Here is a 71544-nt window from a genome sequence, read left to right as displayed (position 1 = left end):
AGATATATACCAGGAAGCTCCCAAGGGTCATAGCGATAAAGATCGAGAAAAGTGATGAGTTCAACATTAAATCGCTTGCCTTCCACCTTACGACGAAGGTAGAACTCAATTAGTTCTTCCTCAGTAGGGTGGAAGCGAAAGCCGGGCATGACCATGTCATGTCCGTGCTCATCTTCTTCTTGATGACCCTCTTCTTCTTCTTGTTGTTGCTTGTACTTATTACTATTAGTATTTGTGTTTGTGTTCGTGTCTGTGTTTGTGTTCGAGTTGGCATTAATATCAACGTTATTAAGATTCATGGTTGTGGCAATTGCCATAAAATGAAGGCAAATGAATTGAAATAATGCAAAAGGGGAAAAAAAAATCTAGCCACTAGCTATGTGTGTGTTTTTTTTTTTTTTTAATATTTTGTTGATGAACTCAATATAATGGAAGAAAGGAAAAGTGGCATTTATACTAAGAGTTATTGTGAAATGTGGGGTAAAATCCGTACGATGGCTGGATGGCATATGCAAAGCAAGTAAAAAAGTCAAAAAATAAAACAAAAACCTTTTTTTTTCTTCTAAATTCTTGGTTAAACCTGATTACTGCATCATCGTATACCCTCCCAATAAAACAGAATTTCAACAAAATAAAAGTGAAGGCATCTTATTGGCATTGTCAATATTAGAGGTGGCAATAGGGTCAGTCCAATCAGGTTTGGGTCGGGTCAACCTACCCTTTCGAGTCGAGTGTGGTTCGGGTCGGTTTGTTATCAGGTCGAATCATTTCGGGTCAATTGATGTATCGGGTCGGGCCGGATCATTATTGGGTACAGTTACTTTATCGCATTAATTCAATTTTTTACCATTAAATTTAGATTTTGAAGTATCATTATTTGGTTTAATTACTCCATTATTACGTTAAACGCGTCAATCTAAACACTCAATCACTTTCATTTTGATCAATATTAAACTTAATAATTGTCACAATTTAATTGGGCCAATCTCGGGTCGGGCCAATATAGGCTCTGGTCCGGTCGGGTTTGGGTCATGTCATTTTACAGGTTGTCATTGGGCCGGGTCATTTTCGATTTGCAAAATTCTCCGGTTCTATCGAGTCGGGTCGGGTAAGATTTGTCAGCTCTAGCAATGGTGACGATTGTACGGTAATCTTGTACACTCGATATGCCTTGATTTCTTTTGAATTTATTTTTTAAAATTCCAGGAAATCTAGAATGTAGGAAGAAGAAGATAGAAAAAAAAGGGAAGGTTAGAGGGAGGTGATGTGATGAAGAGTAAGTAAGAAAGTAGAAAGATGTACATAGCTATCGAGGTCCTACAAAAATTAGGAACGGTTGATGTGTTAATAATAAGGGTGTGTTTGATAATGACTTTATTTCTTTGGGGTCGACGTAGATGATTATGTCCACAACTTCTTGTCATCTCTTAGCTAGTATACAAAATTTCATTTGAGATCGTTATAAGATTATATATATGTATTAACGGTTTTTATATGTTTTATTTAGTTTATATGATGATAGTTATAACAATTACCAATCATTTATAATATATGTATAACTATTCAAAAACTCTGACATTTTATTATTATACGTAGTTTGCATAGTATCACATGTATCCGAAAGTGTATATATTCAATCAATCTCAATGCATATTTGATAATAAAGAGAGAACGGTTTCATTCTCTATCATTATCGAGAAAGGGCTCATTAAGTAAGCTTTGATACAAATAATCTAAATCGTTTTATTATAACTATATATAACGAACATCGATCTTTAATTCTTTCTTTTTTGTGCACTTTTTATTTTATTTTTATACTATAAATATAATTAGATGAGGTCATGAGGCCACATACAAAGTAGTAGTATTCGAAATTCTTGGGATGAGCATAATTATTGCCAATAATATAAATATAAATACAATAATTCTAAGAGTAAGTCTTGGACAGTTTACACTAAGATAATCGTAAAATGGATTCAAACACATCCCTCTTAGTGAATAAGAGTGGTCTAACTAAATTTTTTTGTTTTATGCTAAATTTATGTAAAATCAGCTCACGCAAGTATTTCTATAATTCTAATTAGAAGGAAATATAACTACTCCAAGCTAAGTCCATGATGGTCATCATCTCATAATACAAAATCTCACTAAAATCTCATCGTATACCAACAAATATACGAGTATATACATACGGTCTATGTACCATAGAATATAATCTACGTTACGCTATGGAACATGATTTTTGTGAATCAATTTTCCCTTTTTCAAAACATACTTGAATTTAAGGTTTTAATGTATGTTCTTATATATTTCTCTTCAAGGCTCCTAATAAATTTCATTTATCAAGATTACAAAGTATGATCAAACCTCAAAATCATTCAACCGAAAATGAGGAAGCGGTTGAACCCAAAAGGCTCACCGAGTCACCGGCATTCCGGCAAGGATGATTAGGTTATTGACGGTATCAATTAATTAGCGAAAGCAAGATTTTCTTTATTAATTTAGTACTCAAACAAAGAATTTTCAATGCATGACCAGAAAATGTCACTTTTAATACATTTCAATTGTATCATCCATACAAGACCGTACGAATTTCTCGTTCTAACAAAACTCAATGAGTCCTAACTCCTAAGTTTTAAATTCTACCGATATTCAAAAATTAATTAAAATACATATTATTCCATCCCGAAATTATATTTTTGTCTTCCACTAAGATTGAAAAACCAAGTAGACACGAAATAAAATGTCTTCATTCTCCGCATCTAAGGAATTGTTATATCTTAAACAGAGATTTCTCGTATTCGAGCCCTGCGAATGCATCAGTGTTAAAACCGAATGATACACACCAAAAAATAATCTCTTTTTAAACACCAAACAAAGAGCAAATCTTAATCATGTACAACTATTAAATTTGTTAAGCTATTACAATCAGAAATGACTAAATTAGTAGATAAAAACATAAATAGGTTCAAAAAAATTTGGAGTGTCACCATACTAGAATAGTACTATGCATGGATACATTATTTACAAAAATGATTAATTTAGTTATTATAACTCGTCTACCAAACCGCCCAATTTTAATACCTCTTCAATAAATTTGGGTCTGTAGACTGTTTTACGTATGGATGGTCCAGACACCAACCTATGTCTATGTCGTCCTATCCTACTTGCTGTTTTTTTCTGTCTCTTCTAACTAAATGGATATACAAAATAATATTACCTCCGTCCCGGTCATTTATTTACAATCACACAAAGATTAAGGAAAGAAGAGAGGGTCAATTCTTAAATGACAAGGTCGACCAAATTGAGTGTGGAATATCAAATTGTCCATAAAAAACATTCGTAAAATAAAAAGATAAACAATTGACTGAGACGCTCTAAAATGGCATACACAAAGTAAATAAATGACGGTGACGGAGAGATTAATTTACCTAACATTATCTCTACAACGGAAAATTCATAAAACCACTCCATAAATAAGGACTACATTTAATATGTTACAAAATATGTCGAAATTTTAACATATACGGAGTACTATATTATGAAGTACTATGTATATGCTTTGTTTAAGCGTCTACAACGTTTAAAAAAAAAGAAGGAAAATGTGATTAGACCAAAATGTTTTAACCGTGTGAGTAGACTATACAACCAGTTCTATTAATTCTATAGAAAAGAATATGAGTTTTATGATGAATTATTCGAGCTTAAACTTATAAATTACGGGCTTTATTTGAAAGAATATGAACTCCATTATAAAAATATATCGGTTTTAAAAAAATTACAATGAAACTCATGAATAGTCTATATATAAACTCAATTAGATTTTAATTTTGACATCAAAAATTTTAAATATAAATCAAAAATTATAAAAACTCGAATAAAATACACATAAGCTCGATTAGATTTGTTATGGTTCTTGTACAACAGGTTGTATATCAGTATTTGTGCCGTCTCGGCCTCCTCCTCCATTACTTCCGTAAATTAGATTTGAATTCACCTTTCAAATTTTAAACCCTAGCATTCCCCAGAATAATAAAATTTAAAAAAATTGTTTGAACTAGATTCAAATCACTTGAAGTTTCTGAGTTCAAATTCGTTAGTATAGGGTTCAACAAATCTGTTTGAAATTTGTCTATATTTAATTTGGGAATTGCAATATTGAAATCTCATAATAATCCAATTATCCGGAAATAAAACGTTCCTTCCCGACCAAAAATATGAAGTGAAAATCGTTACAAATATAACGATTGGAATAGGGAAAATATGAAGTGAAATTATGATTATGAAGTGAAAATCATTGTATAAATATAAATATGCCACGTTCCTTTCCGAGTCCCGACCTAAAATATGTCACTAGAATTCTACGTACGTAGTTCTTTCCCGATGCAAGACAACATCACCAAATACGATCCTATATTATCTTGTCCGAGATAGAATGTTTTTTTTAGAGTAAAAACTATTTCTCCGTTAGTCTATCCCGGTCATTTATTTACCTTTAATTTTGGTATAACAACCAAGAAAATTGGAGGATGATCGATTATAGATAATTAGATAGTGTCATTGTATATATGGCAAGTGAATAAAAAAAAGCTTGTAGGTGATCAAATTAAAATACCTTTAATTGAAAAACATTTTCAAAATAGAAAGTTAAACAAATGAATGAGACATCTAAAATAAAATAGTTAAACAAATGATCAGAATAGATGGAATAATAATCAATATTAAAAGGGAGTAATATTTGAGATTTAATCACCGGTTATATTATTACAAGATGGTGTAGATGCTACATAGGTCTAGTATAAAATTCCAATATATATCTAAGCTTTTTATTTTTCAGTTGTTGAAAGAAAACTGTTAAATTGGATTAATTTTATAAATATTTGTTGAATGGGGACGTAAGATTAAATATGTTAAATACATGGCGATTTTATCTTAAAGTCGCATGCACTTTGGCTTACAACTTACAGTTGTTCTTTACAATAAACATAAACTATAGAGTCATCATATAACATGACGACTTTCAAAGTTAGTTATGTGGCGTGATAACTTTATAACGTTTACAAGTTTTAAAAATTTGATCTAACGTGGATGCCAACTTAACATATACTTTGAAAACCGATTCTAAATTTCAAATCAATATTTTAACCTACATTTAAGTATCATTTAATGATTTTTTCTAAAAACAAAAACAAATTTAAACAAGAAATGTATCTAGAATTTCAATTTTCAAATTAAAATATTCAAATGGAGTAAATAATTAGGGAGCAAATTTTGTGTAGCAAGATACATTGTTCAGGTGAGGAGTGAGGACAAGTGAGAATACAACATGTGCATGCAATGAAGATTGTAGACGTGTGAGATTGAAGTCAAGAGAAACCCGTGACCGCTTCTAAATCGGTCATTGACAAGAAAATGATTTACTAGAAAATACGTACTCAAACAAGTAACAAGCATTACTGTTATTTTGTGCACAAATTTTCATCTAAGACAGAGCATCCGTCCTAAACTTATGATGGATTAAATAATATACGTACTTAAACTCATTAATTTTAAAACGGATATATCCGTTTTAAAACAGACTTATTTTATTTTGTAATGATTAAATGATTCCGCGCACTTATACCCTAAAAGTCTTGAACTTCGCTCAAATTCTATACATTTATTTACTATTTACGAGATACGAGATTATTTTAATGGGATATTCTACATGATACCCCTCAATTTTTCGACTTTCTACATGGTACCCCTACAATTTTTAAAATATACAGGGTACCCATAATTGTTGTCATTATCACTAAGTGTACCCCTAAACTTTATTTTCCGTCAATTAAACTTACTTTTAGGCGTTAAGTGATTACTTGAACGCGTAACCAATCTTGTCATTTATCATCCCATGACATAAGGACTCTATTAGGCTCAATATCCATCTTTGATCGTGATAATTTGGCAAGGAATCAATAAATTTTCCGTCAAAATTATTTTAGCCCATATATATCAATAAATATTAGGATCGAGATGATATTGAGCTTAATATAGTCCTTATGTCATGGGATAATAAATGACAAGTTTGGTTACGCGTCTAAGTCATTACCAAACGCCTAAAACTGAGTTTAATTGATGGAAAATAAAGTTTAGGAGTACATTTAGTGATAATGACAACAATTAGGGGGTACCATGAATGTTTTAAAAAGTGTAGGGGTACTACGTAGAAAGTCGAAAAATTGAGGGGTACCATGTAGAATATCCCTATTTTAATTAAATGTATAGATTTAGAGTAAAAGCCAAACAGTGAAAAAAGAGAGTATAAAAAAAAATCCCCAGAAAATACCCCCAAAAATCCCACCGCTAATCCGCCGCCAACCACAATTTCCTCCTCTCGCCGGCGGCCACTACTAAATCTCTCTTGGTCGCCGGCGAGAGACTCCGTCTTCCTTTGATTGGTTCTCTATCCATCGTTACTCCGGCGGCGTTTCAGTTTGTATCGCGAAACTCGCCTGTGTTTCAATCATCATCAGTAACTCTCTCGCTTATGTGCTGCTTTCCCTCTTTTATGAAATATATGGTCTGATTTCTGTTTTATTTACGCTGCTTTTATTTAATGTTTAATTACTGTTTTTAGATTTCTTCTGGGTTGCTTTAAGTTTCGGTTTGGTTGTCGCGTAAACTTGGTTGCTTAGCTATGACATCGTCTGCAAGTTTTCCTTCCTTTTCTGCCACAAACTTTCTTGAATTTTTTGTTTTATTTCATGGTGGCGATAATTTGTCGGATGAGGAAATTGGTTTTATGAAAGCTTCTACCCAGGTTGCTTCCCCTTTCTCTCAAATTCAAGTGCTTAAAGAATTAGGTAATAACCTTTTCCGACAAAATCGCTTTGGTCGGGGGGTGGTCACATTACGACACCGCGTGCCGTTTACTTTGTTCGTCTCTTAAAGATAATTTTGAGTTTGATTTAAACACAATCATATCTCTCGCTGTTTCTTTGTGTTTAAATCTAGCAGCTTGTGCTAATAAGCTCCAAGGTTTTGAGGAAGCTTTGATCTATTGTTCTCTGGTTTTAAATTTTTTCCCTAGTAATGCTAAAGCTCTCTTTCGGAAAGCTGTGGCCCTTAAAAATTGAACAGGTTTCCAGAGGCTCATACTGCTTTGGAAGAGGCACGCTTGGCTGAACCTCTTAATAAGGAAATTATTCGAGAACTGGAAGTTGTTCGTCAGTCACAAGTAATAAACAAAAATGGTAAGCGGGTTATTGATGCTTCTTTGGATACTAATGATGTTCGAGCAGGGAAAATGTTAGTGTCTTCTCTTCAAAATCGAGAAGTTGTTTCTCCTCTTCATGGTAAAGAAGCTGATGGGGGGAGATGACGGTCGATGCAGTAGTAAGTTGTGCATCGTCACAGTTGGACTCTAGTACTGAGAAGTTAGGACAGAAGCAGCAACTGTGTCCTGAACGTGTCCCCTGTGCAAATGGTAAGCGTGTTATTGTTGACTCGTTGACTGCAAATGATGTTCGAGCAGGGAAAGTGTTGGTGTTTCCTCCCCAAAGTCAAGAAGTTGATTCTCCTCTCCACTGTAAAGAGGAAGATAGGGTGGAGATTATGGACGAGGCTAGTTGTGCATCATCACACTTGGGTTCTGGCAGTGAAAAGACAGACAAGAAGCATTTGGCGTGTCCATCGTTGGCTTCTGATTGTGTTCCCATTACATCACCAGCGGCACCTAAGGATTCCAAGAGTAGCAGGGAGCCAAATAAAACCGTGAAGGATTCTGAGGTCGGTCAGTCCTCCTCAATTAACTCAAATTCACCACAACACCGCTTCACTAGCAAGAAGCGACCTCATAATGCACTAAATATATCATCTCAAGATTACGATAATTTGCTACAAGGCAACAATTTGGGTTTCTATCACCCAAGGTCCATGTCTTTTATGAGGGTCCGCACCCTCACCTCAAAAACCATCCAGACGGGAACTCCCCATGATGAAATTTCTGGGACAGCAGAAGTTCCCACCTTTTCTCCTACACCGGAGATTTTTTTAAAACATGTTGATGTTGAACATACTGAAAGTATTGAGTTGGTTCAGGAGGAGGCCATTTTAAAGGTCGATAAGAAGACACGCCTTAATTCGTTTTCTCCCTATGTTACTAAGATCTCGTTGGTCCAGTTTAAGTTTGCAGCTAACAGGGGTTCTTCACTTAGCAAGAAGGGATGCAGGGATACTTCGCTTAGCAAGAAGAGACGCATTGTGGATTGCCCCTCCAAATGCCGAAAGGAGACTGTTTTGGCCAGTTCGAAGACAAGGTCTTTGACCTCTGCCGGCGTTTCAGCCTCTTTCTGCAGCTCCACCCGCAATGCTTCTACTACTATGAGGATGAAGCGGAAGGATGTTCATTTAATTGAGTTTGACGCTCATTACCATCCGCCGTTCAAGAAAGGTCGTCTTTTTTCTTCGGTTGCGAGTACTTGTTCAGTTTCAGCGGTTACTTGGTTTTCGGGTAGTTTTGGGGTTGCTAATACCCCTTTGTTTGTACTTTAAATGTATCCTACGGACTTGTTTTATTTATAAAAGTTTATCATTGTCAAAAAAAAAAAAAAAAAAAAAAAAAAAAATGTATAGATTTAGAGTAAACATAGAAAGCATATTTTTTCCTTCAATTTTACTTTTTTCTTATTTGCGTCGAGGTGTGACATAAATACGTATACAATGATCTAGGGACTTAAGGGAGCATTAGTGGTTTAGATGCTAATGCTCGAACTAATGACGTTATACTTGGATTCCTTACGATAGTATAGCGAGTACTTGTATGGTCGTATTACACTATTACTTTTATAAAGAAATCATTTATTTGCCATTCAAGTTTTGAACTATGTATTTTATATCTTGAATTTTGAATTGGTTTCATTTTATTACTTTGAACTTTGAAATGTGGTTAATTTATCTCCTAGCTAGGCCAAAGGCCCAAAGCTACTAGTGGTTCGGTTCAAATTTCGTATTTTAGATAGAATTTGAATTATTTTTTTCCGCTTTGATGGCATAGATTATACCAAGTCAAATAATTCATCTAAATAAATAACTTTGGTGCAATGAAGTGAAAAATAAAAGTTAAACTTGATCTCAAGTTGAATATTTTCATTAATTTGTGATCAAACACGACGTAGTAAACATCATAAAGGTTTGGATGATGATGTTCAAAGTAACAAAATATAATCCTTATGATAGAAATTTTTTCTTTTTAATGAAAATTACTCGGTTAGGTATGACTATGATCTATGAGTTTGAGTAAACCCGTTATATAATTCTAAAATTTGAGTGAAGTTCTGTACAATAATGGTTGACTAATTTCACTTAGATATTATTTAATCATGTAAACGGGTCAAATGGAGAAGTGAGAATCCGCTTCATAAGTTTAAAGAGATTTCATAGAATCAATTGACAATATTTTCAGCTGGAGCCTGGAAATGAGGCCTAATTCAAAATAACGAATTAAGTTATTTTAAATTAAGATGTTCTTGAACAAGAATTGGTGCAGTTTGGGTGGGATTAGATAATTGACGATCATCAAGCATCAAGCATCGCCTTCAAAGAGTCATGTAGATGATGGAGTAGTAATGCCTAATGTACAAGTTGCTAAGACATGTTGACTTTGTTGTTATTTGTCATTTTATGAGAAGGGGTTTTGGAATGTAGGAACCACGTTAGACAAGCTCACAAGAATGACTTGGAGTTTACCCCCACACTCTTAGGCCGTCCATTCTCGTCCACAATTAGACCCGGCAAACAGATTAATCGGGCCGCGGGTCAAATTTCGATCGAGTTATTTCGAGTCTGTGAAGTTTGGGTCGGGTCATTTTGGGTTCGAGTCAGTTATTATCAAGTTATTTGTGGATAATAATCAGTTTGAAACAATAAACATTCGGGTCGGGTTATTCGGGTTCGGGTCAAGTTCGGGTGTCGGATCGGGTTTAGTTTTGTTTATTAGGGCTGGGTCGATTTTGCTACATATATAGGTGATCATTTGCGGGCTTGGGCCGGACATGGACGAGCCTAAACTTAAAAAAATTGTCCAGCGGGCTTAATTTTGTTGTCTGTGTCCATTATAGTGTGCCAAGTTTAATTGTCCAAGCCCACCCATTTAAATAGGCGGGCCGACCCGCGAGCTCCCTCAAAATTAAAACAAAAATTCGGTTGTCAACTTAAACAAAACTATCTACTAACAAGATTAAAGTAGGTTTATGAGCTTTTTTTTGGGCTCAACTTCGTTTCACTTAACTTTACGTAAAAAAAATAGTTAGTTTTTAGTTATATAAGTACATTTTTTTATGTTATTGTAGTTGTCATGTAGAAAAAAAGAGGAAAATATTTTTTAAAGCGGGCCTAACGGGCCGGCCCATGGACATTTTCCATTGTCCATATCCACCCATTAATTTTGGCGGGCCTATTTTTGTTGTCCGTTACCCATTACTCTAATATTTTTCTATGACCAAGTCAGTGGACCGGGCCAAGCGGGCCGACCCGCACTTGATCAACTCTATTACATACGGAGTAGTTTTTTTTGACAATTACTCGTATGTTTTTTTTTTGTCATTTTTTCATATGAATTTTTTACAACACAAATATTTGTGTTAAACAGTTTTACACAAATCTTATCTTTATTAATTCAGAAGACAATACTCAATCCAGGACGTGTCACCTCATTATTTAAGCCTTTTTTTTTTAAATTCATGTTATGGTGCCACCCGTTAGTGTGCAAATGAGTATATTTCTTCAAAATTCCGCCAATACAAATATCCTACAAATTCTGTCGTAGAACAAATACTATGAAATAATTTTATACATTCCGAATAATTTGATAAAACTATATTTATACATATGCAATACATTACTGACAACGAGTCCAAAGCGATAATAGCCCAAGCTTTACACTTTGATTTTATTTGTATACGGATTATTAATTTTATTTTAACAATTCGAAATTTTATGATAAATAAACAAGAATTTGTGTCAAATTTATTAGTTAAATATAAGAAATATTTAATTATCAAAACAAAATACGAACTATTATTTATCGATCCATGTACTTCATTGTATATGGGCTTACTAGCACACACTAATTTCACCAATAAATCATATAAGCTTTGACATTCTGATGTTACACTAAGCTGTGTTAAAGTAGATTATTAAATTATATTTCTTTATTCGGGGTGTAAAATTTTTTATGTATGCAAATCTTATTTATAATAGTATATTACGTTATTTCCTCTTAAACCATTGCATTTGAACAGGTATTTGAAACAAGTGTAAACACTAATTATGTAGATCGCTAATTTAGACCAACTAGATAATTACAATAGAAATGCAAAAAAAAAAAAAATCATCCAAAACTATTAATACCGGCCCAAATACATACCCGTGCAATTTTGCACGGGTTTAAAACTAGTTTATCGTAAAACGAGAACTTTGAGTAACCACTTTTATCCACTAATATGGCTATGTTTAAATTTGTTGTATAACTATATTAGCGTAAAATTACCTTACCCAAGACCTATTCTTTTTACAAATATAAAAATGTTTTGACTTCTTAAACCATTAGTCTCCACTAGTGACCTAGTCTAATTTTTTTTTTTTTTGAGTGAAAGATCAATTTCATTAATCCCCCTTAAACTAAAAGAATAAGAAATCTTTAAAGTTTTCCCGCCTAAATGAATTAGGCTATAAATGGGCTTCATATCATATTTACAACTGGGCCATATTGATTAATTTCGACTTAACTTATAAATGAGCTTTGTAATATCATATCTACAACTGGATCATACTGATTAATTTCATACAATAAATAATTTATATATACAATTTAAAAAAGGGACAATATTATTTTAATTTGCATAGACATATTAACGGATATTCTTATTTTGTTACATATATGAAATTGCACTAATTATATGTACAATGTGATATAAATATTTTTACTTATGATATTTTTTTTTTACACTTTAACTTAATATCCATCGTTGCTCTATACTATATGAAAACTTAAATTTTGGCTACTTTTTTTTAATTGTTTATATAACGCCTTAAGGGTACAGTGATATAATTAAAAACACCGTTTTATTAAAACAAAGTTAATAAAATAATTTTAGTAAAACCGACAATCTTATACGGAGTAAAAAGTGTTGAACAATCTCTTTTATAGCTCTTAATACAAAATTACTAATAGTAAATTTTATAAATAAGTTTCAAATGTAGTTAAATATCAATAGTATAATTATTAAATTCTCTAATATTCTTATCTAAAAAATCGCGCATTTGCGCGGGATCTATACTAGTAATAATAATAATAATAATAATAATAATAATAATAATAATAATAATAATAATAATAATAATAATAATAATAATAATAATAATAATAATAATAATAATAATAATAATAATAATAATAATAATAATAATAATAATAATAATAATAATAATAATAATAATAATATGTCATAGAAGAATTGCAACAAAAATTAAAATTAATTGAATACAAATTTGTAAAACACAAGCAAGACAAACTCTTCCTAAAACTAAGATCGTTATTAGATAAAAGCGCTTCTGCACACCACCCTCTAAAATACCGCTGTTTATTCATACAGCCAACTGCGAGGGGATCTATAGATCTGATAATAAAGTTTTGAAAGAGATGAATCTTGTCCGATCTCACAAATTCTTGTTTAACATAGTTTTAATTGAATTTCATAATGCCTTGATAATAATATACTCGCATATCTTGTATTGGAGATGCTTTCGATTTTTTTCTTAAACTAAAATTAAATAAATTAAATTAAAATATACTCATACTATACTTATTTGAAAAGCAAAATTAAACTAAAATTAAATGGTTTCGAAGAATAAAGTGTTGGTCCCTTACTACATGACAAGTCTACAATCCTACATGACCCCCTTTTGTTTTAGGGTCAAAACCGACTTGACTGTTCGACCCGTTGAGGTGGCGTCATGACTCATGGTGGTGGGCTGGTGGCTTTGTTGGCCGGAAAAAGCCAGCTGACGAAGGCCCACATACTTAGATTTCTTTATCATGGCCCAATCTTTGAAAGCTAGTTGTGCGATTCTATTAATTTACCTCCTTACACACATTATTCATTGGTTTGCACTATTTTGGCGGTTCATTAACTGTCTTCTATTCCATTTCTTGTACTCTTTCACTCAAGTTGTGGAATATGGTGAAATGTGATTGTCTCAATTGGAGTGTCATTCTACCCTAGATCCGGCCAAATTGACCCAGTTCAAATAATCCGATTCAAATCTGATTCGACACCTGAACGGAGGATCAGTACATGATCCGTAATTTGAATTGACCCGAATTAATATGATTAGACCCGGATGTTTATTGTGTAAACATGCCAGTATCTATGAAAAACTTGATAATAATAGATCCGACAATGACCCGATGGCACTTCGAACTGACCCGAATTCTTGCAAACGCAAAAATAACTCGACCCGGTCTTACTCGACCCGTAGCCCGACTCAGTTGACCCGTTTTCTAGGTCTACATGTAAGTACATCACTTGAGTTTGCATATGACAAACATTTAGAGTAAGGTCCTGTTCTTTTAGGCTTAACTTCAGGTGATTTCATTTGAGCTCGGCTCTATTTCAGTTCAGTTTCGCTTCATTTAGTTCAGTTCAGTTCAGCTTATCGTTTTACAAATTAACATTGACTTCAGTTCAGTTCTACTACATTCAGTTCAGTTTAGCTTCATTAAAGTTCAGTTCAATTCAAGTCAGCTCTTTCTAGCCGGACCTATGAGTCTATGACTATAGGATTTTTTTTTTACTAGTCAAATATTCAGCTATATATAAAAGACGTTTTCCCAATATAAAACAGTCTTATACAATAATTATTTGGTACATACTACTTAGTCAATTTTATACCTTTTATTTATTAAGAAAAATGAAACATAATCCATGAAAATCTTGTTTGTGATTATTCTGATTAACAAAGGATAACAACATAAATAGTAGAAAATGACGAAAGAGCAAGTTGAGAGGACCCATAATTAAATAAAGAAAATTCAAAAATGCCGACCAATTCATTTCTGAGGTTATGAAATGTGATGTGGGCAGCCCAAAAAGGGCCTTTTTATAATTGTTCCTTTCCATCTTCCGACCTATTATTGTTTCTTGTACAATTTATCACAAACAAACAAATTTTAACTTTAATACCATTCATTGTCCTATTTATTTTTAAAAATAGACTTCTAACTCCAACATTTTCCTCATAACAAAATATCAAGAGTAAAGGGTCAATCTTTTTTTTTAGAGCAACACATATTGTAGTCAAACTCCTATCTTGTAACATAATTTTAAACGCAACACATACGATTAAAACAAATTTGAGTCTAATTTATTAATTTAATGGTCTCAACATAAAATGATAAAATGCTGACATTTTAGTAATAGAAAATGACAACTTAATAATAAAATGTTATAACTAAAATTGTCACTTTTTAAACATAAAATTAATAATAACATTATATTAGGAAATATTTATATTTTATCGTAAAATGGTCACATTTTTTCCGTTTTATTTCAGACAGAAGACGTCTGTCTAGAACAAGAATCAATTGCACATGCTAAATCACACCAACAATTCTAGATATGAGTTGGAGTAGTTAAATATTTGGTAATGTGGTGTCATTCTTGGTTACAAACAAAAATAATAATAGCATCATTATAATGCAAACAAAAAAAAGAACATGGCATGCACACCTTAACAATTATCTTCAAGACTATTACAACAAAAACAAAGTATATAAAACGAGACAACAATAATAGTACAAGACAAAAGATCCAATTAGAAGATACCAAATTTAGAGGACTACTAGTTTGACCTTGTACAAATTATTTTTAGGTCCACTTATAATATCGTGTTAATCTTTTCCTAAAGGCCCATTCTTGAATCATGAACCATTCCAAGATTATTTAATGAAGGTCAAATTGCTTGAGTGCTTGACCCACTTGACTTTACCAAGTAAAAGTCAAAGTCACTTGAACCTCACCTATCTCCCATTGTTTGCTAGTTTAATTCCCTACCCTTTACAAACCTTTTAAATTCGAATCAATTTCATACATTTGATCGATAATTTGATATAACTCATACTCCCTCCATTCAACTCCACTTTACATGTTTGCTTTATCACGTTTGTCAACGCGACTTTTACGCGGTAAATATCTTTAGCTACGTATTTGCAAAAATTATAAAAGTTAGATATTTTTAATGTACTCTTAAAGACGAATCAAATAAGATCTCACATGAATATATTTTAACTCATATATCGAGAGAAAATTGAAGTTGAATGTCCGCTTGTGAATAGTGTGCAAAATAGAAACCTGCAAAGTGGAGTTGAATGGAGGGAGTATATATTATCGAATAAATCAATGGAATTAATTTAAATGGATGGATAGTGCAATTTAATAGCATTTCTTGCTTAATCCATTTTATCACATTTTGATTTTTTTTTCTTTAACCTAGGTCATGAGTACTAGCACTCATAATTTTACTAGTTAAGCTAGCTGACGACGAATATAGTAATGTTTCGTGTAGAGTAGTAGACATGAGTGAGTGACTCTTTCCAATTCACTTGGATATGACTATATAAAAACTAAGTCTAAAAGTAATTCTGAATAATATACATGGACATATAAATTTTAAATTTTTATTTTTCACTTTTTCTTTTCTATATTTTCGCATTTTGAGGTGTGCGTTCACCCATAGACGGTTCTAAAGGATGATTGACGTCAGCCGATCCCAAATCATTTTGGGATTAAGGCTCTAATGTTGTTGTTGTATACATGGACATATAAAGAAAGATACTCTGTATTTAATTTGATCATATATTTAGTCACAAAAGAAGAAGAAAATCTGCTAACTTAGTTGTGATGAATGATATTTAAATAAACTTTCGACAATATTATATTATTTTTATTTTATTTTATTTATCTACTTAGGTGAACTCAACAATTACGATGCCATTTTAATGCTTTGATAAACTTGACTTAAAAAACTTTGATATTTTCTATACTTTAACGAGGGCAAACACCTATGCTAAGAGCATCCGCAAAGGTGGGAAGGTGCCTCCCCATATGTCCTCTCTCTCCTCATATGGGGCTCCTCATTGTTGCACAAAGCTCCCCAACATTTGGGGTTCCACTGTTTTTAGAGGAGCTTCCCAAAAAAAAAAGTAAGGCAATTTGTGTTACTTTTGGGGAGGTTCCCAAATTTTTGTGTGTAAATTGGGGAACTCCATTGTTGCATAGATGTAATTATGAAATGGGAAGGGTAAATGAAAAAGTTAGCGAAAAATGAGGTGGACAAATAAGAAAAGGAAAGAGAAAATATGGGGAGCCTCACCTTTGCGGATGCTCTAACCTCCCTCCCCCTTCTTAACTTCACCGCTACCTATATTGCTACATGACCAACAAAAACATAAAAAAAGGAGTCGTTGGTCCCAAGCTAATAGCTTGAAAAGTCTTCCTTGACTTAACCAAGTAATTAATCTCACATACTAGTCCCCGGTTGGTTCTATACTAGTACGATCGGGGGCGGATTTATAGGGCTGATGGGGGTGAACCCTCACCCCCATTAATCTTGAAAAACAAAAAATATATGTATAATTGTGTGCTTATATTTCAATTAACTAACTTTTATTTTTAAATTTGCATATTAAAAATCAATTGAAAGTGTTGTTAGGAAGAATTGAACCCGCATCAACTTATTTGCTATTTACCTTCATTCAACCACCATGACAATGACAATATAGTGATATTTTAAAGAAGCGTAATCATATTTAAAAATAAGTACTTCGGTGAACCTTACTACCGCTCTCCATTATCAGATTATTGTTTTAGTATTTATCAAGCATTAATTAAAAATTATATATTAATATAAGTTATTGTTAGAAGTGGCTATCTTTTAAATATCGCACAAGGCCCCTGAAATGTTAGGGACGGCCCTGATTTGAGTAATTATATTTTGGCGTTTTTGTATGCTATAACTTTTATAAACACCCACATTCCATAAATCCTAGATTCGCCACTGAATACGATACAATATCGAAAATGTTTTAATCTAATACTTAAGATGAAAAATTTCAACTTATTGGTGCAAAATTTCAGCGAGAGCACATGAATAATAATATAAAATAAACTTGAAACAATTCGGAAATTTTAACTAAAATTTTTAAAATTTCTATATTATAACGGGGACAAGCAAGCCCCAACTCCACCGCTGCCTATAATGGTAGATGGCCAAAAAAGAGGATGAGTTGGAGAGTTGGTCCCAAGCTAAATGAACAAGTTTGGGCAAACATTAAAGAAGGAAGCAGGTAACCCGTGAAGAGTCGTCCTAGACGTTGACTCTTGTTAATCAGGTTAAGTTTAATAAGATTACATTTTTTGTTTTAAAGCAAAGGAAGAAGCCAATATATAATATATAAGCTAAATGTCCGTGATAAATAATGGAACTATTATTGGGTCCATTCATTCATGTGTCATGCTTCATGCATGTGTGTAATACAATAGTGTAATACTCCGTATCATTCTGTTTTTGTCCATGAATATCGTCCCATAATCTTGGATCCTATTATTTCGAGAGACGGAACTAGGAATCCAAGTTTGGAAATTCATATAGAAAATTGAAAATTTTTAAGGGTTCGAGTTGATAGAATATTGATAAGAAAATACTTGTTAATTGATTTATATTTCACGGTTTAGAGAAAATATATGATTTGATTTCCTAAATATACATTAGAAATTAAAATGTGCACAATTCTCCTTTTTCTTTTTTTCTTTTTTTTAGAGGCATTGCCGGTGTTTTACTCGCAAGATGTTTTAGTAGCAAGAATATGATGCGCCTAAATAGATAGGCTGTACATATTGTCCTGGAGTAAGTTTTTCCTTTTTTTTTTTTTTGGTAGAAAGTAAGAAATTTCATTAATCCATGAAGCCCAAGTACAAGATTTCTCAACCATACAACATATTACGAATTGGATTTACCAATTCTTATCAACAACTAGACCTCTATTTAATCAAGGAACTCTGCTAACAATCTCCTAGAGCTTCCTTTACAAACCTGTTTTTGTTTTACAGTTACATCAAACTTGTCGAGGTGTTTTCGGACCTTGATTCAGATACTACTGTCCAAGTCCTTGAGCAGTGATACTCATGCCGCTCTTGATTTAGAATTAATGCACGAGTAATAAAAACCAACTCGTAATCTTTCATTCTAATATACAAACAAAAACAATCAAAGCAATTTTATGATGTTTTGAGAACACTATAATGATAAAAATATGTTTAAAATTTAAAATTTAGTTTTTATCTATTTCGCCCATCTCGTCTTTCTTGAAATGGATTAGTTCTACAACGCCTTTTCCTGGATTGTGAAGAAAACCCAAAAAACACGACAACCAAATTTACAAAGTTGGAAATGAGCGACAAAGAATCAATTTCGAAAGAAAAATTACTACGTACAATCAAAGATATTTAGCTACCAAGGGCTTGCTTGGAATAGATAACTGTTGAGGGGATACTGAATTCCAAAACAAACGAGAAAATGAGGAGGTGATCGCGGTGAAGGTAAGATGGATAGGTGATTAAGTGAAAATGAACGCAAAATGAGAGTATTATTACTCTCGTGCGAAAATAATTGACTGCCACCAACACCCCTTAACAATTATCCAAACCCTAGCGAGCCCTAAATATACGCGACTAGTTACAAATGTGCAACGCCTTCTGGTACGGAAAGTGGGGGAGCTGATTTCAGTTCATTAACTAGCAGTACGTTTTGATAATCTGCTGACAGCTTGATATTATGCCACTGCTACATTGATCACTGTCGCCAATAGCCGCGAAATGCAAATCAGAGCTAGTAAAGGGATAATTGCTTAAAGGAAAAATTACTAAACAAGAAGAAAATTCAAGGCATTGTAAATTTGATGCTTTATTGTTACTGCTCAGTAGAAATCTAGCGATTTAAACTGCATATTTTTACAGAATAGAAACGATAAATTGTCCAGAAAACTTACAGCTACTAGGGGTCATTTTGCGATAGTTTTGTTTTCAAGTCTTTCAAAGCATCCACAACTTCTGTGCCAAGATTGTGCTTCAGCAGTTTTCCTTGCATCGAAGTTGATCTGGAAAGTAACATTAGAATTTCTTCAGGCGAAATAAGATGTTACTTAGACCTCCTCGAAAGAAAAGTCAATTTAAAACTAGTAGAGCAACTGAAACCCGTTTAAGTGAGCCGTAGCAGAGAAATGTGAGGTTAAATTTACACATAGATACCAACCTTGGACATCCAGAAAACTTCAATCACAAAAGACATAAAAAGAACATGTCAATTCAGTTCTGTACCACAAAAGAGAGCTCAAATCAGAAGAGGGTGCATTGTCAGTAGTAATATTCCGATTGAACAAACTACTTCAAAGATCTAATGTGGACACGCCACATTCGGGTTCTCACGACTTTGAGTTTAAGAATTAATTTTGAAATGAACTGTTTCTCTGCTAAGGTGTAGTAAGCAACATGAATCTGGAGGATCGAAAGTTAGACTTGTTGGATTTGGCCACACCTGTACCAAATTCCAAGAAAAACTGTCCTCAAATCCTAACCACAACCTTTCACTTCAATGCCGCCTACCTACTTACACTGCCTCTTTTTTCACCATCTCCCGACTAATCTATCAGGCGGTATAGCGGTTGTTCTGCGACCCTTTCTCACCTCAATTCCCACCACCACACCAACAACCCAACAATAATCCCAACAACCCAACTACCCACTAATACCCCAATAAAGCCGCCACCCCTCAACATTCACTCTCTCTCTCTCTCTCAACTTCAACCCACAGGGACATCAGGGGATTACGTCATGTGCAAAAGGATATGACAGAAGTGACGTCCATTTACACACACCCTAAAAGTAACGCCCATATACAAAAAGACGCCCGACATACAAAAAGACACCCAAAATGTGACGCACACATAAAATGAGACATGGAACATTAAGCTCTCAAACTATCATGAGTGATCTTATCTACAAACATGCCAGACCCTTACTCATATCCTCAATTTGAGTTCCCCATACCAAATGGAATACAAATTTTGCCTCCACCTTTCACACACCTCTGCGAAACTGTCTCCACGGCTCCACCCACAATCCTCCATACACCCACGGGTCACGACCTGCCCATCTCTGATAACATATGGTGATGGTGGTTGGATACAGGGAGAGGTTGATGGCATTTGAAAGGCGGGAAATAACCGGGTGCTTATGAATTCTATTCCAAGGGTAGCCAACTTAATTTTGGAATTATATTTTATGATCTTTAATTTATTGGATTGAGACGCGAAATCAAAACCCATTTCATGATGTCAAACACTACACAAGAAAGTTCTTCACTTTCTTTTTCTCGCATCACTTTTCCAAATTAAAAAATTTAATAAACCGAGCCAGGTCATTTGTTTACCTATTTATTTTCATTGTACAAGTCATTTCTTTACCTTTCTATTTTGAAAATGTTACTAATGTATAATTGATCATCCACTTGCATAAACGTAAAATCTGGCCCCCCACATTTGGTCTCCCCCTTCCTTGGCCTTCGTGCCAAAAACAAAGATAAAAATGGGAACAGGGTGGAGGGAGCACGCTATTAGTGTTTTCCAAACAATTCAACAAAATTCAAAGAACGGGGAGCATAACCGTAAAAAAGCCACAAAGATATATACCTAGATAGAATACCACAACATCAGTACAGCTAATATACCGAAAATACCCAGTTAAGAATCTTATGACAGTTATATTGACTCCAAACGAGATTCTAGATTAGTATGTCTATATAACCTGGGACGCAAAGTATAGCATGAATTCGTTTGAAGTAAAATAGCATGAATGTGTTTGAAGTCAAGTAAAAAAAGGTTAATTAAGGGAGCTGGTGAATCCGTGGCATAAGTGACAAACCTTTGTTCTTGAAGCATCCTCTCCATTTCCTTCTTTGTAGCCTTAATCTGCAAGCCATTAAAGAACAGGACATCAAAACAATGTATATTTGAGAGCAAAGTTAGGGGACACATCATCCATGGTTCAAACTTTGAAATGAGATTGTTTTTGGGAAAACTAAGATATGTTAATAATTAAGGGGGTGCTTGGATGAGTAATTCTACCGTCCTCCCGGAGGACGATACTCCTCACACACAAGCCATTATAATATTCCACTTGGGTGGATTGTGTTTGTGTGTGTAGTACTCTCTTCCGGGAGGACGGTAGAATTTTTGGTGCTTGGATAACAAAATAGGAGGGAAAGGGGAAGAGAGATGGCGGGAGATAGAGGAGAATAGGCAAGGGAGATTTTCTTCCAAATCTCTCTATGTTGGAGAGAGTTTGATTAGGCTTGGAAAAGGGAGGATGGGTCGTTCCATTTCCCTTCTACCCTCTTTGTTATTCAACCAAGGAATTTTGTATCCCCTTTCCGTTTCCTCCATATCCACCAATCCAAACAAGGCCTAAGGAACACCGGTGGTGACATTCATGTGATTCATCTACAAAAAGATATTATAAGGGTGATGGCCATCTACAAAAAGACACCCAAAAAATGACGCCATATACACTTCAATTTGAGCCGCTCGGGAGGCGGTACCGGTTGTATTTCTTTTTCTCCGAGTTTTACTACCACGTGTCCGGGGTCGTTTAAGGAGGTACCTTATTCAATTTCAACCACAAATAACAGTATTAATCAATTTTTAACGAGTATTCGATTATCGACCCACATTGGTTATCACACACCGTCAACCTCAAATGTCCTCGGTTGCTCCTCAAAATTTGTAAGGCCCCGTTGTCTGACCCGAGAAACCGTCCTTATGATTTACGGACATTTTTTATCCGGGACACTGATATCCTGAAAACCGTGTATTAATACACTTGAATTTGAGCCGTTCGGAAGGCAGTATCGGGTTGTGTTTCTTTTTCTCCCGGTTTTCTACCATGTGTCCGGGGTCGCTTCAGAAGTTACCTTAATCGATTTCAGCCGCAAATAACAAAGTATTTAACCATTTTTAACGATTATCCGATTATCGACCCACATAGATTTATCGTACATTAAAGGCCTCAAATGTCGATCTCTTGCTCCCCAGAATTTGCGACCCCCCTTTGTCTCACCCTAGAAAGCGTCCTTATGATTTACGAACATTTTTGTTCCGGGACACTAGAATCCCAAAACCGTGTATTATACACTTCAATTTGAGCCGTTTCCGGGATCGTTTCAGGAGTTACCCTAGTCGATTTCAACCGCAAATAACAAGTATAAAATAATTTTAACGAGTATCCGAATATTGACCCACATTGTTTATTGTTTTATCGCACACTGAAGGCTTCAAATGTCATATGTTGGTCCTCTTAGGCCCCTTTGTCTGACCCATGAAACCGTCCTTATGATTTACGGACATTTTTGTTCCGGACACTGGAATCCCGAAAAACGTGTATTATACACTTCAATTTGAGCCGTTCGGGAGGCTGTATTAAATTATGTTTCTTTTTCTCTAAGTTTTTCTATCACGCGTCCGGGGTCGTTTCAGGAGTTACCCTATTCGATTTCAACCGCAAATAATAAATTATTAAACCATTTTTAACGATTACTCGATTTTCGACCCACATTGGTTTATCGCATATAGTCAGTCTCAAGTCCTTGGTTGCACTTCAATTCTTGCGACTCCCCTTTGTCTCACCCTAGAAAGCGTCTATATGATTTGCTGACATTTTTGTTCCGGGACTCTGAAATCTCGAAAACCATGTATTATAAACTTCAATTACAGTCGTTCGGAAGGCCGTATCGGGTTGTATTACTTTTTCTTCCGGTTTTTCTACCATGTGTCCGTGGTCGCTTCAGGAGTTACCCTATTCGATACCCACATTGGTTTATCGCACACCGAAAGTCTCAAATGTCCTTGTCTTTTGTTGCTCCGCAAAATTTGTGACCCTCCTTTGTCTCACCCTAGAAAGTGTCCTTAAGATTTACGAACATTTTTTTTCCGGGACTCTGAAATCTCAAAAACCATGTATTATACACTTCAATTTCAGCCGCCGGGTTGTGTATCTTTTTCTCCCCGTTTTAATACGTATTTATAACGATTATCCGATTATTGAACCATATTGGTTTATTGCACACCGTCGGTCTTAAATGTCATTTGTTGCTCAAAATTTGTGACGCCGCTTTGCCTCACCCGAGAAAGCGTTTGTATGATTTACGCATATTCTTGTTCGAGGATACCGAAGTCTCGAAAACCGTGTATTATACACTTCAATTTGAGTCACCAGGAAGGTAGTATCGGGCCGTGTTTTTCTCTCGTTTTTTCTACCACCTGTCCGGAGTTCCTTCAAGAGTTACCCTATTCGATTATCCATTCAACGATTATCCGTCTCAAATGTTCTTTGCTACTCCTCAAAATGTGACGCCGCTTTATCTCACCCGTGAAAACGTCCTTATGATTTAAGGACCTTTTTGTTTCCCGGACTCTCAAATCCCGCAAACCGTGTATTATAAACTTCAAATTAAGCCGTTCGGAAGGTAGTATTGGGTTGTGTTTCTTTTTGTCCCGGTTTAGAAGTTACTATATTCGATTTCAGCCGCAAATAACAAAGTATTAAGCAATTTTTAACTATTATCCGATTATCGACCCACATCGGTTATCACACTTAAGGCCTCAAATGTCATCTCTTGCTCCTCAAAATTTGCGAGGCCCGTCTGTCTCACCTGAGAAGTTCTCCTTATGATTTATGGACATTTTTGTTCCGGGACACAAAATCCCGAAAACCAAGTATTATACACTTCAATTTGAGCCGTTTTGAGGGAAGGCGATATCGGGTCATGTTTTTTTTCTCCCGGTTTTTCTAACACGCGTCCTTGGTCATTTCACAAGTTACTCTATTCGATTTCAACCGCAAATAACAAAGTATTAAACCATTTTTAACGATTATCCGATTATCGACCCACATTGGTTTATTGCACCCTGTAAGCCTTAAATGCCTCAAATGTCCTTTATTTCTCCTCAAAATTTGTGAACACCCCCCCCCCCTCCGAAAGCGTCTTTATTATTTACGGACATTTTTGTTCCGGCAGTTTGAAATCCCGAAAAACGTGTATTATACACGTCAATTTGAGTCATTAAGAAGGGAGTATCGGGTCGTGTTTCTTTTTCTCCCGTCTATTCGATTTCAACCGCAAATAACAAAGTACTAAACCAATTTTAACGATTATCCGATTATCGACCCACATTGGTTTATTGCACCTTGTCAGCCTTAAATGCCTCAAATGTCCTCTGTTTGCTCCTCAAAATTTGTGACCCCCCTTTGTCAGAAAGCATCCTTATGATTTACGGACATTTTTGTTCCTGGACTCTGAAATCCCGAAAACCGTGTATTACACTTCAATTTGAGTCATTAGGAAGGCATTATCGGCCGTGTTTCTTTTTCTCCCGTTCTTTCTAACACGCGTCCGGGGTTGCTTCAAGAGTTACCCTATTCGATTATCCATGTTCAATGATTATACGTCTCAAATGTACTCTGTTGCTCCTCAAAATTTGTGACGCCACTTTGTCTCACCTTTGAAAGCGTCCTTATGATTTACGTACATTTTTGTTTCCCGGACACTGAAATCCCGAAAACCGTGTATTATACACTTCAGTTTGAGCCGTTCGGAAGGTAGTATTAGGTTGTGTTTCTTTTTCTCCCGGGTTTTCTAACACGTGTCCCTAACACGTGTCCTGGCTCATTTCAGATTTCAGCCGCAAATAACAAAGTATTAAGCAATTTTTAACACATATATCACACTGAAGGCTCAAATGTCATCTCTTGCACCTCAAAATTTGCGAGGCCCGTTTGTCTGACCCAGAAGTCGTCCTTATGATTTACGGACATTTTTGTTCCGGGACACAGTATACACTTCAATCAATTTGAGCCGTGTTGAAGGAAGGCGATATTGGGTTGTGTTTCTTTTTCTCCCAGTTTTTCTAACACGCGTCCTTGGTCATTTCACAAGTTACTCTATTCGATTTCAACCGCAAATAACAAAGTATTAAACCATTTTTAACGATTATCCAATTATCAACCCACATTGGTTTATTTCACCATGTCAGCCTTAAATGCCTCAAATGTCGTCTCCTCAAAATTTGTGAACCCCCCCCCCTCCTTGCATGGAAGCGTCCTTATGATTTACGGACATTTTTTTCCGGGACTCTGAACTCACGAAAATCATGTATTATACAATTCAATTTCAGCAATTCGGGAGGCAGTACCGGGTGGTGTATCTTTTTCTACCCTATTCGATTTCAGCCGCAAATACAAACACACACTAAATATGACGCCCATATATAAAATGAGAAATGGATAATTATGGTCTCAACTCTACTCTCAAGCTATCATGGGTAATCTTTACACAAATGAGAAGAGACAAGTTTCGATTTGGGTGAAGAATATTCCTCCACATGTTTCATCAATATGGTACTCAACAGATGGTATTGATTTTTTTCGAAGTTGCTTCGATTTGAGTCAAGCTGCTGTATATATTAATAAGTAAGTGAACACAGAGGTCTTTAACATTGTTAATGGCAAACTTATAAAAATATCTAAGCTGCTTCTACTTGAGATTTTCAATTTAAAATGTACGATAGTATGGCAAATCAATATGTCTATGATCACCATATCCTATAAAGATTAAGGCTTAAGTACTTAGCAGTTGGCTCAGCGTTTTACTTTCTTCAGTAGCAAGCGTGTAATCAATTTTTGATCAATAGTTTTCCGTATAGTTTACTGTTAGAAAGCTGTATTTCTCAAATTAAAATAAAAGTTCAGATTTTCTCTAATAGATAAGCTGAACATGTTGAGATGAAAATGTCCTATATTTAATCTGAGACAGTACAGAGTAAATAATAAAGAAAGTTTAGTATCTAGAGATTTTAGGCAACTTACCTCAGTAACTAGTGCCTTGCTGCTCCAAACAAAAGCTCCCTGGGACAAAAAGCATTATAGTTAGCGTCACCCAACAGTAATTCACACTACAAGAGATGACACATTCAATTGCTTGTGTGAATCCACGGTTTATATTCTTCCTTGATGGCCAAGTCTGAGAAAAAGGCTAAATGACTTTCCAGCCAGGAACGACAAACCGTTGACTGATAGTTTTAAGCTCTTCCATGAAGTGGCTTGACCTTGAGTGAGAGGCTTTAACATATATTCCTGGAGGAAGTGATTTGATTTCAGCTCTAGGAACCTTCTGGTTGTGCAGATAGAACTCATTGAAGGTACTTAGAGCTGATAACAAATCTAAATCACTTTTATCACTCGTTTTATATTTGAGATTTTAACAAACAAGATCAACTCATCATCACTGCGAATAAAAACTGAGCCCAATTTGGTAAATAGCTGGGCAGTCAAGCTGAAGTCGCAAGTCAAGCTCATACAAAAAAACCTTGCGTGTACAGAAAGTACACAAGAAAAGCTTCTATAACCCATAAAAATTTCAAACCATTAAACTCTTTGAAAGGTACAAAACGTTTATCTCAGACACAAAGGAGCATGAAACACAATTTTATTCAGGGCTAAGTAGCCAGCCAGACAAGCATTTTGGCAACTCTGGTTGGTGGACTTGAAAGGAATGACAGATTTTCAAGCACGGCCTTCTTTCAGAAAAGATAAAATAACATCGCAACATGATATGATGGAAATTAACATCACTTTTAACAGTAGTTGCGTTTCTCTCAATTGAAGGGGAACGCATACCGCTCCATAAGCTGCATGTTGTTGACAGTGATCAGATGTCACCACCCAAACCTTCGGGCAACCGTCATCCCTCAATGCCACAACCTGTTCTTGTGATAAGAAATCGATAATAACACACAATCATAAGCCAGGGGCATGACAAAAAATGCGTTGGGCACTTCACAGCAAAAGGAACTAACAGAGCATAAGGGCCCCTTTACCTCTTTTTTGCTTAAATAAACTCGTTTTTTTTTCACTTTTTTTTTTTCTAAACTATCTTGAGCTTCTGATCTCGAAGCCTAAATATCCTAGTTTTTATAGACGACATTTCTCGACGTGTCGAGTTATTTGTACGACAATACTGAATCACAGTATTATAGGCCTTGTGACAGAATCTTCAATAGATATTTCGAGATACAGAAATTAATATACCTCCTTTTCTATCCATGAATCTGCACATGATTCTCCAGAAAAAACAATGTCCACCCTGCAACACAAATAAGCTGGCTAAACATATGTAACTAAAGTTTAGACATTTTTATTGCAAGGTAAAAAAGAAAGTCAAAGCGTGTAATAGGATTTAAGCCAGCAAGATGACCTCAACACAGAAAATGGGATAGGAGCTACACCAAACAATTAACACAATGTTGCTAATGAAAAATAAGCAAGCTGGAAGAAATATTCAATATTGACTTTCTCAAACCTAGTCTATCCGCTCCTTCACTTCTTCGGTGAAGTATGTTTAACACTCTTCCAGTTTTCTCTCATCCTAAACTTAATTCCATTAACCATTCTCTGTAAAATCTATCAACTAGAAATTGTTGCTGGGAGTGAAAATGATTTATTGGCCTACTGGTTCATCATATCAGTCATCTAATTGTTACATCCCTCTAATCCCTCCATCTCATTTATTTTGTCCCCGTTCGACTTCGACTTTGGTGGCCAAACAATAGAGTTTAACTAGTATTCTTTTCTAATATACTGTATCTACAGCCATTTTAAAGGGATAATATAGCAGTAGTTTGGATAGATAAAACAGGAAAAAAACAACATTGTATAAAGGAGGTCATCAATCATAACAAGCCACATCAAATTTGTCAAAGGAGCAAAACCATCTTAGCATTTGAGGCACATACCCAGTAAACGTTTCTTTGTGGGTAGGTAGTCCAGACATCAGTGCATCAAAAACAACCACCACCTTTACTTCTGTAAGATTTGAATTTTTTTTTTATCAAAACAGTAACTGTCTGAAAGACCTCATGCCAATAAAAGCCAATGCAATGTAACAACAGCATGAAACAGTCGAAATATGCAGAAGAACTTCAGGAGTGGTGATCATGACAAATTTTAGATTTAATTTCCAATGAGGCACTGTGCACTAGATTACAAAAACATGTTTCAATCAGCTTTCAGGAATGACAATTTGATTTCCATTGAGTTCGCTATTCCAGACCAATATGTGGTAAACAAGTAACCTAAAGGTTATGAAATCCCAACAAATTCAAAAATTTCACACTTTTTTAAGTAATGAATCATCTTAATCTTCTATCGGATGAGAAAATGCCAACTTCTCATTTTGATAACTGATGAGGAGAAAAGCACAAACCTCTTACCATGCTGAATTGTACAAGTTCGTCAATCAACTTTTGTCGGGCTATATCAAGTCGCCCATTCAGGAAATGTTTCTTCAGCTTTATCCAGTAACCGCAGACATTATACCCATCAACAAGTAAGACAGGAACTGCATTATCAACATCCTGATTTGTACTGCATTAGAATTTCGAACAAACATAACTCAGTCCAGTGACTCGTACTAAAAATGCAAGTTTAACACTGGGCAAGGCATGGACAAGGGAAGAAATTTACTAATAAAGAGACAAAGTCGGATCCTTATAGAGGTCTGTATCTTGAGGAAGATCCTCCTTATCCACTTTCTTTCGGCGATAGCTAGTAGCCGGCTTGGAAGCGCCGGAACTTCTTTTTTGGTACTCCTACAACAGTTAAGTTATATCACGCAAAAGGAGAAATGTATTCAATGAATTATTATTGAAAGCAAAAGAACAATGTACTTCTATACAGTGAATCACCTTCCACAACTTCAAAAACTGCAAATTCTGTTTGACATTCGTGGTGATCCTAAGGGGAGCTTGCTCAGAGTCCTATAAGGTAATGCAATAATTTATATACACAATCTGAAAGAAAAGAAACAGGAAATCAAGTACATCCACATGGGTAGAGAGCAATATAGACCAAGTCACGTTGATAACAATATAAGTAGCAGCAAATATTTCCTCTGGTCGAAATTATGAGTTTTTACGGTGCGACTTGCAGTATTGCACTTGTGGGATGCTAAACTGTACCATATGTTAGCAATCTTAAAGAATCTTGCTTCGGAAAATCTATACTAAAATTGCATAAGAAAGCGCATATTCGCGAGTATGTTAAAATACTACCATGCACCTTTTTTTTCGATAGGGAAGGAGTTTTTGCCCTACTTGCTCAATGTCTTGGGACCCTTCTCATAGAGTTTTATAAAATCATTTTCTATCCTATTCCTTGTTCATGGAAAGAATCCTTTCCTCACATTTCACATGACTTGTTTGACCCCACAGCAAAAAAGCAAACTTACTCATGCATATGCATATGCATATGCATATTGTGTTTATCTGAGTTAACCTCTTTCAATCTCTCAGTCCTAACCCAAACACCACAGGTTTGACACAATTCGAATCAAGCAAAGCATTGTACTCTATCTTCATAAATTGATCCCTACATAAAAAATTATACCAAAGAAGCATCCCTAGCTCAAAAGGCCAATATATACCGAAGCAGCGCAGTTGAGTACAACAATTTTAATTAGACTTGGAGGAGGGAAAACGGTTCCCTCCTCTCCCCTATCTTATTTACTAACTAATTAAGAGAACAAGAGATTTCGTATCCTTACCTCCCCCTCCTCTCCCTTTCCGTTCAATTATCCCCATCCAAACAGGCCATAAAAGCTGACATGATCACACCAAAATTCGGGTGAAAGACAATATAGATAGAGACCATTATAAACACCCAACAAACAGAGTTTTTTTAAGTTCACGATCACGCTATAAAATACTTTCTATGTTAAGAGTCAATACATCAAATTCACATTGTCACTCTTACGGGCTCATATGCGTAATGGTAATAGTTGAGGGGTAATAAAACCTAACAAAAATGGGAAAATGAGGCAAACGATGGTGAAGGGAAGAAAAGAAGTGGTAGAGGAAGAATGAAGTGCTGGAGATGGAGGGAGTTATTAATCCCATATGAGGCTAACACACACCCTAGCTAGAGCTCGGTAAATACTCTCCGTACCACCTTAATTGGATAGTTTGTTAGCCTATTTTGATCACTTAAAGTCCATCCACCACCATCACCATCACTAACTCCTCCCCTTTGTATTTTTCTACATTACCCTTTGGTAATCACCCTAATCCAAGCTAGCCGTAATCCTACAACCACTAGCTCAATAAAAATGCCATAAACCCTAAGCGATTAATCATCGACACAACCCACCACCTAAACATCAGTTTCAGATCATACATATTTAGTCTAATCCACCATTAACTAAAATTATCAAATCCAACAACATTGTTTCACCAATAATATAATAATACTTCTCTTAATACAGTCATGAAGCTTAAAATAACATGACAGTCACAAATCATTATCAACCAGAGCACAGAAATACTTATGTATGGAACAAAATACTGTACTTTAAAACAAGGGAAATAAATAATGTCTCCGTCTCAATCACTTGTTTACATTTGATTAAAATACTCCTCGTAAAGAACAAAAAGTAAACAAATGATCGGGACGTAGGGAGGATACAACAGTATACCTTAGAGGGTTGAGGTTGAGATTTCTTGGATTTCCCAGATACAATAACAACAGCACAAGCCACTGTGATCATATTTAACCCTTTTTTAAATAAAAAAAAAAACCTCTAATTTACAAAATTAAATTAAAAAGTTTTCTAGGAAATCATCTGGGTTTCAGTAGAATTATTAGAATTTTGGTTTTTATCAATTAATGAGGAAAAATTCTAACAAAATTGGGTCACATAGTGCCTAATCAATCCAATTAAGAGTAATGATCACTATGAGTACTAAAACTAACCCTAATTTTAGGGGATAACCATGATATTAGTGATACCCAAGTTGGAAAATTGAGAGTTTTATGAGTGAAGATTATGTGGAAAATTGAATAAAATTTCAGGAAATGTCGGTCGTGTTTGAATGATGCTGCAGAATTGCAGATACTGTGAGGACAAAAGAGGATAATGTTGTTTTTTGTTTTCAAAGGATTGCTTATTGTAATGGACGAGGATTCGAACACAGGACCGATTAATTTGTTCAGTAGTTATCTTGTGCGACGGTTGTATCCCGTGTTTTTTTTTTTTTTTGTAGATGAGAACTTTTTTTTTTGGGTTGATTTTCGCAGTACACATTTTACCCATCGCAATACACTGTTGACAATTATACCCCTCCCATTTCTCCCTTCATTTTCTCTCTCTAATCCCTCTCTACCATATTCTCTCTAATTAACGCATCCATTTTTTCGTCGAAAAATTATGTATTGCGTTCATAAATTATGTACTTCATTGAAATTTAATTTTATAAATACATAATTGATAAGTAATTTTTACAAACACATGTATATTGTAATCCCCTATCTATAAAAGCTGAAGCAATTAAAGAGATGTGATTGGTCCCTTGTTTTCACCCTTACCCTGTGGATATCCATCCACCCGAAATTAAATGGGTGGGATATGGGTGACGAATTTTTTTAGAATTTAGGGTGGGATATGGATATGGGTGAATTTAGGGTGGGATATGGATCATCCGTCACCCGCTTAACCACCCGGTGGATACCCGAAATTAATATTTACAATTAAATTATTATAATTTTTTTAAAAAGTTAATAATTATTTTGATTTAAAAAATCATATATCAAAGTTCATGTAAAATAGAAAAAAAACATTGTAAACCCCACTACCCAAGTGGTCTTTTTATTACCAACGCCCTTAGTTCCTTACTCCACTGAGTTCACTTTCCATAAGCCCATATTTACGCACTAATTCTCTGATATCATGAGCCAAGAGCAAATCAGAACATTAAGTCGTTTACACGTCTTCGTGGAGAACTAGGAATTCTGATGATTAGAAATTGTTTTTTATTTTATGATTTTTGTATATGATTTAAAATGGATGTACTTGTATGCCATATGTAATATGATATGTTTGGTAATTTACGCTTTTAATTTTATCGTCACAATTTTTTTGATGTTGTATTGCCTTTAAATTTTATAAGCTTGAAAATATCCAACGGGTGCCCGCTCCACCCGGTGGGTATGGATATGGATGGATGAAAAAATATTAAATGGATAAGGGTGGGATATGGATGACCATAAATTAAATGGATATGGATATGACTTCACCCCATCCATATCCCACCCATTGCCATCCCTACACCCCACGTTCTTCACCCCATTTAATTACTACCATCGATTTAAAAGATTGCAAATTTCATACAAACTATACAAAATAAAACGTTATACAATTACTTTTGCATTTTTATATACAAAATTTTCAATTGTATAATGTTTGATTTACAAAATAATAAATTACAAATTTTTAATTGTATAATGTATGAAATTCCAAATTTTTATATACAAAATTTTGTATAATTTAAATTTTCAATTTACAAATAATTACAAAATAATAAATTACAGAAAGTGAAAAAATAATTCAAATAAACATCACTCTCCTCAGTCCTCACAGTTAAGAATAAAATCAAATCTATAAATAAAAAATAAAAAAATACTTCCTATATAATACGGAAAAATCAAAAACCTTAAAACGTAAATATATTTTCGAAAAAATATACTCATTAAAAAATTCATGAGTCAAAAAATCGAAAAAAGTATATATATAATACAGAAAAATAATGAAATTAAGAAACTTTAAGCAATAAAAGGTAGATCTACCACCTTCTCTATATTCGAAGGAGACAAATTAATCTTTGAAGCAAACATTAACCTTTTTTATTTAATTCTTTTCTTTTGAGAAAGACCATTAATTAGCCATCAAAAGATACATGCAATTATTTATTTAAGAAATATTGGTGAACTTAGAAAAATATTAAATCAAGTTAGAATCAATTAGCAAAAATTAAAAATTTAAATATTAAAATTAACCTAAAAAATAATAGATTTTGACATACAAAAAAAGATAATAACGGACGAAATTATTCTACTAGAGACGAATTGAAATCCACAAATTTTAGCTGAGGTTGAATAGGATCGAGAAGGTGTAGAAGGAGTCTGTTTGTGAATTATACTAATAATAATTGGAGAATTTTTAAAGGAACATTTAAGCTAAATTTTACAGTAGTGAGGGAGGAGAAGAGGGGCGACATGTGGATGACAGGATGAGAGTGAATGAGTAGTGATTAAATAAATTCAATGAGGTATTTTTATAGCTAGGTTAAGCTGATTTTATTTTCATGGGCTGATTCTTTTGGAGTAAGAATTAGCCCAATTAGTTGGGTGAATAATTACGGTCATAAGTTACGGTTAATCTGTTTTGAACGGATATCTGTCTTAACATTAGGACGGGACCTGTGAAACAGGTCGGGTCATACAGGTGGGGTCAGAATACGGGTCGGGTTATACGGGTCACGGGTTGGGTTAGGGTCAGAATATGGGTCAAGAAATAATTTTTAGCGCTTTTTTTAAACGATTTTTTAAATTTAAAAAATATTTTTTAAAAAAGTAAAATATATTTAAAATTATTATTTTAATCATATTTATCATATACAATTATTATATTTATATAATTATTAAAATAAAGTTTTTTTAATAATTATTTTATTATTAAATATTATAAAAGTTATATAAAATTGACTTTTTGGTTGAATTATTAATTTTAAGTAATAAAAAAAAATTAACTATATTTTCAAATATAATATATAAATATTAATATTTTTAATAAAATTCATGATTTTCCATTGACCTAACGGGTCGGGTCTCGACCCTAAAATAACGGGTCATTTCGGATTCGGGTCAAACGGGTCGCGGGTCGGAAAAATCAGGTTTGTAACCCTACAAACGGGTCGGGCGGGTCGGGTTTTCGGGTCGGGTCGAATTTTGCACAGGTCTATTCCATATATATATAAGACAAATTTATCGTTTTTCCTAATTATTTGACATGTCTTAAGCTTAGGACGGATTTTAAATAAAAATTTGTGAAATAGCTAATTTATCTTTATTGAGTAATTGTTTAATTACTAATTTTGTTTCACATGGATTGATAAATATAAAACAATGATTATGATAACTAAATCTCCCAGTAACATAGGTATAATGTAAACATTTAAAAATGAGCATGCCTGAATAATAGGATCCTTACCCTCAGACGTGACAAATGAATGAAGTTGTCGTATATGATCTTAGGAGAAGATTTGAGTCGTAATCTGAATTGAGCCAATATGACTTGACTCGAATATTTTTTGTTTGACAATGATCACTTCCTAAATAAATTGATTGAAATTGACCAAAAAATGGTTGTTTGTCAAGTCTAGATAAGCTCACCGCCACAACCCTTCACTGTTTTATCCAAACGATTTTTTTCCCATGAGTTTCTCCTATTTATAGTTGAATTTTATATAATGTATTCCGTTTTCAAAAAAATTAATTGGTTTCCAAGTAATAGATGGAGCCATTTTATACCATAGAGCGAAAAAAGGGAGGCATTTTCTAAGAATTAGAGTGTTTTTTTTTTGTTTTTTTTTTGTTTGCATTTTTATTCTTTTACTTACGTTTTGCAAACAAAATGCTAAATGAGTAAACCCGTGCAAAATATTGCACGGGTATAAAACTAGTTATAACGTATTACGTACTACCTTGAAAGGAAATTAACCCATAACTACGTAGTACATACTATACTATATTGAAAGAAAAAAGAAAAAAATCTAACTAAACTAACTACTACGCTGCTCCACTTGCTTTCTCTTCCTCCTACGAATCCCTGAGTAAACATTGGTTTGAGTGGACCTTCGTAGGATTTCAAGCAAATGACTATAATATCATGCGAATTGAATAGGACGGTTCTCCAATTAATTTGAACAAAACCCCTAATTAAAATAGATACAAAATTATAATATATAGTCAATTTAATTATTAGTAATGGATTACTGAATTAAATATTTGATCTATACTCGAATAATCCTTCATAATTGAATAATTTTAAGGGGGTTGAAGTAAGTTACGGATTTAACAAAAGAGGGAAAGGAGAGAAAATTAGGTTTGATGATTTTTTTGGTCAAGGGTAAAGAAATCGAAAGTTTGGTGCAAAAAATACTGTAATGAGTAAAATATGTATTGCGAAAATAAATTGCGCTTTTTTTTATCAATAATAACCACTTTAGTCACTATTTAACCAAGAGTGATCACTATTTATCAAAAGGTGGCCACTTCTATATTAGCCGCACGTGAAACCGTCGCACAAGAGAATTTGTGTGATTTGTTAAGACCATGGTAAGCTTGAAATAAATCCATAAACGTATTTGTAGCACCTATTTAGTTAAGCTCTATTCAATTCAGTTCAGCTCATTTCTTCACAAATTAACTCTTAATTAAGTTTAGTTCAGTTCAACTTTTTTACTCTCCAACAGCCCCAACAAACCATCCCCTCCGTCACGATCTACCTTCTTACCCCACCACCGTTGTCCACTCCGTGTCTTTCCCTCTTACAGACCCCACCATCGTCCCATTGCCTTTCCTACTCGTTGCCATCCACCTCCACCCTCGCCCTCAACCGACCACCACCAAACATCCCCAAATTACCACAAAGTCACAACCCTATATAAAACTAAAAATTTGTTATTAAGCCATAAAAAAATGACTTGATTGATGATTTGAAATTAACGAACTAAAAATTATTCTATAGACAAATTACCGTCCAAAATCGAAGAAATTAATTGATTTGAGAAAATTGTTTATTAGTAATTGAACAAATTAGCTTTTTTTTTATATATAGGGATATGATAATGAAAAATAATATAAAAACATACTCGGAAAATAATTTTTCTAAAGTTTTTAAGTTAAGGCCGTTTAAAGAGAAACTCGTTAGAATCAATTTGATTGGCGGTAGTGACATCACTGACATCCCTTGGCGGAGGGTATAAAATAAAAAGAAATTACAAATTAGGTTTAACTTGTTGAGCAAGGTCTGAATTCTGAGACGGTGTTCCTTTGGAGAGCTCCACTATAGTAAGAGTGTACGCAAAATCCCCAGGAATTTCCCCAATTACTAAGGTTAATCAATATAATTAGGGTTACTAAGTTCATTGCAATCTCAACAAATTCAATTAATTAATTCGATTATGAGTTACGCTCAACCGTATAGCAGAGATCGAACACAGGAATTCCAGAGTATTTGGAAAACCCTTAAGAAATCGTCATCGTCATTGTCATCGTCTTCGTCGTCTTCGCCATTACGATTACAATCCGAGTTCAATAAACGGGCTTACAAGATCAGCTTTAAAATCCATCTGACTTCCCAGAAGCTTGCCAAATTAGCTGAATGTCGGTTTTTACGTTTTTTTTAATTTCTTTATTTATCGTATTTTTACTGTTTTTATGCATTTTCATATGGAAGTTGATTCTTGATTGGATTGTGAATTCTTGTGTTGAGACTAGTTACGCCTCGGTGTTTTGTGTGGTTAAATGTATGCTGCTAATGGTTGTGAAATTGTGGGTTTAAGTTTTCTTTCAATGGATTAAAATTGATAGATACTGCATTGTGGGGATTTTGGTTAAACCCTAGTTTAAAAAAGCGCGCCTTGGTTGAGACACTAGCCAAAACGGCTTGATGCATTTTAGGCGCGCCTTTTAGACAAGGTGTTTGCCTTACTTTTATACTTCTATAGGGTTTATGTGTGGGTTTTTAGGAGGCCGTTGATTCATGTTGTGATGTTGCCATTTTTGTGCAAATAGGCAAATTTAGGACACCATACCCTTTGCTCGATGTTTGTGATCAAGATTGATTGATCTGATTATCGGGATGTTCTAGATTATTAGACTGCTAGTGTCTATTAGCAATTTCTTGCTTGCACTCCCAATATGCCAGGGGGTGCGTAGCGTAGCTCTGTTGATGAAGTATTAGAACAGAACATCAGAAGTAAAATAGAAAGTGGGAGTAGAAGATGATGTAAAGGATGCTTTTGGTGCTGTTTTCAAGTGTATTTTTCATTTATTTGATGAATAAACCTGTGTTGTGCAGTGGCCAAGAGGAGCTCATCAGTCTTTGATGATCCAACTCGTGAAATTCAAATGCTGAGTGAAGTTATCAAGCAGGATATTACTGCACTTAATTCAGACGTGTTAGATCTGCAGCGTTTATGCAACACCCAAAATGGAAGTTGGAACGTCTCTGATGACGCCTCTAGTCATTCCGCTGCAGTTGTATATATCTGTAAGAATCGCCTAATGACAGCAACGAAGGAGTGTGAAAAAGTTCTTAATAAGCGTACTGAGGTATTGTATGTAACTATTGTTGGGAATTTGATCAAACTTTCCCCCTCTTTCGTATATTTTTTCCTTATGCAATGTTTCTAATCGTATGTGCAGAAGCTAAAGGCTGATGAGACTAGAAGGCAGTTATATCGCCCACATGCATCAACGGAGTTCACAAATCCTTTTGCTCGTCAGCCTCCACTGGCAACCAAGTCAGCAGCCAGTGAGTTCCTTGCTCCTCCTCCTCCTCCATGGGTAAACGGTGCATCATCTTCATCCACACAATTTTCAAGGTACATACCTGCCCTTCTCTTAGTGGTTATGCATTGAGATTTGACAACCATATCCTCTTACGACAATGATTGTTTCTCATAGAAATGATTCCATGGGTAGGCTATGACAGGCTTGCTTTGAGTATTTGAGGGTGGGTATTAGCTACTAATCGTTTGGATTCCCGACTAACTGAGAAAGTTTGTTCTTGTTGTTTGCACCGATATGCTCCATTAAGTAGCCAGGGGAGCTAACTTTCACCCAGAATGCCTAGAAATCAAAGAAGTTACATTGTCACTGACAATCCACAGGCGTCAATTTGTGTCATATTCTGACTCCTGTTTCTCAACCCATGTCTAACACTCCAAGTCTCCAACCAACCTGTTTTTACTGAGTATGGGCTATAAATACTCTCTTTATTCCATTTATAAAATGAGATGTTCGGTTTTTTTTTTTTTTTTTTTTTTTTTTTTTGTACTAAGTTGTTAGAGAAAAGGGCTTATTATCTTGGATGGAGCCAAAAAAGAAATGATGACAATATAAACGGGATGAAGGGAGAATTATCAACATTAGTCGATCCTAAACAAATGTAAACTGGATGCCAGTAAAAGCACACAAGGCGACAACTGAAGATTTGGAGTAACTGATCTTATAATGGACGCTTCGTTGCGCTTACTGAAATTGTTGTAGATCGATGAAAACCCTTTCTGGCACTTCTGCAGCTAAGGGAGTATAAATAGAAGATTAAGTTTCCGTGAATCTGTTTTTGAGTGGAAGATCTTAAGATCTTTCTATAAAATCTACCTGTTTCTTACAGAGATGGATTTTTGAGCTGGTTCTCCACGTGAGCTAGTGAGTGCAGCTGTTTATAGTGCACTTTACCATAAACCTCGACGGTTCTGCAAAATGCAAGTTTACATTTTTGTTCAGACATTGACTTAATCGTTGAGCTCATGATTTAATTATCGAGTTCATGACTTAATGCTTTATGGTATTTAACATGCCAATGCCATGACACTAATTCTATAAATTTTCAGTAAACAAGCAGACGGAGAGTCTCAGCCATTGCTGCAACAGCAGGGACAACAGCAGCAACAAATGGTTCCACTACAGGACACGTATATGCAAAGTAGAGCTGAATCCCTTCAGAATTTCGAATCTACAACTCATGAACTAAGTAATATTTTTACCCAGTTGGCAACCATGGTGTCTCAACAGGGAGAGGTCGCAATCAGGTTTGTTTGCCCCCCTTTCTTTTCTGCCCTTTTTCTTCCTCTGTAGTCTTCTAGGACATGATGCTGTTCCAATGTTCAATTTACTTGCCGTAAAGCTCATAATTGGCACACGTCTCATATTTTGGTCGGTTCTTAAGATTACAGTCGAGCATTGATTTTTCCTGGTTATTAATCTTTCACTATGTTAGCTAAGACGTTTTTATTTGAATCCTCGTCTCAGAAACAAACTTCTTCATGTTTCACGGATATCTCATTATTACGCGTTTTTTTCCAATTGGGTCATTTTACTTCGAATGGCATCATAAATCATAATCCGAATACTGCTGTCGTGAGCAGGATTGACGAGGATATGGAGAGAACTCTAGCTAATGTTGATGGTGCCCAAAACCAGCTGGTCAGGTACCTTAACAGTATATCCTCAAACGGATGGCTGACGATCAAGATATTCTTCGTATTGATCATATTTTTGATGTTCTTCCTCGTTTTCATTGCATAAATGTTTAGAAGAGACTCTTAGTTGGAGTATATACATTGAGAAAATCTAAATGAAGTATTAAGGGAAGTTTGTGCTGTTGATTGGAGCTCTCTGCCTCTTTTTTTTTTTTTTGGATATTTTTGGGGGAAGCAACCGTTTGAAATGTTTAAGGTTAGTTATTATCGGGTATACTTTTGCTAAATGCGGTTAATATCACCTTAATATTCGGTCACAATAAACTTGAAAAACAATGATAAATCGTTTATGCAACCGAGCGGTATTTAAACCATGAGATTGAGAAGTACTTTTCAAATGAATGTAACAAAAAAATGTAACCATTCTAAAGACTTGAGGTATCAATTTCCTTTCCGTCTATGTACTTGGCTCAAAATGATCCAAAAAATACAAGATCATAATCATACATATCATATATTATATTAAAGCAGAAACCGATAGGCCACGTGTCATTACCATGTTAAATTGCCTCATGTCAATTCTACAATAATAAAAAAAAAGATTGTATTTATTTCATACTTAATTGCTAATATGCTATTACGACTAAGTTGGTTTATTCATAAAACCTAATATCAAGGGGGTAGGTACAAAATCCTATAATAAATGTGACACACATTGAAATTTGATATTAAATCAACTTGATTTCATTCCATTAATAACTGCGTCATTTTAGGTGGAAAATATTAGGTGATTAGGTCATTTAAGATAATTCATAATTGAAATTATAGATTCAGTATCCGAGTAATAATCTTAACAATATCTTAACAATAATAGCCAACAATAATGAAGACAAAAAATTATATTGTAATCTTAACAATCTTAACAATAAGCATGATTTCTGATTTGCTAAGGTTCTTTGTGTTTTAATGCATATAATAAACACAAATTCTTAAGAGAAACACTGAGTAATCCATGTCAAATTGTAGATGATAAAATTATTCCTTTTTTCTTTTTTTTTGAGTATGTGTGATATACGAGTTATCTACAACATTAATTTCAGAAATTCAAAAACTATTCAATCTTACGGTTTCGTTTTCGAGTTTGTAACCGATTACATCAATTACGCTTATACATTGTGCTCTTGTGAACGAAGTGAAAGTTTATGTCAAGTGCTGAAATTATAAAAATCTCAGCAAAAAATACCTCCATATGGTTGCTTTATGTTCTTATAATCAACTTGGCGTTTTATGTACATTTGTTATACGTATTATTTGATGCTTTCTCGATTCTCTTAATTTTGAAACAATCCTACATTTTATTTCCATTGTTGTTTTTTATTTTGGCAGATCTGAGCTCAAAGTTTCAAATGGAAGAGTATAACATCTATAGCTCCATGTAATACAAAGACAATGTTAAGTTTTATGGCGGATTTGAGCTCGGAACAGTTTTAGGATCATTTGACATGTTGCTTAACTATCACTTAACAATTACGAAGATCATGTAGAAGACAACAAGCCAAAATTTGGGAATGGAGATGTCACATGGAGACTAGGTTATGTTGGATTAATATTAGGTTCTGGTAAGTTCAGAGAATTTATGTCGAATCCTCAATGTCTCAGATCCTTTCATTACTTGGTGACAAATTAGGTCGAGGATCATGTCTGGTATTTACTGGGTAATCAACATATATTTTATTATAAGAGATCGAGTTTGAATCAACAATTTCATGTCAATTAAAATTTTAGTGAATTTATTTTCATTTTTAGTCAAAATTTAGACGAATATCAATTTAGTCTACTTTGGCCCCTTATTTATTAGGCTATCACGGTTATTGGATTAACTTTGGGTTGGGACGAGCCGGTTATGATTCACCCAACTTTTTCTCTTCCATCGTGTCGGTTTTGGGTAGTACGGGTATTTGTATAGAGGTTGTAAGAGTATTCACACGTACAACAATTGCTTTGGGTTCTTGGCCTCCTTTAAATTATAACATCTCTATTTTAAAAAGGGTTTTTCTATCATGTGCCCAATGGGCACATGATAAGGAGCCAATTAAGGATTTATGTAATTTAACGGATTTTTTTGAAATAAATATCCTCCCTCCGTCTCGGTTATATATTCAAAGTTGTGTTTTATTTATAATAGAAAAATGAATAAATTTGCAATGTTTAACGTAATTTTGTAATTATGTATGACTTAGAGGGCATAGACTTGATGGTTAACCTTATCATTAGCAAAATAACAACCTCTACTCTTTATTTAGGTCTTATATAAAACAACTTCCAACCATTCCCACAAGACAAATATGATTTAATGCGATTCTACAGGTAAAACTACTTTACGTTATCGAATACCAAAGCATTTTCCTCTATAAACTTCTTTTAATATACCTGCAGTTTATCGTGACAATATATATACTATAGTGTAACACCGTTTTACTTGAAACCTTTTATGAGAGAACAACGGTTCGAAATCACATTATAAGATCTAAGTGATTATTTCACTGATGGTAAATGGTGAGCGGGTATCGTGTAAACCTTCTTTTTTGGTGTGTGTAGCCGTATAGATCCATCATGCATGGTAGCCTACCCGAAACCATTGGATTATTAGAATATTGTTAAGAATATTTAAATGATATTGCGATGGATCTTTTTGGTTAAGATGTAAATTAATGTTACAAATTAAAGCTACTTTGGAATTTAATAATTACTTCTAATAAATTCAAAATTGATCTTTCAATTAATTGTTAATATTGGTTGAATTCAAATTTTATGCCACACAGAAACTAGGGAGAATGGATTATCTGTCGTTTTTCAAAAAAAAAAAATGCAAAGCAAATAGAATAATAGTAAGTATAAGCTAAATTGTTACTCTAGCCGAATAAACACAAATATTACATATATTATTTTTTATACATATAAATTGTTCGTAAATTTGGTCATCACATTTATCAAATTATTGGTAACTTTAATAATTATGCATCCGAATTCACATATTAATCAAGTAATAGTCTATTTTCAATCTGTAAGCATTAATTTGTTGTACACAAGTAAAAATTAAGGTCTAAAAATTATTTTAGGGATATTTATACAAATTAGAGTCTTAGGGGGGGCGTTGGGATAGCGGAGAAGAGGGCGGCCGGGTGTTGGAGGGGACGGAAGAGGGAGGGGCGGTGGGTGAAGGACTGGTGGTTGAGGAGGAGCGGTAGGCTTGGGTGACTGGGGTAAGGTAAGGTAATTAAGGGTGGGAGGGGCGGTGTGTAAGGGGCGGTCTTGGTCAGTTGAGTTGGAGAGCCATGTGGGGAAGCTGACCGACACGGAAGGAATTTTATTGGCAAATTCAACAATTATGCATCTAAATTCTCAATTGATTAACTAATAATTTTATTTACAATCTTTAAGCATCAACTTATCACTTTATGGTATCAATCTAAAAATTAGGGTCCAAAAAAATATCCGAGAAGGCAAATAACAGTGAGTCTCCCTTAAAACTCGCATAATTTAAATATTTAACTAGATGAAAAGAAAACAAATCACAACGTACTATGAAGAAAATTACGAGATATAACTTTACAAATATATGCATAAATAAAAAAAAACTTCGGAAAATTCACGTAGTACCCCTAAACTTTGCCACTTTGCGCATGATACCCAATATTTTAAGTTTGTGTACATGTTGCCCTTTACGTTAGATATTTATACACAACATGTCATTTTTGTCGCTCTAACAAACTTCAATTCAGCATAACCCATGCACCGGAATTCGGAATCGGACAATTTTTTGTTCTACACACATTTTCTTGTCATAATCTACGATTTGAGAAAAAAAAATTGTCGATTGAAATTTTCTAGGGATTTTTATCATGGAATTCTAAAATCGACCATAACTTCGATCTTAAATCTTCGAATGACCATTTTTTGTTTTATCAAATTATAGATCTCGAAGAGATAATCAATATAGGAAAAAAAATTGGTCAATTTCGATTTCTGGTCTATAATTTATGTTCTATTGAAGATTCGAATAACGATAAAAAGAGCATGTCATATCTGAAAATTAAACTTAAAGGTTATCATGTTCAAAAACTTAAAATGTTGGTTACCATGTGCAAAATGACATAGTTTAGGGGTACCACGTGAATTTTCCGAAAAAACTTTCAAAAGTTACCTCTAAAACGAGTATTAACGAATTAACCATTCAACTTCACTCTAAAAGCTATATATTTAATATCTACTTCGATTAACACTCCACATTGCCACCCGTGCAGTGCACGGGTTCAAAAACTAGTATGTTGTAATACAAACAACCACGCCACCTCACAACCTTAACAAATCCGGAGTAGATCTATCAATCTGATAAATTACAATTTAGCGGTTAAACGGTTATAACATTAAATGGTTACTTTAATTATTACAAAACTATTTAAACCCCGTGCAATACATGCAGATATATCTCTTGTTCACATTTTCATCATTGTACTCCGTATTTTGTTTTGATAAAAAAAAAAATGAAACTGAAATCAAATTACAAATTTTTTTCTCAGTTTCTTTTCGTCACAAAACTAATAAAAGTGATTTACAAATTTATTTCATACAGATAATGAGTTGAGTCATTATCAAAAATAATATAAATAAAAAATTTAGCAATTTATACTTTATAATTGTATATATCAAATTTATTTTATTTTAATTCAAATATTATAGCTTAGGGAGTACTAAAAATTACTATATAATTAAGTTTAATATTAATAAAAAGATAATAATTTAATGAAATAAATTATACTCCCTCCGTGCTAGTTATTTGTTTACCTTTACTTTCCACGCAAAGATTAAGGAAATGAGATGGGAGATTTGAGATTTTGAGGGTAGTATTATACTATTATTAGATGACAAGTAGACAGTAATGAAATTGGATGATCAACTAACTCATTAAAGACATATGCCTAATATAGAAAGGTAACATATGAATGAGACACCCTAAAATGAAACGTCAACAAATGACCGGGACGAAGGGAATAATTATTTGTTTTCTCATATATTGAATGAACTTAAATATAAACTAGTTGTCCGCAATGGTGAAGTCTAGTGGTTAAAACTTTGATGAAATTCCCAGGAGACACATGTTCAAGCCTCCATAAGAGCAAAATCTTGTGGAGCATTCTTGGCCCGACTCCATGCCTAATAGACTTTGAGCCTGTCACCCTCAGCCCTCGGGTGACTTACCTGGTATACCTGACAAAGCTGACCCGAGCCGATAAGGCTAACCCGAGACCCGAAGGTGACCCGAAACGACAAGTACTAAGTCATATTAATGTTATATGCATCAAAATAGAGTTTCATTTGTTAGAATCGTTCTTAATAAATAGTTAAATTTGCAAAATAGTATTTCTTAATCAAAATAGTACGAACTAAAGTGTTTTAACCATTAACCCGAAAAGGATTCGACCCAAAATGACCCATATCTAAAAGTGACCCGACTCGAAGTGACCCGACAACAGGTCACCAGAAATTAACCCGAAACTCGAAATGACCCGACCCGAAATGTATGACAGACCCGAAATGACCCGACCCAAACTGTCCCAGCCCTTACCCAACCCGATGACCAGACCTAGCAAAAGCAACCCGACCCGATTGACCCGACTCAAAAAAGCTGACCTGAGACCCGAAGTGACCCGAACTACATCACCCGAATGTGACCTGAAAACCCGAATTGACCCGATCCGACCCGAACATGACCATTGACCTGAATTGGCCAAACTCGAAAATGACCCGATCCGAAACCACCAAACCTGAAAATGACCCGACAAAATATAACTCTAATTGAATCAAAAATATTTGAAATGACAATTTCTCTATTATTCATTGACCCGAAAATGACCCGACCTGAAACAACCCGCCCCACTTGACCCGTCAACAAACCTGAAACAGACCCGAAACCCGAAATAACCGGTCCCGACCCGAGTTAACCCGAAATCAATGAGAAACCCGAACTGACCCGACCCGAATTGACCCGACCTGAACCCAATCAGGTGACCCGTTTTGCCAGGTCTACCGATGACCCATTTTCCACCTCTATTTGCAGGTTATCACGTATAGCCAAGGGTTTACCTAGTGCGCACCGAAGGTAGCGACTGCAGCCTGCAGGTTCCCTCGTCACCCAAAAAAAAATCAATTAATTTTCTTATTTAAGAATGTGCATTTTAAGTGAATGGTGATATTTTTTCTTTTTTTTTTTTAAGTTAAGATGGTCTCGAGAGGAACTCGTTATATTGTAATTATAATTATATTATATTATATTATAATTATAATCCTTTATTTACTAAAATAATGTGCATTTTAAGTGAATGGTGATATTTTTCAATGAATGGTGATATTTTTTCTTGTTTTTACCGTCCCTAGAGAAACTCGTTATATTGTAATTATAATTATATTATATTATAATCTCCCATTTACTAAAAGAATAGGTGATTTCTATCATTTTTCCGCCAAAATGCATATTTTCAAAAAAAGGAAATTAAGGATAATTATGTTCATTCACTGAATAAGGAAACTAATAATTATAATTTAATTCATATTATATTTTCAGTAAAATTAATCTTTTTATCAAATTATATTATTTTCACTAAACTTTAAACTAAAATATTTTAATTAAAATAAATAAATTGATATAAAACTATAAATTGTTAAATATATTGCTGACGCTATTATTAGATGATGAGTTGATCCATACTCCGCATAAAAACAAAACTCTAAATTGTTGTTATTAGTTTCGTGACAAAAAAAAAAATAGAAAAAAGATTATAAACTTAAACTCATCAGCTTTATGCTATAATAGTATTTTCATTAAAATATATTTAAACTCATTACTCAATTTTCTTAATTAATTTTCAGTTCCAACTTTTATTTATCAAAACAAAATACGATGATGAGAAATATAAAATTATAAGATACCAAAATTATATAAGTAATTTTATAAAGGGGTTTTCCAACATATGTCCACTAGACATATAGAATAAGAAAACAAAAAAGGAAAGAAATAAATGTATTTATTGTAAAGAAAAATAAAAGTAATAGGATATTTCAATCTCCTAAAAAAAATCAATTTTTTCTTTCCTATTTTGTTTTCTTATCCTATGACTAGTCGACATAGTTTAAATAAAACCGATTTATAAAAATATTAAACTATAAGTACCTGTATTACACGAGGTATAAACTACTTATAATCAATTTGATTCGCGGTAGTGACATCAGTGACATCCCTTACGCGGGGAGTATAAAATAAAAAGGAATTACAAATTAGGTGTTAGGGTTTTAACTTGTTGAGCAAGCTCTGAATTCTGAAACACTGATCATCTTCTTCCTTTAAATCCCCAACACTTAATCGCTAGTAAATTCCCCAATTATCAAGGTTAATTAATATAATTAGGGTTACTAAATACATTGCCATGGGTAACACTCAACCGTATAACGCTCAACCGTATAGCAGAGATCGAACGCAGGAATTTCAGAGCATTGTGGAAACCCTTAAGAATTCCTCATCTTCGTGGTCGTCTTCGCCATTACCGGTACAATTTGAGTTCGATAAACGGGTTTCCAAGATCAGCTTGGGTATTCGTCAGACTTTCCAGAAGCTTGCCAAATTAGCGAAAGGTCGGTTTTTACTTTTTTTTCATTTTTCTATTTATCGTATTTTTCATATGGAAGTTGATTCTTGATTGGATTGTGAATTCTTTTTCTAGTTACGCCTCGGTCGGTGTTTTGAGTGGTTAATGTATGCTGCTAATGGCTGTGAAATTGTGGTTTTAAGTTTTCTTTCAGTGTATTAAAATTGCACAAATTCTCGTTTAAGACGGGTCAATTAGTTACCACTTGACAAAAATAAAATGCCTAGATATTGAGTTGAGATCACCTGCGACACATCATCATTCACATAATAAAATTGATACCAATTTCTCTTAAATTAGTGATGTGTCACAAGAAGAGTATAGTGGGACACGAGATGGGACACAAAGTGGGATAGAGAATCTGCTGAGATCAGAGAAGCTTCGACACTCCAGGTAGGTGGCGTGTCGAGTGTCGACACGACACTTCACCAGACACGACATCTGACACGTCTGGCATACTGCACAGTACGACACGACTCCCGACACTTTTGCACAGTGATAGTCAGAAGTATTTCAAGGAAGATGGAGAAGAGAGAGCGAGAAAAGATCAAGAAATAACATGGAGAAAGGTGAAAAGGGTTAAAGAAGAGAGAGAAATCTGGGAAAATGTTAAAATATAAAAGAAGAGAGAAGTGATCCATTTTATTTCCCCATAAAATTACTCACATGCAATTGAAAGCTGAAAAGTTGGACTTTTGAAATAAATTTGTCCTTTCCCATGTAAAAAAAATGATATTAATAAATTTCGAAGTGTCGTATCGGTGTCTCTAAAGTCGGTCAAGACACTTGTTTGACCGCATCCCCGTGTCACTTAAATTTTAGAATCACGTGTCCGACACTCCGATACGCGTCGGATACGACACTTCTCTGCTGCTGAGTCTGAGTAACACAGGCTGAGATTACCTGTCCCAGTTTTGTGTCCCATCTTCTGTCCCAGTGCTTTTATCTTGCGACACATCATCATTCACATATATGCATATATGCAAGTGGTATGTATTTGACCCGTTTTAACCTTAAGATTTGTATATATCTGTCTTAAGAGAGACTTATTGTAAAAATTGATATGATAGTGCATAGTGGGGAAATTTTGGTTGAACATAAGTGTTCCGGGTGTGATTCCAGAGCAGATATTTGTTACCACCCGTGCTTGTAGAATGACGTCCTTGCTTGACTTCCTTTCGGTCTCTCCTGAAACAATGAACAAACTGAGGGCTCGGCTTTGGCCGAGCGTACTCACTCCGACGCCCAAGTCAGTGAACTTAGAGAGATAAGTTGCTTGTTACTTGGCTAAGTGTATATTGTAGAGAGATAAGGAAGATATTACCAGATGAATAGTGATTCTTAGGTTAAATTGTGGATCCTTTCCTCAATGAGGGTTGAGGAGTATTTATAGACTTTCACCTTTTGTCCAGTAGTGGCCAAGTGGCCAAGTGGCTAGCAGGTGGAAAGACCGTTCTACCCTCGGCGGACCCATGACCCATGGCGGCCGGCCGAGGGTCTTGGAAATGAGTACGCGGATATGTGTCCCGGTGATCGATTGTCCTAGCCGGACCCAGTGACAGTAGATGGGTCGCATCGGCTAGGGTCATCCGAGGTGTTGACTTGCTTTGGATATCTTTCACCTTGCTCAAGATGTTGACTCGGTCAGCGGGTGCAGAATATGCCCCATCAATTTGCCCCCAGCGTAGTCTATGCCGTGGTATGGGCTCCGATGTGTGTTGAGCGTATATTCTGCGATCATTTTTAATAAAGCTTGTTTATTTTGCCTCCGGCTTGGCCGGGGTCTTTATCTCATTTTCATCTGAGTTGTCTTCTTACGTTATTAATTGAGCGCTTCTTTTCTGTTTCTACCATCGGCCTAGCCGGGGCAGTTAGAATGCGTATCTCAACTGTACTTAACGTTTTTAAACATGTTGGCCTGTCGGTGGCGTCCCCGTTCAGGCTCGGTCTTAATTATTCGAAGCGTCGGATTTGCGCTTCCCAACGGTCGTTGTGAACATGTTAGCGTATCGGTCGTTGTGTCCCCGCTGCTTCCCGGCCTTGGCCGAGGGAATCGGGGTTACGGCGCGACAGCGTTCGTATTTATAGACGATATTGATCGCGTCCTCGTTCACGCTCGGTCTTAGTTAGCCGAGGTGTCAGATTTGCGTCTCAACTGTACTTATACGTTCTTAAGCTCGGTCTTAATTTGCCGAGAGCAAGTCGCGTTTCCCTCGTCTCTTCCCGGCTTTGGCCGGGGCAACTGAGTTTTACGTTCTGACTGCTGTTGTAAATATCTAGGCATATCGGCTCGTTCCCCCGTCGCCCTCGGTCTTAATTAGCCGAGGTGATCGAGGTTTTGGCGCTGTCTGCCGTCGTAAATATGTTAGCATGTCGGCTCGTTCCCCCGTTGCCCTCGGTCTTAATTAGCCGAGGTGATCGAGGTTTTGGCGCTGTCTGCCGTCGTAAATATCTAGGCATATCGGCTCGTTCCCCCGTCGCCCTCGGTCTTAATTAGCCGAGGTGATCGAGGTTTTGGCGCTGTCTGCCGTCGTAAATATCTAGGCATATCGGCTCGTTCCCCCGTCGCCCTCGGTCTTAATTAGCCGAGGTGATCGAGGTTTTGGCGCCTGTCGCCGTCGTAAATATCTAGGCATATCGGCTCGTTTCCCCGTCGCCCTCGGTCTTAATTAGCCGAGGTGATCGAGGTTTTGGCGCTGTCTGCCGTCGTAAATATCTAGGCATATCGGCTCGTTTCCCCGTCGCCCTCGGTCTTAATTAGCCGAGGTGATCGAGGTTTTGCGCCGTCTGCCGTCGTAAATATCTAGGCATATCGGCTCGTTCCCCCGTCGCCCTCGGTCTTAATTAGCCGAGGTGATCGAGGTTTTGGCGCTGTCTGCCGTCGTAAATATCTAGGCATATCGGCTCGTTCCCCCGTCGCCCTCGGTCTTAATTAGCCGAGGTGATCGAGGTTTTGGCGCTGTCTGCCCTTCGTTCTTGCTGAGGGCGGCCGGTGATTTGACCAGAGGGGTGGGACCGCTGTACCGCTTATGGGTGTATGGTCCCGAACTCCCCCCGGCGCCCGCCGAGTGCTGTTTCCTGTTGGACCTGTCAGACCGTGACCTATTATTGTCACGGCGTCCTTCATCCGGGTTGTCCTCCCGGCGGCTCTTCTTCTCTGAGTGCCCAGCCTCGCTGTGGCCTACCCAGGTCTTGTGATAGTCTTCTACCTTGATGGCTTGGTCGGCCATCTTCCTGGCGGCGTCTAAGCCCAGGCCTCCGTACTTGATGAGCTCGTTTTTTAAGTCTCCCCTTGGGAGGCCTTTCATCAGCGCGAAGGCCGCCAGCTCGGGATTAATCTCTCGAATCTGCTGAACCTTGGCGTCGAATCTCTTCACATAGCTTCGTAGAGACTCACCCCCCTCCTGTCTGATAGTCAGGAGATCCGATGTCTCCACGGCCCTCCTCTTATTGCAAGAGTACTGGGCTAAAAAGGCGTCCCTTAGGTCGGCGTAACAGTATACCGAGCCGTCGGGCAGCCCCTTGTACCAACTTTGAGCCATCCCATGCAAGGTCGTTGGGAAGACTCGGCACCAGACTTCATCGGGTTGTTCCCACACCGACATGTACGACTCAAAAGGCTCGGCATGGTCGGTGGGGTCGCTATCCCCTTTATATGTGAGCGCCGGCAACTTCAGCTTGGTTGGCACGGCGGTTTCAAGGACATAGGCGCTGAGGGGCTGTCTGACCACGTGTCGAACGACACGCGGCGATCGGCTCCTCGCATTCCTGGTCCGGCTCCTCTCCCCGTGGTAGGAAGGGCTTCTTCTCCGACTCTGGCGAGTCGGGCTTCTTCTCCGACTCTGGTGAGTCGGGCTTCTCTGGGGCATGCCTCGTTGGTGCCGCGGTGACGCTGTCCTTCCGCGAGTGCGAGAAGGGCTCAGGTCGACCACTGGCACTCTGGGCTCTCCCGGCGTCTTGACAGGGTCGGCTTCCTCCAAGGCTTCGTTCAAGTTTCTTGGAGTCACATTCTGGGCCCTGGTCTCCTGGACGGGTTCCGCCGCTCTTGTCGGTGTGACAGTGTGAGCCGGCGTACTACCAATTAGGTCCAGGAGTAGCTTCAGTTTAGCTGCATCAACCACGTGTCCCATGATGGTGACCTGGTCGGCGGGCGTGGCGTATCTGTATTATTGGCATCCCATACTCCGGTTGGATTACTCGGGTGGAGGGCTGCGCTCCCGCAATTGTGGACGGTATCATCTTGGCAGAATTCGGCTTCGTCAGTCACGAATACCTCTTGTTGTTTCGACATCTTCTTAGCTTTTTGGGTGGGTTTTTGTTTTGTGTTTTTAAGGGATTTGATTAACTTTTAGTATCTTTTCCCACAGACGGCGCCAATTGTTCCGGGTGTGATTCCAGAGCAGATATTTGTTACCATCCGTGCTTGTAGAATGACGTCCTTGCTTGACTTCCTTTCGGTCTCTCCTGAAACAATGAACAAACTGAGGGCTCGGCTTTGGCCGAGCGTACTCACTCCGACGCCCAAGTCAGTGAACTTAGAGAGATAAGTTGCTTGTTACTTGGCTAAGTGTATATTGTAGAGAGATAAGGAAGATATTACCAGATGAATAGTGATTCTTAGGTTAAATTGTGGATCTTTTCCTCAATGAGGGTTGAGGAGTATTTATAGACTTTCACCTTTTGTCCCGTAGTGGCCAAGTGGCCAAGTGGCTAGCAGGTGGAAAGACCGTTCTACCCTCGGCCGCTGGACCCATGGCAGGCCGGCCGAGGGTCTTGGATATGAGTACGCGGATATGTGTCCCGGCTGATCAGTTGTCCTAGCCGGGACCCAAGTGACAGGCCGATGGGCTGCATCGGCTAGGCTGTCCGAGGTGTTGACTTGCTTTGGATATCTTTCACCTTGCTCAAGATGTTGACTCGGTCAGCGGGTGCAGAATATGCCCCATCAATAAGCAATTGTTGTTATTAGCTAAATTGCTAGTTATCCCTTGCTTTTGGTGTGTATTTGACCCGTTTCTTGCTTGCACTCCCAGTACGGGGGTGCGTACTGCGTAACTCTGTTGATGAAGTATTAGAATAGAACATCACAAATAAAATAGAAAGTGGGAGTAGAAGATTATGGAAAGGATGCTTTTGGTGCTGTTTTCAAGTGTATTTTTCATTTCTTTGATGAATAAACCTGTGCCCTGCAGTGTCCAAGAGGCGGTCAGTCTTTGATGATACAACTCGGGAAATTCAGGTGCTGAGTGAAGTTATCAAGCAGGATATTACTGCACTTAATTCAGACGTGTTAGATCTGCAGCGTTTATGCAACACCCAAAATGGAAGTTGGAACGTCTCTACTGCCGCCTCTAGGAATTACACTGAAGTTATAGCTAACCTTAAGAATCGACTAAGGAATTTAACGAGGGATTTTATAGATCTTACTATGCGTACTGAGGTATTGTATGTAACTATTGTTGGGGTTTTGATCAAATTTCCCCTCTTTTTCATTCATCTCTCCCTTATGTAATGTTTCTAATCGTATGTGCAGAAGCGAAAGGCTGATGAGACTAGAAGGCAGTTATATCGCCCACATGCATCAACGGAGTTAACAAATCCTTTTGTTCGTCAGTCTCCATTGGCAACCAAGTCAGCAGCCAGCGAGTCCCCTGCTCCTCCTCCACGGGTAAACGGTGCATCATCTTCATCCACACAATTTCCAAGGTACATATCTGCCTTTCTCTTGTTAGTTACGCATTCAGATTTTTTAGTCGGTTCTCCATGCCAGCTAGTGAGTGCAGCTGTACCATAAACTTGTATGGTTCTACTGTTGGAATTTTGGCAGCGGAATGTAATGGACACGATATTCTCATGATTTAATCATCGAGTTGATGACTTAATACTTTATTTATGGTATCAGCATGCCATGACACTAATTCTATAAATTTTCAGGAAACAAACAGATGAAGAGTCTCAGGCATTGCTGCAACAGCCGAGACAACAGCAGCTTTTTGCCTCTTTTTTTTGTGGATATTTTTTGGGGAAGCGAATTTGTTTGAAACGTTTAAGATTTTACGGTACTCTTTTGCTAAATGCGGTTAATATCACCTTAATATCCAGTCACAATAATCTCAAAAACCTTGATAAATCGTTGATACATCTGAGCGATATTTAAAACCATGATATTCAGAAATGCAAAAATTCAAATTAATGTGACGAAAAAAATGTAACCATTGTAAAGAATTGAAGTATGAATTTCTGTCTGTCTTCTTAGCTCAAAATTGATACAAAAAATACAAGACCATCTACACCTATTTACATGTTCATTTTCTTACAAGATTCTATCATACAGTCACAACCTTTGTAAGGGGAACACTCATACCATACTGCAAAAGAGAATCATCAGTGTAAGGATGATGTGAATTCCTGCCATCGGCTCCTTCATAACTCTGTGAGACCGGCATAGAATCAGCATTCGGGTTCATACCAGCTTGTTTCAAAATTGTCTCGATTTCTTTTACTACTTCACCCATTGTCGGCCTGTCGATACCTGAATCCTCTGCACATTTTAAGGCTACATCCACATATCTCTCAAAACCAACCAGTTGAGTTGTAGATGATGAAACCAGCATTGGGTCCATTACTTCATGAAGGGCATACATGTCTTTTTCTCTATCCATCGCGGTCTTTACTATCTTGACTATGTATTTCCCTCCTTGTATAGGCCTTCTGGCTGTTACCATTTCTAGCATCACTACCCCAAAGCTGAACACGTCGCTTTTCTCGGTTAATTGATTCGTCATGAAATACTCAGGGTCCAGGTATCCCTACATGAGTAAAAAAAACAGACCATATGCTCAGTTCAGTTACAGTCGATTTATTTCGACTTCCATTAATTCAGTAACTAGCAAAAAGACATTTAAATGAGGATGGTGTGAAGGTGAAGTACAAACCATAGTTCCTTTGACTTGAGTAGTAACATAACCCTTGTCAGCATCACCAAAAAGCCTAGAGAGCCCAAAGTCAGCAACTTTTGCTGTTAAGCGGTCGTCAAGAAGGATGTTGTTAGACTTAATATCTCTGTGTATTATTGGTGGATCAGCTAGCTCATGCAGGTATTGCAGGCCCCGGGCTGAGCCGAGCGTCACCATTAGTCTTCTTATCCAGTCTAACTGAACTCCTGACGTTCCTGCAGCGTCAATGACCAAATTAAATTTAACATGACATGATTCATCAGCATCATCTAAACTAGTATGCTGCTCATTTCTTGACTGAAAAGAAGCTGGTACTGTACAGAAAAATATTTTCAGGACTTGACATCGTGTCAACTCTCATACTCCAGAATTAACATGACACGATTCAGCAGTATCGGCTAAACTGTAATCTAATAAGTACCTGAAAGACTGTCGAGAACAGTGCCATTTGCAATATATTCATAAACCAGCATTTGTTCCCCTTGGTCGTAGCAGAATCCTACGAGTTTCACGAGATTTTTGTGGTGAACCCTTGATAAAAGCTCTATCTCATTTTTGAACTCTCGACTACCCTGCATAGATCCCACCTGAGATCTTTTGATAGCAACGATCAGCCCATCGTCTAGGATACCCTTGTAAACCTGTATATATTATAACGGATATTGAGCAGGGTAGACACATAAATCCAATTGACTTTTCGTAGTTTAGTTAATGTTTGGTGGGATAGGCAGCCAAAATTGCAGTTTTGATGTTGATAGTTTCAAACCAGGGTCATGAGTACCACATCTCACGACTTTCTTATGCTATCAATTTAGCTGAAGCTTCAACTACTCCATAGTTGAAAAATAAAATTATAGTGAAGACCACAGAAGCTACCTTTCCATAACCACCAGCTCCAACACAGTTGTATTCTGAAAAGCCGTTGGTACATTTCCGCAACTCTTCAAATGTGAAAAATCTCGCCCCTTTTAGCTGAGGAACGTCGCCATAAGCCCCTTGTGAGTCCCAGGCATCTGCATTTTGGAACATACATACGCTTAGTAAATCCAACGAACTTTCAATTTCTTAAAACATATTTAAACTAGAATTGTTTAGTACCAAATGGATTGGCCTGTTTTGTCGCTTGTTCCGCTCTCTTCTTTTGATAATATGCATATCCTCCAGCACATACTAACAGCAGAAGTAACGCGATACTTGCTACGACAGCCCCAACAATTGCTCCTGTGTGACTTTTTTGTCCCCCTGAAAATTCCCAAATGTCAAAAGAAGATTACAACAGAACAAAGTTAATATGATTAAGAAAAAGGAAAATGAGTTAGCGCTACAAGATAGCATTCAAATCTCATACTTATAACTTAATATCACCCTGCCACTCCCGTACATTTTAAATTCTCTTTCGTATATGTGGGGCCTACATCGTGCATGTGAGAGGATGGTACCAAGTTTCAATACTACGCAAGTGGCCCTCTATCACTTTCCTTAACAATAAAAAGACGGTAATATAGATAACACATAACTAGACCTGTACTCGGGTCGGGCTAGGGGCGGGCCAGGCTCTTCTGGTCAGACCCGGGCCAGGCCAAGGGGGAGGGGCGGGCTGGGACATGCTTGATCCGGGCCTGGGCCCGAGGCCGGGCCGGGCTGCAGACCTAACCTAATTTTTTTATTTTTCTAGACGGGTCAGGGCGGGCCGGGCTGGGAAAATGGAATCCAGGCCAGGGGAAGGAGCGGGCCGGCTGGTCGGGAGCGGGTCATGTGGGTGACGGGTCGGGCCTTGGCCCGGCCGGGATGGCCCGTGCTGTTGGCCAGCTCCACACATAACACTGAATGAAATTCTATCAGAAACTTACCTCCGAAATGTGTATAGTCATCTGCAAGAAAGTTATAGGGTTCAAAGTCCTGAGACGGCTTGTATGTCTGGTTACTGAGCACAAACCCGAGAGAGAAGACTCCTGTCCTATTAAAATAATCCTGTCCAGCTGGAAAGATCTGTATCTTCATAGTAAGATACCCAAATGAATCGGTAGAAGCACTACTAAGTGAGACGGCACCCACAGGGAGACTCATGTTGATGAAACTGTGTAACAGAGACTGTTGAAGTCGTGTGAAGTAGTTTGGATTTCCTAAAGCTGAGAAGGAAGGTGCTCTAAGGATGAAAAATCCGGTGTATGGATATGCACATTTGCAGTTAGGACCGGAGGTCATTCCGGAGGTACAAGAAGGAGGAACACAAAATACTGGGGTTAAATAAGAGGAAGTTGAATCAAGTTCCTGCTGATTGTTGCAGTATGGTATTGCTGTCAAAGAATTCTTACAATATGGATTATCACCCAGCCTGCAGAAAAGGAATAGAGCATAAGACGGTCATCGAAATTCTAAAATGGAATTCACAAGATTGCCTTCGCCATAAATACAAGTAAAATTTATGATACTCACAACAGTGTGAAATTGGATGATGGAGCCCTTGGTAGGGAAGTGATGGAGTTGTTTTGAAGATCGATAAGTTGTAATTGTTGGCTGGAGCTAGTGTCGAAATCTAAACTTTCATTAAGATGATTGTTTCTCAATACCCTGACCGGAAAAAACAATGTTACTTTACAGTTTACAGCATCAAGTTGCAAAAGAAATGAAAACATTTGTTATGGTTCAGATTTTTAAAAATGACTTATTTTGGGGATCAGATCACCTACACTGTCTGTAACTGAGGGATACTGAAAAATTCCGCTGGAAGCTTTCCTTGAAGTCCAGTTTGCTCCATCATTCTGTCGAGTGTCGATACTATGTTAGTACATGAAAACACTCGCCAACTAGCCTAGCCAATGATCCATTTTCCTCATTACGCTTATAACCTCAGATTCAAGTTCTTACGAGTTTAAACTTTTTAAATATCAAAACGCTGGTCTGACATACAATTAGAAATTGAGAATGTTTTGGTGAGTCAAAGTCGCCCATGGAATCACTAAAATGTCAGAAAGCCGGACAGCAGATTTTTGATGGAGGTCGGAGGAAGATGTGTAAGAAAGAGAGCAAGTGAAATAGCATACACAGTAGTAAGTGCCCGTAAGGTCGAGAACCACTGTGGAACATCCGTGGCTGAAAAACTGTTGTTGCTCATGTCCCTGCAATTTCATGGCCAATTTAGACATTAATACAGAAAAATTCATCGTCTCATGAGAAAATGCTATTCGAATTCTTAAACTTAAGAACACCTCCAGAGAATTATACTGTAGTAATTAAAATCAGCTATATAGTAGAAACAAAGACAAACATATTTGCTACCTGTTATAGCTGATTGAAACATTATACAGGAAATCATACTGACACTGGGATTTTGTATAAACATCAGAAACTAAAATCCGAATATGGAGTACCACACTCAAAATTTAACAAAAAACGTAGGAGGTTAAAATGAGGCAAGCGGGCAGGATCAGCAAGCATTAAAATTATGTTGAAACCTAGAAAAACTTAAGTTGAAGCAAGCGGACACTTAATGAATGCTTCTCTTGGCACTTACACATTGATAAGAGTGTTCATTCCTGTAAGATCAGGCACAGGGCCAGTGAACGCATTGTTGGATAGCATGCTGCCGTAAAACAACATAAAAACCCTCTTAAGGATGATGAGATTAAACAAATTTAAAGACGGAGAATGAAGTTGATTAAGTTGAAAATATTCGTCCGTAGTCTGCTTACAGCTCATTCATATTAGTAAGGTTGTTGAGATTGGATGGAAGACTCCCACTGAGTGAATTCCTATCAAAGCGGCTGAAATGGAATAGATATTAATAAAAATGAAACATCAAGACATAGATGTAATCTACCTAATATAATACTCACACAGCCTCTAATGTCTGGACAAGCCCTAAAGTTGAAGGAATGCTTCCAGTGAGCTTATTGTTGTCGAAAAGCCTGACAATTTCAGAAACATAGCATTATAGCATCAGTAAGGAGTTACAAGGAAAATACAGATGACCATTATGCTTGAAAGTCTCAGACAGGTGGGCAAAGAACGAAACAGGTAAGGCATAAAACTATGAAAGTAAGTTTTTTTTGCACTTACACATGTATCAGATTCATGTCTGAGCTAAAAAGCTTAGGTGGTATTGTCCCAGAGAGCTGGTTCATTCCAAAATGACTGAAAAGTTTAAAAATAGTTAGATGATTAAGTAATATTTGAACTTTACGAAAACTAAACTCAATATAACTGAGAAACACTTACAAGTGATTCGTGTTAACTAACAAATCAAGACCAGGTGTGTTTCCATTTGAAACAGGAATGCTTCCAGAGAGCTGATTCTGTGACAAATCCAGCCAGTAAAGTTTTTTCAAGTTTCCGATAGTGGCTGGCACTTCTCCAGTGAAACTGTTTGTATTGAGAGAACTACAAACAAAAAAATAAAATCAAAAGTGTAGTAATATTATTAAGGTACCTTCAGGAGGGAAAAGGGTACTGAGAGTGAACCGTTAACACGGAATAATAATAATCTATTTAAGATCCCTGGAATGACGTTGAAAGAATTATTAGAATAAGATCAGCATTCTTACAGGTATACAAGTTTCCGCAGGTTTCCAATTGAGTCAGGAATCCGCCCAGAAAAACCACAGCCGATAAGGATTCTTGAACAATCAAAACAGAAAAATTAAATATCCAATTTTTTTCATAAATGCAAGTATACTTGAGTAATTTGAAGATGTAATTGTTGTAAGTCAAGGTTCTGGTAGGAAAAAAGTTTCTTACAAGGTTGTCAGTTCATAAAGTTCTCCAATATTCGGAGGAAGAGAACCTGTAAGCCCTTTATTGTAGGATAGATCACTGCATAAATAAGACATTGGATTAAGAAAATCACCATGACCGGGAAAGCATTCTGCATTAAAACAGACATGTAAGGCTGTAAGCCCTCGGCAGTCGCCAACCATGTCGTGTCCTACATTTCCAGCCGAATCCAGTAACATAGCTCCAAAGCTATATTATCAGGAATTTTTGACTCAAAATGAAAAAAGTATATTTAAGCCACTGAATCTGGGAACTTACAGAATTTGCAGTTTTGATAAGGATGCAAGATCTCCTGTCAACTGACCAACAATACCCATACTGGCTAATGTTCTGAAACACAACAATCAGTAAAATGTAAATATCCCAACATTCAATATCTATTATAAGATTGAATTTGACAATGACAGCCACAACTTACATGGTCGTAATACGAGTGTTAATGCAGGTAACTCCTTCCCATCCATTACCACAAGGATCTCCACCAGTCCAGCCTTCAGGTAGATTCTTCCATCCCGTCGTCAGAGAGATTAAAGCACCATCTGTATTTACCATACACTCAATTATTCATAATAATGCTAATCTTACAAAAGATCAAAAGATAAGGTACAGAAGCTCAAAAGTTTCACATGAACTTGTTCCTTAAAGAAACTCCAAATAACTCTACTAGGTTACAACTTTTGCAGTAACTTAGCTTACAGAAATTCTGCATAACATCAAGAAGAACAAAAAACTACAAGAAGAATATATCAGAAATACTTACAATCTTGGCTGTGCGTCTGTGCTACTGAATGCTTACAGTGAATCAAAATAAAAGCAAGACATAGCATTATCTCTAGTCTCATCATTCCACAACCAAAAACCTTCATTTCCCAACAGGACTTTGAATCTCGATTTTCGCTACCCCGAAAAATGATAAATTTTGAAGTTTATTATTTACTTGGATAATTCTGCTATACTTTCGCTACCCCAAACTTGAAATCCTAGGTAAGAGCATTAAGACCAGGTCCTATAACAATCTCTCTTTTTTGCAACGCAGACTTTTTTGATTTGCAAAGGTCAACCTTATAAAGTTTTATATTTCTAAAATGTAAATTATAGAAGTAATATATTGCTTGCACCAAAAAAAAAAAAAAGAAAAGCAACAAAAGGGAAGGATTATATCATTATTTTTTACAATATGGTTGAATATTCAATAATATGGGTCCCCATATCATTAATTTTCCTCCTTTAAACTAATGGGAAAAGTTGATGTTTTATTTAATACTTCGTAGCGTGTAACCTCACTTAACAGAAAGTCTTGCATCATGTTTGTTGAAAATTGACTGCACTTGCTCATCATGACCATTTCAATGATGAGAAAAATAAATATAAAATCACAAGTTATAAAATAAGACCATCTTAGTAAGTCTTACGGTAATAAATGAGTTATTTTTATACTCCCTCCTATTCAAGATAAACCTCCCTATTTCCATTTCCGTCTATTCACAATAACTTCCCTATTTCCTTTTTTGGTAAGTGTTTGTGTGGTCCAAATTTAATTGTATGGTGGGGTAGTGTATTTGTGTGGTTCAAATTTATTTATATGGTGGGGTAGTATGTTTTCTTAATTTTTGTGTCAAAATGAAATGAGAGGTTTATTGTGAATAGGAGGGAGTATATAAAAGCACCGTCTCATGGTAAGACCGGTCTTACACAATAACTATCGAAATAAAATAAGACCACTTTCACATGAAGTCATGAACCTCAAAACCAGATATATTATATAAATAATAAACATATATATATAAATAGAAAGATTGAGATTGGTGTCAGAGAATAATCATCAGATTATGAGTGTATACAGAAATTTCTAAAGTGGATGAATAAAATAATGAAATCAACAAATTATAATGAAGGTAGGTGCTCACCTGTTCAGCTGATGTGGCCTGTAATTCTGAACTTTTCAATAAAGGCTGCTGCCCTACACAGTACAATTTGCTTCATCATTATTGCACACGTTGAGGACTAACTCATGATACAAAGAGCATGGTCACCTCAAAACAAGACAGTTGCAAAGGAAGCCATCGGAATGATAATGACACCGACAAATTCCGAACCCAGGTCAAGTCCCAAATGAAAATTGAATCAGTACTTGCATCTAGCATGTAGGTGGCAGACAGACTAATACTTAATAGGACAAAGGTTTGACTATGGTTACAGGTTGGGTGACACTGGGTGTGATATTATCGAGTCATTTCAAGTACAAGTCAGATAGTATTCAGGTTGTTTTGGCTGCGTGGTTACATATCAGGTTATTTCGGGTCATAATTATTAAGGTTTTGTTTCAAATGATTCATTTCGGATTTTGAGCTATTAAGAGTTAAGACCACGCTAGAGTCGGCTAATTACAAGTTCAAGTCACTTCAAGTAAGAATCAGTTTGAGGTTGGGTCTATTTAAGGTCAGGTGTTATGGGCCATGATTACGAAGGCATTTGCTTCACGTTAGTCATTTCGGGTCGTTTTGGATCGGGTCTAATCAGGTCTATGAACAGCTGTTACTTCACAAAAAAATGCGACAGTTTAATTAGACACATTGTTTATCAAATTTCAATTCCAAAGAGTAGATTTTTTTACTGCAAAAAACATAGAAAGAAGAGCAACAAATTTACCAAGTGAAGAAGAAAAAAGAAGACATAAAGAAGGTTACAAAAATGGTAATGACAAAAGAATACTTTTGCATCATGTACAAATCCTATTTTCAGCATAAACTTCAGTCTATTATTAGCAACACAAAGGGTGCACAGATCTTACAGGGAAGTTTCAGATTACCGGGACTCGGTCCTTATAAGCGGAGTGCTCCCACTATGCCGTAAAAGAGAATCATCAGTGGAAGTGTTCCAAGCATCTCCTCCGCTTGCACCATCGTAAGTGCAAGACAATGGTCCAGATTCAGCACTAGGATTCATACCAGCCAGCTTCACTATGTTCTCGAATTCTTGTACCAATTCTCCCATTGTAGGTCTATCGACTCCTGAGTCTTGCACGCAATTCAATGCCAAGTCGACAAATTTTTCAAGACCAACCAAAGGAGTCGCCGATGAAAGAAGAATCGGGTCAATTAGCTCCTGAAGGCTGTATAAATCTTTGGTTCTGTCAATTGCTGTTTTGATCTCTTTTACTATATACTTCCCTTTTTGTATCGGTATTCTTGCTGTTATCATTTCTAGCATGACCACTCCAAAGCTATAAACGTCACTTTTTTCAGTCACCTGATTTGTCATGTAATACTCAGGGTCTAGGTATCCCTACAGCAGAAAATACAGGAATGTCAATCGATGCAGACAAAACCAGTTCAAATTCAAAAGCAAGTTAAAAAAAATACATCTTTACATATCGACACCGTGAAGTCTACAGGTGCTGATTTCCTGCTGCAAATTACAAGGCAATGACAGTAGCAACAACTGAAAAGGGCAATTAAGCATGAAAAGGGGGCCGAAAGAAATACTTAAAAACGGTTATTCCGACCAAGAGGTTTCAGAGCTCACCAGTGTTCCTTTCACTTGGGTAGTAACATAACCCTTTTCTTCAGTGTCACCAAAAAGCTTGGAGAGACCAAAGTCAGCAACTTTCGCAATTAAACGTTCATCAAGAAGAATGTTTGTTGACTTGATATCCCTATGTATAATTGGTGGATCAGCAAGCTCGTGGAGATACTGCAGACCCCTAGCAGCCCCGAGGGTTATCATCAGTCTTCTTATCCAGTCTAACTGAATCCCAGATGTCCCTGCTCAGTCCGTTCATACGTCATGAAAGGCAAAGCAAACCTCATGACTATTACCGCCAAGTGACAATCTTTTTGGCATATTTGATAAGTCAATGTACGGCAACAACAATAACAGATTATCCTATTACCACAAAGGCTCCTGCCATGGCGAGGTATGGTATGTGGATTGTATGTAGTCTGATCCTGTTAGTTGAAAGCACATAGAGACTGTTCCGGATGACCCATAGTGAAAATCGCGTCAAAATTTGTATCTACTCACTGCTACTTCATAATGTAAGCATCTACTCACTGCTACTTCATAGTGTAAGAAGCGCAGACAGTTTAGTAAGTCATTAATACTCATGAAAGCCAAATCGCTAGGAAACTCCCACACTTCAACCATCTAAAAACTATAGGCGATCTGAAAGATTTACCTAAGAGAGCATCCATCAGAGTGCCATTTGGAATAAATTCATAAACCAGAATCTGTTCTCCTTGGTCATAGCAGAATCCAAGAAGTTTGACAAGATTCTTATGATGGACCCTTGATAGAAGTTCTATCTCATTTCTAAATTCTCGACTACCCTGCATAGATCCTGCCTGAGACCTTTTAATAGCAATCATCTGCCTGTCAGCAAAGATGCCTTTGTAAACCTGAAATAAAACAAATCATTCCAATCACACATGAAAGTTACTCAGTTTCTAAGAGTTTCATGCTAAAAGCCTTAATATTGAAATATAGTTGGTTTCAGGATCAGGAAAAATCACTGGGTAAAATCAGAAAGGTTAGAAACGTCAGATGGTGTCATATGATCCATAAGATCACTAAGCAGAATTTAGTTACTCATGCAAGTTTCACATGATTGATGGCGATGTTCATCCATACGCACTTAAAAGGGTTGTGGGTCAAGAATGCAGGGGAACTACCAAACAAAAAAGGCAAATAGGAAAGGCGGAAAGCAATGTGGTTGGAATTTTCATGTAGGTAAAGCTAAATTTGCAACCTTTCCATAACCTCCAGCTCCAATAATGTTCTCTTCTGAGAAATTATTAGTACATTTCTGTAGCTCTTCAACAGAGAAAAATCTGGCTGCTTTCAGCTGAGGAATGCCATCACCAGTTTGCTGTGAGTCCCAGGATACTGCACTTGGCAAAATTTCAGTAAAAACAGTTACTGTCACTACTGCCACCACAAATGTATTGTCTTCAGTTGGCTTTGCTGATCAACCGAAGTACAACTTTTAGCCATTAACTTCTCCAAATAAAATTACAGATAGACTGTAAATTTGTCATATTTGATTTATTAGAACAACTATTTTAATATCATAATTTTTAAAAATTTGCAACTTTGTATATCGTGAGAAAAACTGTCAAACACATCAAATGGAGGTGATATAAATGGGACGGGCAAATTCATATCACCAAATAATAGTCACACTTTTGAGGTTCGAGACTTTGCTAATTACCAAAGGAATTAGCGTTAGCCTGTTGCTTTGCCTTATCTGCTATCTTCTTCCGATGATATGCATAGCCTCCAGCACATAACAACAAGAATAGAACAGAACTGCCTACAACAGCACCGACAATGACACCAATGCGGGACCCATTATTCTTTCCTGCGGATAGTAAAGTGATATGTGAGTAACGCGGGTAATATGGAACAGCACCCTGAAACTTACTAGAGTCCACAAGCCTCACTTGAGTTACCACTTACCAAAATATGGGTAGCTATCAGCAATGAAAACATAAGGTCCAAACCCCTTGGATGGCTGGTAAATCTGGTTGCTAAATACGAATCCAAGTGATATAACTCCAGTTGTATTAAACAATACTTGTCCAGCTGGAAAGATGGCCACACGCATCTTGGGGTAACCAAATGCATCCATTACTACATCACTCAGCAAGACGGAATCCACAGGAAGGTTTAAACTGACAAGACTTTCCTCAAGAGACTGCTGCAGACTTTTAAAATAGTTCGGGTTCCCAAAAGCTGAGAAGGAAGGAGCTCTGAAGGTCCAAGTTCCGGTATAAGGATATCCACATTTACATTTAGGGCTAGGTTTTTGGCCTGACTCACATTGGAGAGCAGGACAGGATACTGGCGTGGAATATGAGGAACCGCGATCTTGTTGAGCGTGGCAATAAGACAAATTTACGCCAGAAAAATTACATACTTTGTTATCAGCTAACCTGTATGAAGTGAAGCCATACAATAAACCTAAGAGCGATCAGAATAACAGGCACTTAGTGTCATGCTAGCAAAACAAAAAAAAAAAAAAAAAAAAGGAAAACACGATAAATAGTCAATATACATGCTAGCATACCATCAAATGCCTGAAATTTCAATACATAACCAGCCAAAAGAAAAAGGATGAGTCACATACTCACATAGAAAGCTTACATCAATGTGAAATTATAGCTAGATTTCACTGTAAATTCACTGAGAGAATTGTTTCGCAAATCAATGAGCAGCAATTGACTGCTGTAGGTGGTACCGAAGTCCAAAGAGCCATTAACTTGATTATTCGCCATCATTCTTTGAAAGTACAAAAAAAAAAAAATGTAACTATCAAGCTTTGGGGCTGATATGTTACCATATATCAAATAGAAATTAGTTTCTGAGGTTCAATGAGCACATACAAAGTTTGTAATAGAGGGATGCAGAAGAGTTCGACAGGAAGCTGTCCTTCAAGACCTGTGTTTTCCATTATTCTGTCCAAAAGATTGAAGTTCATTTTCCATACAGGCGAGAAAAGAAATAGATGGATAATATGCAGAAATCTAGGAAATATCCTAACATATAAGCATTTAGTAATGCATTAACTTATAACTACTACCTGTTCTAAATCTCATTTCCAAATTACAAGTTTCTGTAATTTTCTTTGATAAGGTTTGCAAAAGGTACAAGTTTCATATAACGCATCTTGAAATGTCCAAGGGTCAACCAAAAACAGCCTCTTGGTGTTCAACACGGGTAAGGCTGCGTACATTCGCATGAGAGTATATGCAAAGGGATGAGGGAGGCAACAAACACAGCAGGTTAAGGAGCAAAAGTTGGGCAAAAGCACAAAAGAGCATACACTGTTGTCAGTGACTCTAAGGATGTAAGCCATAGGGAAACATTGGCAGCTGCAAAACTGTTGTTGCTCATGTCCCTGCAAAATTGTGTAGTAGTGTACACAGTTATGATACTACTAGCGTACTACGTACTCCCAACATATGGAGCATGACATAAAAACACTAGACGGGTTTGCACGTACACATAGTTAAGGTTATTCATTCCTGTAAGATCGGGCACAGGACCACTGAAATCATTGTTCGACAGCACCCTGGAATAGCACAACCACAAGAATGTTTCGTTATACAATCTTTTCAAGTTTTATAAATAAGGACATTAAAGAGGTTAATACTAAAAACAATTTTTCTCTTGAAAGATGGATCTCGTGTTAATATAATGTGAGATCAACCATTTCATGTACCACACCTGTATACGCTTTAACACCAGTAACTCACAAAAAAAACTAACCTGGCCAATTCTCATATGCAGTCAGTGTCAGGATAATTACACGACAATATTATTATGAAACTGTCTCACATAAGACTTTGTGGATTCAAATGCGTACTCAATTAGAGATTACTAAGGCTCAAGCGACTTATAGATAGTACTTTGCTTACAGCTCATTGACATCAGTAAGATCCTTGAGGTTGGATGGAATATGCCCTCCCAGTTTATTCCTGTCAAGACGACTAGTGCAAGAAAAAAAAGGTAAGCAGCATGAAACTAAGAACTAAATCAAAACCTGGATTAAGTGATACTCACACTGCCTGCAGAGTCTGGACAAGACCCAATGTTGACGGAATCATCCCAGTGAAATTATTGTTATCAAAAAGCCTGGAAAATCAAATATCTGTCAGCAGTTGGAACTTTAGCTTAACAAGAACAAGGTAGAGAAACTGAAAATTATGGTAAGCAAACAGTTGGTTTCTGTATAATCGAGATCAAACTCTTTAGTGTGACAAAGATACACGGCGGAAAAATTAAACCGACAGGCAGAGATTAGCATACTAGAATCAGGGGGAAAAAAGAGATGGAGAAGCACTCTTTCTATAACATGCAAGGAATGTTACGAAAATACGAAGTGATCAAGCATCTAGGAATCTCAATCATTGCTTGATTGGTAACTCGAGTCTGAAAAGCAAGAATACATTTCAAAAGAAACTACTAAATCAAGAACTCCAGAGGTGTATGGATTATTAAGCTGCATATCCACGTCTGTTACAACAGTTTTACAAAACTCCTATTATGTTTACCTTGCTGACTTAAGCACAGATGGAATCACATTGATTTTAATAGTTAAATAGCGCATTAAACTTGCAGTCGAGCCTCTCCGCCATTTTAAAACAATATCAAACGTAAAACATTCAGAAACCGACATCTTTGTCAGATATAAGAGAGATCACCACATAGCTAGATCCTACGCCTAACCATAAAAGGCATCCAGAGAAGCAACATATTTCAGGTGTTTAAGACAAAACTTACAGATGTATCAGAGTCATGTCAGAACTAAAGAGTCTATCTGGTATCGTCCCAGAAAGCTGATTTATCCCGAAATGACTGAAAATGATTAGCAGGAGTCAGAAGTTGCTTGACTCCAAATGATACTTAAAAGAAATAAAATAAACGACGAAATACACACAAATGCTTTGCATTCACTAGCAGATCAAGCCCAGGATTAGTGCCATCAGAAACGGGAATACTTCCACTGAGCTTATTGTCGGAGAGATCCAGCCAATAAAGTTCTTTCAACTTACCAATAGAAGCTGGCACTTGCCCAGAAAATTTGTTACTGTTCAGAGATCTGCAAATGTATTCATGTATGATATGTTTAGTACAGAACCGCATCACATATATCTCTTCATATGATTTTGATGGTAAACTGATGTCAACTTTGACCAGTATTTGTTTATGATATACAATAGTTATAACTTAAAAAACATATGATAAAATGAAAATAATTGTTTTGATCAATTGAATGTGAGAGAATTTCCCTGTATCTGGTGTACATATATATTAATGAATAGGAAAGCATCAGTGAAAAAAGGAAGTGGGATGAAGAGAGTATTAATGAATAGGAAAGCATCAGTGAAAAACTGTGATCCGAGGATGGCTGAATGGAAATAATTCGCAGATATTGCAACAGTCCTGCACAATATGACAATGGTACTGAAACAAGCAGGACTATAAGTAAGATTCTTACAAATCTGTAAGCTGCTGCAGTGATCCAATGGAATCAGGAATTGTCCCAGAGAAACCACAGCCAATAAGGATCCTTGAGTATCCGAAACAAAGAAACAAGTAATATTTGTTAGTACGTAACAGCTAGCAAAAATGAATGCTATGATTAAATATATATTCCGTGTATATATCGAGTGTCTTACAGGATGGTTAGCTTTGCCAGTTGCCCAATATTTGGAGGAAGTGAACCTGTAAGTCCTATATTGTAGGATAGATCTCTGCATACATCAGATAGAGAGGATGGATATGACACCAACGCAAGGGTAAAAGTCGATATAATCACAAATGGTTTTTCAGAGTAGTAAGTGGCACCAAAGAGCATTAATAACGCCACAACGACAGCTTAATTCATCAAACACAACAAGGAGGGTACTTAAACCGCCTCATGGCGCATTCCTCCGACAAATCACAATGTATTAAAAATCCACATTGTACCAAAACTTACAGGGTCTGTAATTCCGATAACGATACAAGGTCTCCAGACAGCTGACCTGTTAAGCCAACACTTGATAATTTTCTGAAACACAAGTGGTTCGATTAGACTCCGCATCTGAAAAGGATGGTGGGAACAGATTGTGTTTGAAAAGGCCAAAGCTTACATAGATATGATACGAGAACTTCTGCAGGTGATTCCTACCCATTCGTTGCCACAAGGGTCTCCACCAGTCCAGCTCAGTGGTAAATTTTCCCAATGTTTGGTGAGGACTGTTAAAGCAGCATCTACACCCAACACTCGATGCTTTCAGATGTCGATGTTTTAAGTCAATTCACAATATTTCCTATCAATTCTAGGAATGCAAACCACATGAATGTGATCACAAGAAACATAAGAAGACTCAAGCTCGAGAAAAACAGCATATTTCAGGAAAAACAAAACTTACAATCTTGATTGTCGGTCGGTGATACTGCATCCCCAACACGGATATACAAGAATGCTAAAAATATCACAAGCCTGATAACCATTACTCTACTACCAACAAAATCTTAACAGAACTATAAATGAACAGCTAAGACACCCCCCAAAAAACACTGTATTATGTTTCAGGAACCGGTTAACAGCATTATCGAAGTAAAGCCGCTCATTCACCAAAACACACTACCACCTCAAAGGGTTTTGTCCCAGAAAGGCAATGCAAATCAAGTCCAACAAGAATCTTGCTTTTGTATGTAAAAGAGAAGCTCAAAACAGAATGCAAAACAAAGCCCATGCTGATAAATTGTCATATGCTGATGTTCTCATGAAAAAGAATGACTACACTACAAGACAAAGAAGTTAGTAGAATCCTAAATTAGCTGGCCATTGTGTGAGCTGTGCATTGCACAACCTGGCTTGTCTGTTAGCTAGGTCATCCTAGGGTTGTAATATGCACTCTACTCTAATATAAATATATGATGCAAGGACTGCAGCAGCAGACAGAAATATAATACAATTCAATAGCCGCCTCAAGAGCAGCTTTTGTGCATTCATCTTGTTCTTATCTGCTTGTCCATACATCAATGATCATATTAATTTATCACAACATGGTATCAGAGCGATGAGCACTTGTGCTCTTGGTTTCTGCATACAGGTTCTTTCTTTTTGCCATATTTGTGTAAGTCTTTTTTTTTTTATCAAAGCTGCAGCCTTTTCCATTAGAAAGCTTCATATCGGTTAAAGTTTTAGTCTTTTGCATCTTTTAGACTCTGTCATCATGCCTGACAGCACAGAAAATACAAAAACAGTCATCGAGGTTACAGATCCTTTGTACTGTAATCCAAATGATGTAGGTAGTACACTTAAGATAACACCTGTCTTAACTGGGGTAGAGAACTATATTCCTTGGAAGAGGGGGATGGAGTTGGCACTGTCAGCCAAAAGGAAGCTTGGTTTTGTAACTGGTGCAGTAGAAAAACCTAAGCATGATAATGTCAGGATAGAAGCCTGGATGGCAGCAAATAGTTTGGTTATTTCTTGGATATTACAAAATGTGAGTGAACCCATTAAGATGGCCATTTTGTATACTCAATCTGCCAAAGAAATCTGGAAACTTTTGAAGGGAAGGTACCTTGTGAGCAATGGTGCAAGGAAGTATAAACTGAACAAGGACACTTATGAAATGAAACAGAATGGGAAGTCTGTGACTGACTACTATATCCAGCTTAGATCAGTGTGGGATGAGTTGGAAAATCTCCATGATTATCCTATTATTACTGTCATAACTGAAGAGATTAGTGCTTTCTTAGACACCATGCAGAAACACAAAGAAGAGGCTAGACTCTTTCAGTTCTTGAATGGTCTAGATACCTCATATGGCCCACAAAGGAGTGCCCTGCTGCTTATGTCACCACTTCCATCAGTGGATGATGCTATGTCTATTATGGTGCAAGAGGAGGCACAACAGAGTAATACTCTCACATCTGGTTCTAAGAATGAAGTGGAAGCATCTGCCCTCCTGGGAAAGGGGGAGCATTTTGAGACTAAATGCAAGCATTGTGGATATCACAATCACGCCTCTGAAGAATGCTGGTTTGCTCCAGGTAATCAGAAACCCAAGAGAGGAGGTATGAGTTCAGGTAGAGGACAAGGCAACTTCAGAGGTGGTAGAGGAAGTTACAGAGGAAGAGGAAGAAATAATCACACTTATGGATACAACAATGGATATGGTAACAACCCTGAAAGATTTGGTAACACCTCTGGTTCAAGTCAGCACAGTACTTACACCTCTAATGGGCCTCACAAGAGAATGGCAAACAATACTCAAGCTGCTCCAAGTAATGCTGAGATTGCTGCTGCCTTGGCTGCCACTAGTCAACAGTTGGAGAACCTGTTGAAGTATGTCCCTGGGAGCAGAAGTGGATTCAAATCAGGTCATGATACTGATGAAGAAATAGATTGCAACTTTGCAGGTATCATCTCATGCCATAATGTGAAATTTAATAAAAATGGATGGATTGTTGACTCAGGTGCCAGTAATCACATGATTACTAATCTGAGTAAACTTCAGAATGTAAGGAACCTCACAATGAAGCCCAAAATTAATCTTCCTAATGGGGAGATATCCTGTGTGACACACATGGGAGATATGTTACTTGAAAATGGCCTGAAACTGGTTGGGGTGATGTATGTGCCAGATTTTAAACAGAACTTGATGTCTGTACAAAAACTGGCCAGAGATAACAATTGTTATGTGAAATTTTATGACACTCATTGCCTTGTGCAGGACTGTACTACCCATGATGTCAAGGCCAAAGGGAAAGCTGTCAGTGGATTATACTATTTAGAGACACTCAAAAACAAATCAAATGCAGCAGACAACAAAAACTCCAAGAACTCTTTTTATTTACTTTCAAATTGTACCTCCAAGGCTGACAATTTATGTCAAAAGCCAGTGAATCAAAAAGAACATGTTTGTAATAACATTGTTACATCTATGAATGCAAAAGTTAGTTCTTATTCTTTGTGGCACAATAGACTGGGTCATGCCCCTTATAGCAAACTTAAACATATTTCTTCTTTGAATTTGTCTGCTGTTAATTCTCAAAAACAAATTTGTCTTTGTTGCCCTATGGCAAAACTCACTAAGTCACCTTTTCCTTTAAGTCAATCCACTGCAGCTAACCCATTTGACATGGTTCATATGGACATATGGGGACAGTACAGGGTGCCCTATAGAGGCAAATATAGATATTTTTTGACCCTAGTTGATGATTGTTCAAGAGGCACATGGGTATATCTCTTAGAATTCAAATCTCAGGCCTTTAAATATTTACAGGATTTTTATGAGTTGGCAAAAACAGCAAGGATGACACTGCTCAGGCCACAGGTGTGACAGAAACTCAGGTCACACAA

General features: G+C 36.5%; 6 protein-coding genes across 11 annotated transcripts in view; 3 read left to right on the top strand and 3 right to left on the bottom strand.

Moving 5' to 3' along the window:
- Window positions 1-427, bottom strand: part of LOC141643827 (uncharacterized) — a 3281-nt gene extending 2854 nt beyond the window's left edge. The window contains exon 1 of the mRNA XM_074453147.1: window positions 11-427. Within this exon, the coding sequence (XP_074309248.1) occupies window positions 11-317 (307 nt within the window). The 5' untranslated portion in view covers window positions 318-427. The remainder of the gene's footprint in view (window positions 1-10) is intronic.
- Window positions 428-18342: 17915 nt separating this feature from the next.
- Window positions 18343-31151, bottom strand: LOC141643826 (uncharacterized). 2 transcript variants are annotated; one of them, XM_074453145.1, is made up of 11 exons: window positions 30676-31151; window positions 28892-28963; window positions 28671-28795; window positions 28411-28571; window positions 27941-28010; window positions 27237-27291; window positions 26826-26909; window positions 26016-26054; window positions 21018-21064; window positions 19088-19195; window positions 18343-18894 (listed from the first exon to the last, which is right to left on the bottom strand). In XM_074453145.1, the coding sequence occupies exons 1-10, from the start codon at window positions 30745-30747 to the stop codon at window positions 19093-19095; spliced, it is 828 nt and encodes a 275-aa protein (XP_074309246.1). In that variant the 5' UTR covers window positions 30748-31151; the 3' UTR covers window positions 18343-18894; window positions 19088-19092. The 2 variants fall into 2 exon arrangements, with proteins under 2 accessions (XP_074309246.1, XP_074309247.1); XM_074453146.1 differs by lacking the exon at window positions 27941-28010 and having other exon boundaries at window positions 18418-18894; window positions 26826-26914; window positions 28418-28571; window positions 30676-31082.
- Window positions 31152-36049: 4898 nt separating this feature from the next.
- On the top strand, window positions 36050-39438 carry LOC141643824 (syntaxin-32-like). Its single transcript, XM_074453143.1, has 5 exons — window positions 36050-36422; window positions 37120-37373; window positions 37467-37645; window positions 38660-38857; window positions 39194-39438. Exons 1-5 carry the CDS (start codon window positions 36221-36223, stop codon window positions 39351-39353), a joined length of 993 nt encoding a protein of 330 aa, XP_074309244.1. The 5' UTR covers window positions 36050-36220; the 3' UTR covers window positions 39354-39438.
- Window positions 39439-46636: 7198 nt separating this feature from the next.
- Window positions 46637-53104, top strand: LOC141643825 (syntaxin-32-like). The gene is made up of 4 exons (XM_074453144.1): window positions 46637-46933; window positions 52140-52387; window positions 52481-52653; window positions 52882-53104. Exons 1-4 carry the CDS (start codon window positions 46729-46731, stop codon window positions 53102-53104), a joined length of 849 nt encoding a protein of 282 aa, XP_074309245.1. The 5' UTR covers window positions 46637-46728.
- A 36-nt stretch (window positions 53105-53140) lies between these two features.
- Window positions 53141-68770, bottom strand: LOC141643822 (leucine-rich repeat receptor protein kinase HPCA1-like). Of its 5 annotated transcripts, none has more exons than XM_074453138.1 (21): window positions 68597-68770; window positions 68315-68435; window positions 68161-68232; window positions 67859-67933; window positions 67678-67749; window positions 67117-67278; window positions 66960-67034; window positions 66240-66311; window positions 66095-66166; window positions 65680-65748; window positions 65500-65574; window positions 65060-65131; window positions 64821-64955; window positions 64134-64609; window positions 63886-64035; window positions 63424-63560; window positions 62854-63073; window positions 62202-62440; window positions 61486-61961; window positions 60584-60636; window positions 59107-59215 (listed from the first exon to the last, which is right to left on the bottom strand). In XM_074453138.1, the coding sequence occupies exons 1-20, from the start codon at window positions 68676-68678 to the stop codon at window positions 60588-60590; spliced, it is 2901 nt and encodes a 966-aa protein (XP_074309239.1). In that variant the 5' UTR covers window positions 68679-68770; the 3' UTR covers window positions 59107-59215; window positions 60584-60587. The 5 variants fall into 5 exon arrangements, 4 of the variants coding, with proteins under 4 accessions (XP_074309240.1, XP_074309239.1, XP_074309242.1 ...); XR_012543779.1 differs by having other exon boundaries at window positions 59181-59215; window positions 61468-61961; XM_074453139.1 differs by lacking the exons at window positions 60584-60636; window positions 61486-61961; window positions 62202-62440; ... (15 more) ...; window positions 68315-68435; window positions 68597-68770 and adding exons at window positions 53141-53756; window positions 53883-54118; window positions 54325-54544; ... (13 more) ...; window positions 58935-59006; window positions 59437-59792 and having other exon boundaries at window positions 59095-59215.
- Window positions 68771-69321: 551 nt separating this feature from the next.
- On the top strand, window positions 69322-71151 carry LOC141643823 (uncharacterized). Its single transcript, XM_074453142.1, has 2 exons — window positions 69322-70601; window positions 70916-71151. The coding sequence occupies exons 1-2, from the start codon at window positions 69407-69409 to the stop codon at window positions 70930-70932; spliced, it is 1212 nt and encodes a 403-aa protein (XP_074309243.1). The 5' UTR covers window positions 69322-69406; the 3' UTR covers window positions 70933-71151.
- Window positions 71152-71544: the final 393 nt, after the last annotated feature.

The sequence above is a fragment of the Silene latifolia genome, chromosome 2 (assembly GCF_048544455.1).
Source record: "Silene latifolia isolate original U9 population chromosome 2, ASM4854445v1, whole genome shotgun sequence".
Classification (NCBI taxonomy): domain Eukaryota; kingdom Viridiplantae; phylum Streptophyta; class Magnoliopsida; order Caryophyllales; family Caryophyllaceae; genus Silene; species Silene latifolia.
This window is presented reverse-complemented; position numbering and strand designations above follow the sequence as displayed.

Excerpts from the sequence above, each read along its gene's own strand:
- LOC141643826 (XM_074453145.1), bottom strand. The coding sequence starts at position 30,747 with ATGATCACAGTGGCTTGTGCTGTTGTTATTGTATCTGGGAAATCCAAG. Across the intron at positions 28,572-28,670 it reads CCGACTTTGTCTCTTTATTA|TACAAATCAGGATGTTGATA; the intron begins GTAAATTTCTTC and ends ATTCTAATGCAG. Across the intron at positions 26,055-26,825 it reads AACATGCAGCTTATGGAGCG|GGAGCTTTTGTTTGGAGCAG; the intron begins GTATGCGTTCCC and ends TTTTTGTCCCAG.
- LOC141643824 (XM_074453143.1), top strand. The coding sequence starts at position 36,221 with ATGAGTTACGCTCAACCGTATAGCAGAGATCGAACACAGGAATTCCAG. Across the intron at positions 36,423-37,119 it reads GCTTGCCAAATTAGCTGAAT|TGGCCAAGAGGAGCTCATCA; the intron begins GTCGGTTTTTAC and ends TGTGTTGTGCAG. Across the intron at positions 38,858-39,193 it reads CAGGGAGAGGTCGCAATCAG|GATTGACGAGGATATGGAGA; the intron begins GTTTGTTTGCCC and ends TGTCGTGAGCAG.
- LOC141643825 (XM_074453144.1), top strand. The coding sequence starts at position 46,729 with ATGGGTAACACTCAACCGTATAACGCTCAACCGTATAGCAGAGATCGA. Across the intron at positions 46,934-52,139 it reads GCTTGCCAAATTAGCGAAAG|TGTCCAAGAGGCGGTCAGTC; the intron begins GTCGGTTTTTAC and ends TGTGCCCTGCAG. Across the intron at positions 52,388-52,480 it reads ATCTTACTATGCGTACTGAG|AAGCGAAAGGCTGATGAGAC; the intron begins GTATTGTATGTA and ends TCGTATGTGCAG.
- LOC141643822 (XM_074453138.1), bottom strand. The coding sequence starts at position 68,678 with ATGGTTATCAGGCTTGTGATATTTTTAGCATTCTTGTATATCCGTGTT. Across the intron at positions 68,436-68,596 it reads ACCGACCGACAATCAAGATT|ATGCTGCTTTAACAGTCCTC; the intron begins GTAAGTTTTGTT and ends TGTTGGGTGTAG. Across the intron at positions 63,561-63,885 it reads GGCTAACGCTAATTCCTTTG|TATCCTGGGACTCACAGCAA; the intron begins GTAATTAGCAAA and ends TGCCAAGTGCAG.
- LOC141643823 (XM_074453142.1), top strand. The coding sequence starts at position 69,407 with ATGCCTGACAGCACAGAAAATACAAAAACAGTCATCGAGGTTACAGAT.